At 42.3% G+C, this 72089-nt stretch overlaps 1 protein-coding gene across 2 annotated transcripts; it reads left to right on the top strand.

Moving 5' to 3' along the window:
- The first annotated feature begins 14854 nt into the window (after positions 1-14854).
- Positions 14855-50807, top strand: LOC146174175 (receptor-type tyrosine-protein phosphatase H-like). Of its 2 annotated transcripts, XM_084584281.1 has the most exons (9): positions 14855-15490; positions 18052-18073; positions 20874-21197; positions 22992-23303; positions 30590-30898; positions 35007-35318; positions 37161-37481; positions 40965-41270; positions 50258-50807. In XM_084584281.1, coding segments are annotated over exons 1-9 (2118 nt in total). In that variant the 5' UTR covers positions 14855-15280; the 3' UTR covers positions 50260-50807. The 2 variants fall into 2 exon arrangements, with proteins under 2 accessions (XP_084440407.1, XP_084440408.1); XM_084584282.1 differs by lacking the exon at positions 35007-35318.
- The last annotated feature ends 21282 nt before the right edge of the window (positions 50808-72089 follow it).

Here is a 72089-nt window from a genome sequence, read left to right as displayed (position 1 = left end):
TATTGCGCCAAAACACTGAACAGAAACAAAAAGAACAGATTCCATATCTCAACACACTGTACACCAATGCATGTGCTATTGTTTTCCTTAAGTAAATTGGGCATAGGCTATTTTGCGCAGCTTTTCACAAACGTTAGCCAAGTGAGTGTTCCAGGACATGTTAGAATCGAAATGAACACCGAGATAATTGATACTTGAGAGGTACGGAATACGAGAGCAAGAGCAATTGTTACACAGAGAAGAATGAAGAAACACTGGAGTGATGACAGGAATAATTTCAGCGGATCGTGAAAACATACTAATTTTGTTTTATTTTGGTTAATAGAAATTAGGTTATTATGGTACCTACTGATAGCATTTGTAGTATCAGTTTGTAATTCAGCCACGGCTTGATAGTAATGGGTATAACGAGATACTAAAAGCGTGTCATCTGCGTATTGAAACACCCGACAGTGAAAAATTGCTTGACTGAGATCATTAATGTACAAGTTGAATAAAAGGGGAGCTAAAATCGACCCCTAGGGAACTCCAGCGCTCAATTGTCTAGGTTTGCTTTTATTATTTCCGAGAACTACTACTTGGGTTAGACCGTGCAAATAATTATCAAGGAAATTAGGAAAGGCACTCGGAAGCCATAGCTATGAAGTTTACGAAGTAAAATTTTATGGTTTACGGAGTCAAAAGCTCTTGATACATCTAGAAATAATGCACAAGTGAATGCACTAATTTCAAGAGTACTATTAAGGTAATCGGTTAATTCATCTAATGCTAATCTAGTGCTACGCCCACAAGTAAATCCGTACTGATTAGGCTACAGTATGTTGTGCGCATCAATGAAGCTCTGCATTACGTGAAAATTATGCATTTCAAGTATAAGAGCAATGCACAAAAGTATCGAAATTGGCCTGTAGTTTGTGACAACATTGACCTGTCCGCTTTGGACGCGAGGGACTACAAGCGCTGCCTTGAGGCCAGGTGGAATTTCTTGCGTGGTTATAATGTTATTTATAATTGCTAAAAAAACATTTTTTATGGCGTCGAAATTTCTACGAAGGACGTCCACAGACACACCATCTAATCCAACCGACTTGTGCTGTTTTAAGTTAAATAAAATATAGCGAATATCATCCTCGGTACACTCAGGCAGGAAGGCAGACTCAACTACCGATTGTGGCATGCAATAACTAGCCGTATTACCAGACAAACTTGCTTCAGTAGACGAGAAAAAGGAATTAAATTAGTCTGCTAACTTTATAGATGGTGGACCGAAATTCTTGGTAATAGTTTGGTATGCGCCTTTCCGGGGACGACCCCTTAATTCGTTAACCACGGACCAAGCCTTGGACGGGTTATTTCTAAATTAAGAAAATTTACCTTGGAAGTGCTTTCGCTCGGCCCTCCTAAGCACAGCAGTGACTTTATTGCGAGCCATCTTATAAGCTTCACGGAGATACTGATTATTAGGTGAGCGACGACAACGCGCCCAGGCTAGTTCTTTTTCAGCTATCGCGGTTAGAGCATTTCCATTTATCCACGAGCATCCCGGCTTTCGTTGCTTTAAGACGACTACATTTTTGCAAGAGTGCACTGTCTGTGTATAAACGGTAATAGAAGATTTATGGAGGTGATTGGCAGGAATTTCTGCTAGGAAAGATTTCCAGTCGTAGCGTTGCAACAACGAGTCCAGCTTTCTTTTATCAACAACCTCTATCTGTGATACTGGGTTGTTAGCCGCAGCGTGCTGAGACGATAGAAAGCTACACCCAACATAGAAGTGATCGGATAGCTTTTGCTCAATAATAAACGGAAATACCTGGTCGTTCTCAGTGCGAACGTTGACGTGATCTATGCATGAAGACACAAGTGATGTATCCAAAGTTTCGACACGTGTGGGAAGGTTGATAATAGATTCTATTCGAACGTCAGCAAGCGTGTTCAAGTAATCAGCTACAATGTGTCGTTCTTTCTTCAGCACATCAACGTTAACATCACCTATCATGCACACGTGACCAGATGGAAAAGCAAGTAGACGCAATTCGTCCACAACATTCTGACATTTTGATTTGGCGGCCTATAAATAGCGAGTAATGTGATGGCAAAAGATTGTGTGTGAATTCGAAGGGCTAGGGATTCAGCACTTGTGAAAAGTATGTTCAGAGGACTTGAAATCTAACCGTTTTTAATGAAAATGGCAATTCCACCGCCACGGCCGTCCTTGCGCGTCAAAAAATGATTGTGATAACATTGGAGTTGAAAGAGACCAGTATGTTCCTGCCCAATATTAATTTCAGTTAAGACGAAACAGCTATATCACGTACTGCACCAGCGTGGACACAAAATTCATTCCAGTGCTAGCGATTACTACGCAGGTTTACATGAAAAACAGTGAATGTGCCTTCACCTGGTTATAAAAGAACAGAAAAAGAAGGAAAGTCTCGAAATTATTCGCGCGAAGCCATGAATCAAGGAAAAAGAATACAACAGAGAAAGCGGAGAATAGAATAGGTCAGACTAGCCGAGACAAGTCACAAGGGCTCATTATGCGCACAACTTGGTCACCCTCCTTCTTACGGGCATAAATTTTGCCATGTTTCACCCATACGAACTTGAATTCGGCCTCCTTGGCCTTATTCGTTGTCTCCCAGAACAGTTCTCTGTTGTATTTCGTCAAGTTTTCGACAAAGAAAACCGAGGGCTCATTTTCCTTCGCCAGAGATTCCAGTTCTTTCGCTTTGCCAGCCAGCTGTCACGTATGCCTGCCGAAAGGAAGTGCACTAAAACCTGGGCTGTTTTGCTCTTCCTGGGCAACCGGTGCACAGCTACTACATGACCTGGCAGGAATGAATCAATGCCCAGTTGAGCGGCCAGTTCAGCAACGGTAGTAGTCAAGTTTTCACTAAGAAGTTGGGGTAGGTTATGAATTTCGAGGTTTGAAGACCTACTTACTGTTCAGAGGCATTTATTTCGCCTCTAAGATCTTGAATGACAGCTGCCTGAGAAGCGACCTGATCCTAAAGTACCGTCATTCTAGAAGACAATTCAGTGACCTGTTTCTCTCGCGTTGCTGATTCTTTCAGCAAGGAATCATATTTATTTGAAAGAAAGTCAACCGAGTCGTGTATTTCGTGCATTTTTGTTTTCACTACTTCGATCTCGGACTTGAGGCACAACAGTTCGTCTATTTTCGACGTAACCAGGGAGATTCAACTCTCTCGCGAATAGAATCCAGCTACGATGGCTTTTCAGCAATAGCTGTTAACTGGCTAAAACTGCCTTGGGAAGAATCCGCTGATCTGCATGTTTTGCACCACCCCTTTTCTCTCTTTTTCGAGGCAATCGACGAGAATGTGCCTTCAGCCACGCCTGAGCACTTCTGACTGAGGTGATACAACGATGCACAGTTGGAGCATTCCATGGACCGGTCTTCGTCAGCCAAATCATCCCCACATTCAGCACAATTTTTTCCCTCCATTACACATGCGGTACAAGAGAACACACGCGGTAGATCAAGCAAATGGCACTGTTGCAGTTGGCAGCATGGAATGTACAGAAAAGTCGCTACATCGAAACCAGCTCACCTGCAGTAACAGAACAAATCGTTTAGGGCCTCCTCTGGACGTGCCCCCAATTGAGCTTGCTGCTTGCAAGCGATGCGCTGTTATGGGGAAGATGACGGCGCTTGTTGATCAGAGCACCATCTTGTGACGCGAACCGAATTCAAGAACTAGAAAAGTTCCTCGTATTTTCAGCAGAGCTGCCACACCAACGAAGCCATCCATGCAAAAGAGCATCCGAAGTCCGATGGATCACTTGAAACTGTTTTGACGTAATGGCGCACCTGCAGTAACAGAACAAATTGTTTAGGGCCGGCTCTGGACGTGCCGCCAACTGCCTTGGCCGACAATGTATCTTGGCCTACAATGGTCAATATCCTCTCGTCAGTCGTCTTGGCTTCCCAGCATTGTGTATCTGCAATTACAGTGGTCGATGTTGCCTTACAAAGGCTTGCTAAAATACCATACATCTTTACATAGGGTAATGAATATCCTCTTGTCATCACTGATGACCTGTCAACTCAAATTGTTGTATCCACCATGGGTTATAGTGGTCGATATTTTATGGGCAGCTGCAATGGCTCGCCAACATTGCACGCATCATTGTATGCATTTATTGACATGATCCTATAGTATAGCTGACTTATCTACATTGAATACATTTTGTCATACAGGGGTCGATGTGGCCCCACCAGTTTTGGGGTCTTTACAACAATGAATATGACTGTTATAGTGGTCGATATTGTCCACTGAGTTTTGACGGCTGGAAAAACATTGCACAATGCATGTGTTGGCCGGAATTGGCTTGCAGATATTAACTATGAAGTCTCAACCTATATATCCTGATACATTTTAACATCCCGAAGAATACTGTCGTGTCCTTCGTGATGGCTTTCAAGTACGTTTTATACATCATCAACGAATTAGTAACAGTGGTAGACAACATTTATTCAAGAAAAATGGTTTAAGCCATAAGGGTACAGTTGCTATAAGGTCCTCCCCCATTTCTCCGGTGGCTTAACCCCTACCAGCGTAAGACTTTATTTTCTTGACAAACCCATGCCATGAGATAGGGGCAGAGATTCTTTAGCCAATACATTTAGAGAGCCCCGCAATGAATGATTGGGTGGCACTACGCATGCAAGAGGGGCATGCTTGGTGCAATTCAATTCAATTCAAGTTTATTATATCCGGTCAGTACATTCCAGCTTATACATATAGAAGGAGGTCCCAGAGTCAGCGACCTGTTTTGGGGCCTCCTATGGATGACAGATTAATATTAATATATAAGACAGCAATAATTCACAGTTAGGTAAATTGAATGTTGACTAAGTTGATATTAAAATTAATATAATTTTGCAGCATAAAACGAACTGAGCAAGCAAGTTAAACACCAAATCAAACAGTAATCAAAGATATGCATAAAAAGGCATGGCAGTACAGATTTTTAACATTTTAAACCACATAAAAATATACACCACACAAAGCTGATAACAGAGTCAGTATTCAGGATCAGTTTTTTGTCATTAAAAAGAAACTTTTAACTTCGGATGCAAATCTGTTTTTGTAAAGGGATTTGATGATGGATGGTAAAGCGTTCGAGACCACGATAGCAGAAAAATGAAGTTTGATTCCCATTATTTGTTCGTACTCTAAGAAGTAAGAAATTTTTGTTTCTTGCGAATCGCGTTTTGGTATTATTTATTAGTGAAATTTGTATAATAATTGATACTGGAAGCTCGTCGTTTAGTAACTGGTAGAATATGCATAGGCTGTATTCAACGAGTTCAGAGACTGCCAGGATTCCGTGTTTACGAATACGTGGGCAATATGACGTGGGCAATATGCAGATGAAATTTTAGATGGGCAATATTGCCGTCGAGTCGGACGCGTGACTTATGCCGTCTACGAAGCGCTTAGAAATGCCCGACTGTGGCACTGTTCTCAACTGTGAAGAAGTTCAGTACAGACATGGAACGCGCAGTAGTTACAGGCCCTGCCATTCTTTCTATACGTCTTCAGCATGATGCGTGAGGCCGCTCATATGTCAAAAATATAAGAATACTTCGTCGCCCTTCTTGATAAAATCGCAACAAAACAGACGCATAATTTTTTAGGCTGACAAAGGTCGCTGCCTATGTATAGAATCACGATACGGCGTAGTATGCAAGCATATACACTTCTGCAATATGCAGCAGGCCAGTAAGACGTAGCACCTTCAAAACCATGTAGAGTATAGGATATCAGCGCGGCTTAATTTGTTATGATGAGTTTTTACATCCGCATCCTGAAAACGTTTGTCCATAACTTGAAACAGACACATAAAGGCTTTATTTATGCATTATTTCATTTTCGTGGTGAAAGAAAAGATCAAAAGATCAAGATCAAAAGATCAACCAGAGGTCGAAGAGATTGTGCTAGTGAAGGCAAATGCTGCACCGTTTCGTCGTGTCCGCTAGCGGACTCTTCAACGAGGCGCCAGCACCGACAATGAACCGCCGTAGCTGGTCTTGTAAGCACAGAAGACAGGCTAGCTGCAGCATATTTGCTGTTGTAATTTATATCAGCCATAAACTTGCACTTGATTTCTATATGCCAGCCTGATTTGCATTGAGTTCTTCAGCAAGAGACGAATGATGAACAAACCCTTTAGGCTATTGATGCTGCATAGCTCATAGTCAGAAGGTAGAACTCCCCACATAAAAAAAACTAACGCATTATTTTCTATACGTTCTCTACCTTCGCCTGGTAGAGAAAAAAATGTTGCTTGCTTGGATGTTCTTGAATGAAGTGTATTTAAATTCAATAGCATTGCACGCTGCCAACTTTTTACTACAAGTTTTGTACTTGCTGTGAAAGTTGTTAACTAGATGAGACTTAACATTTCATGGTAAAGACTTAAAGGAGAAAATATTGAAGAAGCTTGAAGCATAGAAACCCCACAATTGGAGACTGGAAATAAGTGTCAATGAATTTTTTGTTTTACAGATACAAAAAAAACATGAATGCGTGCTCACCACCGAAATATTTGTCATAAAATTATTGTTGCCTGGTCATGCTGCAATTCCAGAAAATTAGTTTTGTCCAAAATCTGTATTAGCGCGTGTATAACCCTCATGACCTGCCTTCGAATAGTTTTGCAAAGTCAGCTTAACGTCACACGTATAACTGCTTGTTCCTTTGTAGTATTTTTTTTATTTATTGGTACCTCATATGCCCACTTGGGGCGTTACATGAGGGGTGGGCAAACAAATCATATAAATAATTTGGTGATGAATGTCTTGAAACATTCGTGGTCAGGATGGGCAAACGCTTCAGCTGGAAGGTCGTTCCACTCACTTGCAGTCTGGAAAAAGAATAATTTGAGATGTGCCGATGTGGATGCTCGAGGTGTGTGGACGGCGTTCGGGCGACTGGTGCGAAGGGAAAAGCGGTGAGCAGGGGTGATAATGGAATGACTCAGGGGGGAATGATAAAACCTATGGAAAAATGAAAGTCTGGCTATTTTACGACAAGATTCAACGCTGGGAAGGCTAGCGTTTGCTTTCAATGGTGTAAAAGTATTCTGCGAAGATTCTCCGTGCTTTTTAGGAATATTTTCAAAACAGATTGCAACCAGATGTAGAGCATTTTTAGAAATTACGTTCGTTCGCTCGAACAGTTTAGAAAAACGTACCCTCACTGCCAAAAGTAACCTTGCTGCTGGGTATCTTTTTCAACCGTGTTTGGAGCCCTTTATCTGTTTCAAAAGGCAAAAAAATGGTATTTACAGGTAAGAGTGATGGGCGTTTTATCCGCACAGGTGAATAATATTTTGGCATGTTCTCTAAAACACATATCTACAGGGCTAAGGAGCAAATCGGGCAGCCTGGTTACTTTTGGCAAAGACGGTACGGTCTTTGTAGCAGTGTTAGACAGGCGGCTATTTGCGACGCAGCGGCGCCAGCCTTCGCGGTGGCAGCGTACGCATTCTTTGTTCCCATGCCTGACCAGCGTCCAGCCGCCCCCGGCGGAATTCCAACTTGCGTTGTCATATGAAACCATGCGGACAGCGCTGCCACGCTCACACGACTGGAGCCGGCTCGCTCTTTCTCTTCGATCTTTCTTCTGTCTAGCAGCGCAGGTGCGCGCCTCGCGGGTTGCCTGCTGCAGCTCCGCTCGAACTCGGAAAATAAACAGTAGAACCACGGCATGCCTTGTCCTGTCTCGCGGAACAGTCTGCAGCGCTATGTGAGTACAGCTGACCCTTTATTTTAAGATATATGTTCGTAACGGAGTAAGTTTTGGGAGAAATTGTTGCTTTATTTGCCTTCCATGTTGTTGCACTTCCTTGCAGGAGTGAAGAATCGGGATCACTAAGACAGACCTTTGCGTACCAATTTCCCCTTGAGCTGCTTTGTTTGACGCTGCATACAAGGCTGTGCTGAACGACTAGTAAGATATCCATTTTTATACAGTGCGGAGTATTAACTGGAAATTAATCATTTTGGCAGTCATTAGCACCTGATAATTAAGGTTAACAAAATGAACTTGTCTGCAGTTTATGTACGCCGAGAGTAAGAAAAGCTTTTGCTTCAACTCTGTTGCACGAAACAGAAATATGCATTATTCATGAATTCTAATTTCAGCACACTGACTTGGAAAAACTAATTTTGTAGCAGTGGCAAATTTTACTGCTCATGAACAGTTTGCCCAAGCTGTACTAAAAAAACAATTCTGCATAATATTGTCTTCTATTTTTGTTTTCGTTTGCAGATGTTTCTAGGAAAGGAAGATGGTGAGATGCAAGCTGCTCCAGCCTACATCGCCAAGGGCTGCTGAAAGCAGCTGTCCTTATAAGCGTGAGCAAAAGGCGCATGCTAGAGATACTGGCTTGGCAGACACCTGAAGCTGCCTTTAATGCGGCGTCTTCCTACAACCTGGGATCTGCCGACACCTTGTCAATGGACCTAACCAGAGGTGAACTCCTGGAAGTCTGAAAGAATTCTATTGGTTTTTCTTTCCTATGTACCACATGCGCATCTAATAAATATCCGTAAAACTAACAATTCTGGCTTTGTGTGAATCCACGCATACTTTCAGGATGCTGTATATATATTATGAGCTGCATGTAAAATACCTGCGCAAAAGCAAACTCAATCCCTTGTTTGGCGTATGATGGCCTTACTGCCTCTGCGCTGTAACACCCGTCAAATAAAAAAATTGTCACAAAAAACAACATTAAACAATAATGAGATTGCCTGGAGGCGAATGATGCAAAGCCAGTGGACAAGCTTGGATGGACGATGCTGGGCAGCCGATCACCCTAGCTGGATAGCAGTTATTAAAATCCAGCGAACAAGCTTGTTGTAAGTATTGGATAGCCAGTGAGAGTGGCTCGATGTACGGTATATAGGGGCAAGTGGGTATGCTTGGAGGGAAGATATTGGGAAGCAATTGAATGAGGCTGCATGCCAATAAATAACCTAGTCTGCCATGGGTGGCCTTGGTAGGAAAGCCAGTCTAGTAGGTTGGATTAAATCTGGGCATGGGTAGCACCTCAATGAAATACCATTATTGGCCTCAATATTGGGGCAGGTGTCCCCCATTATTGGGCTGATGGTGGTCCATTGACGCTGTTCTGCTTGGAATATATATATATATATATATATATATATATATATATATATAGCATAAGTCGCTAGAGGTTACATATCAGTGAAAAATTGCTTCATACTGTTTCTAAGTTTATTTGGAGTCGACGTTTCGGCAGGAGTCCTGCCTTTCTTGAGAACGGCAGGGCTCCTGCCGAAACGTCAACTCCGAATAAACTTGGAAACAGTATGAAGCAATTTTTCACTTTATATATATATATATATATATATATATATATATATATATATATATATATATATATATATATATATATATATATATATATATATATATATATATATATAGTTAGGTTTCTTAAATTTCTTAGTTAATATAGGTATATATACACGTGTGTGTGTGCGTGTGTTTGTGTGTGTCTGTGTGTGATACACTGCCATAGTCATTTACGAAACCTAATTTTATAATATTTACAGCGGATTTACCAATTCTATTTAAACTACATTGCGGCTCGGATAAACATATTGAAGTTTGTTTTTATTAACTAACTTTGTTACCATCAAATGGCAATAATGCCTCGTACTAGGACGGCCAAACATGCGTAAAGGCTATGATGTGCTAGGCCCAAGGTACATTTCGCGTTCGTTTGAAAACGAACAATGCGTTTCTCATACCTTTACTTCATACTGCATAGATCCAACACTATAATGTAATCCCATGAAATAATATACGCACACTGGTGACTTTGCTAAGCGTTGATGTATATTTTGAAACAAAGGTTTGCTTCGACTTGCCAAGTTTTGCTTCGATTAGCTTATGTTTCTTGCTTCATACCTTTTGAAGCTAAGTTTTTGCTTCCCTTAACTATTCTCACTTCTCTAGTCATAGCGTTGTAATCGGAGTCACCAGGGTCACCAGGAGATATAGCAGCACGATGACAAGGGATTGAATGGTTGTTGAATCACAGTGCGCCCTAAAAAAATTGCTTAATTACTTAAGGTCTTGAAGATTTTAGCCATGTATTTAGGCTCTAAATTAGAGTCGTTCCAAATAAAAAAGAGGAATAATAATCTTCAGTGTGGCATTGTCAGAGAAGACAAAAATGATGCAGACAATGGCACACAAAGCGCAGCGTAAGAAACTGGAAGCTTAAAATAATCGGCTGCTTTGATGGCTCAGATCCAAATTTGGAAGACGGCTGAAGGCTCGCCCTAAAATCTATATTTATTTGTTAATTCGCTTCCAACAAGGAAAAAAAACCTAAATGCAAAATCGGCCGCCAGATGGACGCCTTCGTCTAAGCCTTGGGTGGATACCTAAAAGGGCCGACTCCTTTAGTTTTAGCTACGAATGTTTCCGCACCCTTTAAAACAAAACCGAAACTATGAAGATACACCAGTCAGGAAATGGAAGACGGAAGAATATTTTATATCTTGTTCGGAGTATGTCACATGTTTTCTTGAAGCTTTGCATCCTGCATTCCCGCCAAGCTGTAACAGCTCCTCGGCGATATGGGCAGGGTTGAGAAATGATATCAAGGAAAAGGGAAGCAGGAACGGCATAATAAATCCGGAACGCTATGCGGAACTGAGATACAGAAGCAACGGGAAGCGTTAACAAGCCTTATACGATATCCTGGCATTGGTTATTTGTGAGAATATGGCAGACATTTCTTTATCTGGCAAAAAGGTTGTTTCCTGAGAGACACTTCCTCAATTATGCCCATAACTGGTCTGTTTTAAACTCTATTTCATTTAACCATTTGGCTGTTCGACAAGTATACCGAACGTTATTAATGAGAATCCAGTGTAGATGACGACAACGAAGCTGGACGCACTGTATGAATAAGGCACTGAACTAAGGTTCAGGGGTAGACACAGTTCGCAAGCCGAACCAATGTTTCGACAAGGGAATTTGTCCTCGTCCAGACGAAGACACATCCGCTGTCGAAACGTTGGCTCGGCTTCAGCATTTAGTCTCTCCCTACAACCGTGTTCGATGCTCTTTCATAAGGTCATTCATGACACATCTTATTCATTAGCACTGTTGCATGATACACGAATTAATTTTTCGATGCGGTGCAGGTAGATTTTTCAAATTGTTTATTTATTTTTCAAGTGCTGTAATAAATCCGCGACATAAATTACGATAGGGCGCCTAATTAAACATATAGATATACGACCTCATGGGCCCTATTACTCCGTACGGATAATGCACAACAACCAGCGCCTAGCGTTTCTGTGCCATCGTAGTGTAGATGAGATGATAGCCTTGGTCCGATGGCGTAGTTCTTAAAAGCATCACAATCGCTTAGACACGCAAAACAGCCAAAAGGGCCGACAGAGCATTGTCTTCCGGCCAAAATCTCAGCCTGGTGGCAAAGCCTGTAGGACACTCAGCAGCTATTCCCAAGTTTATGGGCTTGCCCGTGGTCGTAGCGGGAGCGTTTAGATTTTGGCGAATGTAAAGGTAAGCGGTTAGATCATAGATATCAGTGCAGAATAAACAGAAACAGGAGGAGTCATCTCTAAGCGATAGTCTTCAGCACTCCGTTAACTCCCTCCTTAATTCCTATCTTGTTGAGAATGTTAAAGATTGTACCATGAGTCATAACTGAGATATAACTGCTACATTACAGCTAACCTAACCTAAGCTAACCTAACCTGCTTTTCTATGGCACTTGCACCTGGAAAATATAACAAAGGGGTCTTCTTTCCTGCACATGCGGTAGCTGTTTCATTAAATACGTAATTCGGCAAGTGTAGACAAGGTGCAGGGTAAGGCGAGAATGATACTAAAAAGTCTGCTGTTTCTCGGCTTCTACAGGATTTGCAGACAAATGAAGCATTTATCTTTATTAGTCGTAAAGTACCTTCTGAGAATCATGTGATGAAAATGAAGTCCCATTTCCGAGCTTAATTCAGCTCACGCGACACCTACAGCGACCATGAAAACATCGCCCCTAAACAAGCAACTGTCTTTTAAGACCATATTTTCTACCACGCCAATGTGAGTGTCAAAATAGTTGCTATACACTTGGAAGTACAAGAAAAAAAATATAACGCCTTACTCAGCCGGATATAAAAGTTACTGTCGATGCATATTTGCGACGATAGAAAAATGACAGTTCATAAAATGCACAATGCCAACATTGCAGTTACACCACTGGTCTATTGCATATCAAAATTCGTGCGATTTGTGCATGTGGTCAAAATGTGACAAAAATTGGTCACAAGCAAATGTGGGCTTTTGTTAATGACTTTATTCGATGCTATGAAAAGTTTTAACGTCTCCTATGTTCGAACAAGCGGAAATACCACTGCTCACCGTACAAGGAAGTAACGCTGGGTAAAAGTGTAGTTTTATAAACATCAGCAAATGGAAGCACTTTACCTACTTTTGCGCATATATCTAGTCTCAGTTGGGAAAATAAAGGCAGCAAGTCTTTTCTGAATGATTGCATCGTAGTCTAGAGACTGTTCGTGAGCGTACATTAAAGCGACCTGCCAGCCATATCCTTTGCGTGGATCGTAAATTATTAGTGAACACATCGAATGTTTGAGGATTTCAACGCACTTCATAATGTTATAACAGGACAGTTGAAGAGGTCAAGCCTCCGGCAGTAAAGAATCGCCAAGCTATACACGATGCCACCGGCACGCCGCAATAACAACGAGAACAAAGCTGACACAGCATTTGAAATCAATAAGGAGAGCCGCTGGTGCGTAACGCATCAAGTGTGAGTTTGGCATCTAAAAAGCAATTTTAATTGTACAGACTTTACCTAAGATATCCATTTTATCTTTTCAATTTAGATGGCTGGGTATGAATTTTCAACGGTTTCTTAGGTGCTCACAGGAGCAGACGACATGTCTAGTGCCTATAGAAGCCTTTACCCATCACTTATTATTAATATTTCATGCGGTATCATGCAGAAAATAGAAAAAAAAAGACAAAGACATTAAAGCGAGAGATAATTAAATAGTTTGCAGTTTTAATACCATATTGTCTCATCCACAGGAGCCTTATAAAAAACAGAAATGTCTATTTTTTTTACAACATATGCATAACCATACTACCGCATATTCATTACGTCGGGAGCCGAACTTCGCGATAGTAGTATGTACAGTCGTGAGCAAAAGTAGAGAGACCACGCTAACTGCTACGATTGCTTTTTTGATATATAAAAATATGTGCTAGAGAAAATTGCTTGGGCTAGAAGGCAAGTATACTATGCATGGTACCTAATGCATTTCTCAGAAATAACTGTTTCACTGTCAGAAAAAGCTGGCGGGTAGTTTTCTCAAAGCGCATGGTCTCTCCACTTTTGCTCACCACTGTACGTGGGACGTACATTGAGGGCTGCCATAAAAGTATCTTATTATTCCGCTCCTGTACGTACTCGGTCTGCAGCATAACATCTTTTCAGGTGCATGAAAAAATGCATACTTATTATACTAGAGGCCTGCATTGGTGCAGCAGAGATGACCTGGCAGGCCGACAATCGAGGCTGTTGAGGAGAAGACGTGTAGCGCCACAAGGCATGAGTGCATCTAACTCAATTTCATCTTAGTTGAAAACTTTATAATTTTTGAACGTACACTCCTCACATCGTCCCTTGTTTGTTTGCCATGGGATACATAATCTCTCTAATATAAGCAGCTCCGTTTTGCGTTAAGTTCGTCGGGATCATATGTTACTGCTGGGGATTGTCCTTAGAGGGAGCTAGTACTCTTTCATTATTGTTTGTTTTTATTGACATGATCAAGCCTTTATCTTAATGTATAGCAATCAGGTATCTGTCGCAGTATGAGAATACTTGTCGTATTTTCATACATATGACAAGTATTCGTCTCCATCGAGTTGCTTAGTTTGTTGTGGGCGCAAGTCTGCCCTGTGAAGAGATCCTTCCATTGAAATTCAAGTGTTCTCTATTGTGGGAAAGCCTTGTCACTAATACGTCACAACATAAATAAAAGCAGAAAGCAGGCATCGGGTGGCTTTTAAAAACACTACGCCAGGAGAGCTGAGCCAATCATGCTGAATGTACACCAAGAGACACTTGTTTGACGGGATAGCAGCTTAAATATTTGCATTTAAAAAGAGTGCGCTTAGGAAGAATTATACTGGGCATAAAAGGATCTCTTATTTAAAATTTACGTTTTAGAGCAACAGTTTATTGAACTTGTTAGGGTTTATTTTTAGGACACATAAAGAAAATTATTACTCTATAGCCGTTATATTTTCTTCGCAAATAAGCAAGCGTCCACCGAGTTTGAGTGCTATACTATTTTTAAATGAGAAGAAAAAAAACCATAAATGCTTTTAGTGCCAGAATCATGCTCTTATTTTTTTATTTTTATGTAACAAGGTTGTTTACAACTTCCAAATAAGCAACATCATTTATTGTGTTGCTGCGTATTCAGTTCAAAACCGGAATCAATTACTAGGCCATACATAAGCCACTCGGCCCATTCACGCCTGTACATTATCATGGCGCGCGTTTCGTAAGATTTTGTGCGATATTTTCTTTTCACACTTTACTTCCTTCATGTGAGGTGGCGAAATCGCGCAAATGTTGCAACAAGAGCGCGTATTTCCTTCCTTACTTATCTCCGCAATACACTCCATTTCACTTTGCCTTATTATAGCTGCATACGCAAGCTTCCTGCACACTCACTATTTAAAACGCGAGAAAGTGGAACGGAACAGTTCCTCGACAAACAACAGCCAACCAAGCAAGCAAGCTCTTTTAGCGTCTGAAATCCAGATTGTGCTTAACCGTTGATCAGTCACAGAAGGAATCTCATACTTTCTAGTTCAGGGTTAAATAATATAGGGCTCTCCTATCATAGAAGAAATTGTGACAGTATATAATTTATTTATCCTGTCCGTTCCGTACAAAAGCAAGACAGTAAGCATTAGGATTTAACTATTGCTATCGCCTGCTTCGTATCCTGATTACGCATAAACCATTCAATGCGGTTTTCAAGGGCCTAATATGAAGCTACCCAATCCTTGCCGAAAGTAAACAAAGCCGCAGCTAAAGCAATAAGAGCGTCGATATCAAGTAGTAGGCATTTCATGTTAACAAAAGAGACAGCAAGATATATTTGAGCAGTCTATATCACGGAATGGCAAACGCCGAATATCTCTCTTCTGAAGACTCAGTGCGGTTTGTTGGAGAAGGTCATGCAACATCACTCAATACCCAGCAGTGGATGTCCCAGGAAAGACGGGGCAGGTGCTGCAAGCAAAGACTGGTGTTCACTCTACTGTTTTCACTACTTCTAATCCTATTATTACCTACCGTGGTGTTCATCTTTCTACGTAACAATGAAGAGGTAAGCTTACATTTTTTTTTCCATTTTGCTTTGAGGGATTGCTTTCAGATATTTTAAATTGCGTGTTTGTGCAGTGAATGAATAAGGAAATGAAAAGAAATTCTATTCAAGCGCTTAACGTGAATGACGAAATATGTTTTTGTTGCTTTTGACAAAATCTGGTCAGCAACGAAGGCAAGACGAAACACGTTAAGTTATTCTTATTATATTTGGCTGGCAAATCAGGTAATGTATTATGTGTAGATGACAAGTGTACTAATGCGAGTCATAGTCTGTTATTCGTGGAAATAATCATAATCTAGGAATGGCATAGGAGACAGCTAGGGCACAAAGCCCAACTCATATTCTTCAGGTAACTATCCCTATTTATTTCACACAACCTAAATATGAAGTTCCTCGACGAGCACTGGAGAGAGCTATTCTAGCTCACCACTTAGGCTATTATCGCTCTTTCTGAAGGTCCATTAAATTAATAACTTTGCTATGAAAGATGGTGTCGTTCGTTTTTGAACATATGATCTGGAAAATACAAATAAGTATGAAAAGGAAAATTATGTATAACGTTCCCATTACATTCTGGTTACTATTGCTAAATATTAGAGTTTACATTAGTTTTTGTTGTTTTTCAGCCGCTAATATTACTAAGAACGCTTTTTGCCCTATGCATTTTGAAATATTTATAGACAGGTGGCATTACGTCACTACAAAAGCTGCGTAAGGTGGGTGGGTACTAAACATGACAGGTGCTCTTGGCAGGTGGCATAGCATGGCACGGTCTGATGGGTGGCTTCTGCAACATCACAAACTATATGTAAAATGTGATTTGTGTGCCACTGCCAAGTCTAGGCTCTCCAGTGAGATATGAGGGTGAGATCAAAATACAGCCATCAAAACCTTTGGACTCAGATTTGGGCTTCTGCCCCCAGGCCACGGAGGCACGTTTGTGTGCCGTTTGTTTGACGGTAGACCTAATATCAGTGTCACTAATTACAATCTGAGCAGAACATATCACGGTCCTCTTTACGAGCGTCTCTCTCGCAGGTTTTAGTTAGCAACTCACATAGTGAGTCACTGATTACAATTTCGCAAACATCTTCAATGGCCATATTTTACACTGTTTTAAAATTAAAAGTAGTATTCTTCCGTGACAAAGTGAATACGCGCTCGATTGCGAAATATTTGGCTATGGGTTCATTGCTGACACTGCAAAGGTTCATGGGTTACCGTCAGGTGCATGCGTACTGCGCTACCACTAGAGGACTGAACGCTGCAGGGGTAGCAGCACAGGAAACAAGCTTTGAATAGCGTACAGTATATACAGACAAACAGACATGCATGCTGTATTTTTTCATTCAAACTTCTCTGCATCGGCACCTCGAACCACTTTTTCCAGATAACAGTATTGCGGACTAAGAAGACAACCAGATTCAATTCTCAATAACGACTAGCTGGTCAACTTTTAGCGTTGGACTAGATTGGAATATCTGATTTGTATATAGTTGAATACAGATCTGCACGTTTCGAGTAAATAACATATCTGATTTTCCCATTTGGACTTCTGAAACGGACGAGATCTACGTGGTTTTATACCCCTACTTAACCAGTCCGTTTAAATTTAGTTCATAATTTGAAATAATGTCTGCCTTGAGGTCCCATCCGCATATGATCTGTCCGGTTTGACAATTTGACGCGGCGGTGGAGCTTGTTTGGTATTCGAGATATATGTCAACCTCTAGATGAAATTGATACTAAATCGAATGCTCTCAGTAAAAATCCGTTAGTTGCACGGGCAGAGGCTCTTTATTTTTCTTTACTTTTTCATGTCTCAGTATAGAATATATGTCTTAATTAGAACGAGAACTGGCGTATTCAGCATGGTATGGCTGGTGACGATACATTAGTGGTGCGGGCGGAGCCTGACGTTGGTCTCCATCTTACGTACTGCCTTAATTAGGAACCAGCGATGCATAGTGGTGCGGGCGGAGTCTATCTTTGGACTCCATCTTATATTCTGTAAAAATTAGTAGTCGGCCCTCGGACGCCATCCTAATTCATGTCTTAACGACTTTTCGACAGTGTTTGTCTTGATCGGAAACACCATTTGCGTTGGTCAGTAATATCTTTTAAATAGCAGTCTGCTCCTACGAGCTATTTTTATATTTCCATGTTGGGTACATACTTACAGAGAACATGTTACACAAGGAATGGATGTCGTTCGACGAATGGTTCGCTTCATATGATTGATCTTTAGGAAGTCGGGAGCATAACCTTAATGTGTAGGCAAATGTTTGATTAGAGTTGTCAGAAAATACTCCACACTTGATATCACCTGGCACTACTCTTTGAAACTAAATTGAGTCAGTTTTCTGTTAGGCTATTCTTGAACGGACTGGTAAATTTTTGCATAGAAGCATGCGCAACACCATTCATTCAATGATCGGCGCTAGGCTGCGATATGTATTTTGTTCAACATAATTAAATGTGCTGTTCTCAAACATCTTCGCAGTTTAGAAAAATATATGCCTTTGTTATCATTTATCAGTCTTTTTTTTCTTTTTTAGGGATATGCTACTTCAAGTGATGGTAAGTTCTCGCAATATATTTACTTCGCAAGCTCTTTTACTGCCTACCATGCCTTCAGTCCCAGAAGAATCCACTGTTGGCCTAGTTGGTACATGATAAAAGTAGATACATGCGCAAAATAAACAGGACTAAGCAAAGAAATTAACGGAATATACGCGCCTTGTCCTTGTTTAGTTCTTTCATCATGTTCATATTGCGCCCTGTATCTAAACCCTAAATCAAATTTGGGAAACAGCGTTAGTAAATAGGCCAAAGTAACGAGAACAGGCATCTGCTATTTAGCATAGATGGGCTGTTGCCCGACGTCCACTTCAGTTCAGTGTAGTCTCGACACGGTCTTTGTTATGAATGTAGTACAATCAAAGGCATCAGTAATACTTTGTTCGTGCATAGACCTTAAAGAAGCAGAAGAGCGGGAATTACTTGTACAAGTGCAGTAGAAATAGGTGTCGGTTTGTATTAATAGCCGCAATAGTGCTACATGGAATCAGCATTATCATAGAGATCGATGACCTCACAGGTCAGTAGGGGAATCTCACGCGACGCTCAATTTGCACTAGTAATCGTCTTCCGCGATGTCACTCAGATGAGGTTTGAGTAACTTAGACAGTGAAGTAGTCATGAAATATCTAGGAGCCAATAGCCACAGTTCAATTGCCTTTTAGATATATCGTAATGCGTCTTCTTGTCCGGCCATCAGATGCGAATAATTCTTTCTTTTGTTTCCTTCATGATATACAGTTTGCGAGACATAGTTGGCTCTATTTCACAAATTAAGCTAGGTTTGTAGAAAAAGGTATCTCTGAAACAAAGGCATATCAGATATTGATCAATCAGAGGACTACACGATTGTTTTTTTTAACGTTGTAAATTTTTATACGTGGCTACATATATCATGCGGTAAAGTGTGAACAAAATGTTCTCCCGCAACTTGCTTGCCTCTATATTCTCGTTAGCAAAACCCTGGCTTCTCGCAAAAAATTGAGGCTTAACCCGTTGCCGTATCATGTAAAAACCTGGTGCTTACTTTTGCAACTTAAACGCGTTTTTGCTATTATGTAGCTATAAAAGAAAGACGAAGGCTGATATCTTTCACGTTTTCGCTAAAATAATATTTAGCATGTATTGATCTTGAAATATTTTAGCTGAAACAATTCCTAAACAAGATAGTCTGAATAAGAAGAGTGAATGTCTCCTGCCAATCAATTCATGTTTGTAGGTATGGCACAGAAAAGGAAAATATGCTCATGTCCCTTAATGTAACTTTCAACAGTAATGAAAAAAAAAGAAAGCTATACGTACTGCACCTCTTTTCTCATGCATTGCTCTTTTATTTATGTATAAATAACCAAGGGGCACACAAAAGCTGTTGAGAACGTTTTTAGATGCTAATATTTGTAACGATGGAGATGCAAAGAGTTCATTGCCCTTTACTTTTCTACTATTGCTAGCAGGTTTTGAATAATATGCTGAAGAGGCGAGTATCTGAAACTGCCGCAATGAAATATATCTAGAAAATTTTCTCTGGAAAGAAACCTAATTCACTTATTTCCAAGGCTGGTATTTTTGCAGCCCACCTCACAGCAACTCGCGAATTTTTATACAGGTAATTGCAACGAGCAGCAGCAACTCATCTTCTACATATCATCGCGATAAATCATAGACATCTGGACCTTTTTTTAAATACTCCTGCTAAAATGACTGACCGTAAAAAATTCAATTCGCCTGATTTGCTCGCTGGATACCTTATATAGCAGCAGAAAGAACTCAATGACTATATCACACACCTTACACTGATTAAGGTGCCATCTAGACTCGGCAAAATATGCTGCTTCTGACTCCTAAAGAAAATTTAACTGTGTCTCAAAGCTAAAAGAGAGCCAAGAAAGGATTAACGTTATGCGAAGCAGGAAAATGCCGGTCATATTGTGATAAGAAGCGAAGAAACCTTTCTGGGCGCCTTGATATTGCTTATGCCCTTCAAATGAAATATTAGACAAAAAAGAATCATTTTTTTTTTCCGAAATTAAGAATTTTTACTGAGTAGAATACTAGTTGCGTCCCATAGATATCTCGCATTATTAGAGTTTGCTGCTGCTCTTTTAAAGCTTGAAAGGTGGACATTCAGGACATAAAATTTTGGATAAAAAGCATTGTTGGGCGCTTAAGGTTGCAAGTTACGGCCTTAATCCACATAATGTGGGTGGTTAGATGAGCGGAATAAATTACAGATGCTCCTTTCTCTTTTGCTTGACGTTGTCGTGCCTCACACGAACAAAGAATCATTGCGTAGAATTTCATGTGTTTGCCTTTCACTATAGTTTCAGTTCGGTTTTGCAACCATTGCGATAAGATTATGTAGCAGATGAACGTAAGCGAGCATCAAACTAAGTTTGAAATAATGTTCCTGTAAGCTTGAGAGGTCTTGCTTAAACCTGTATGCTCTAATAAAAAAACAAACAAACATTACAGCATATTATTGTTTTATATGGGCTCTTAGGCTGTTCGGAGAAAACTTTATCTTGATGCAGTCTTCTCCGTGCTCGGCAATGCTTCCTGAACGTAGAGTAATTTGAATTTAAATTAATGATACTAGAAATTTGCATACAAATTCGTGGCATAGCACTTCCTCAAAATTAAACATCATAAATTCATTTTACCTGTTTTAGGTTGTAGATTTTGAAAATGCTATAAATTTTCGCAGTTTTGAAAGACTGAAATGAATACATTTCATCTCTTAAGTCTCTTCCTTCTACAAAGTGATAATTATTCTTTAAGATATAATAAACTTTTAATGCAGCCCTACCCGATGTGACCAATGTCAAGGTTGCTGACGTCGGTGTAGGTTTCTTCACTGCTACCTGGGACCGACCTGACGGCACATTCGACTACTACTGGTTAAATATCACCGGTGGCAGTGATGGAGAAAATATATTAGCTCAATCTCAAGCCAAAGGCTCCTGCTCCAGTGGAAAAATCCTTCATTCAAGCCAAACTCGAGTCACTTGCGACCACCTCCAGCCGTGCACCAAGGTCAGCTTCATGTTGAGAACTCACCGCAATGGTCCAGTTGAGCGCACTTCTGACGGTGCCATGCTTCAGGACATCTTCATCCCAGGGAACGGTAAATATGTAACTAGAAGCTGGCGAGTGTATTTTTCTGCATAGTATAGGATTTTCAATAAGGAAGGTAAAAATATGCGCGAATAAATGCATACGAATACATAGGCAAATATGTTTTTATAGATTTGATGATTTTGTTGAGCTATAATTTTACAATTTTCATAGTGTAGCAGAGAAATATTGATGCCTTAGCAAGTGCAGCAAGGCCATAATTGGATGAAATCTCTGGTGTCTGATCGCGGCGAGAAAACAGCATTTGCCTTTGTATTGTAACTGTTTCGACTTGCAATTTAGTTAGGACATATTTTCCAGCTACAATTATTGACTGCTCTTGCAGGTACTTCAGATATTTTCAACTATTACGTTTATTCCGACCCAAAGATTTGTCAGGGCTCTGCTTATCCTTTAAACTAAGATACAAACACGCCATGCATAAAGCTCCATATCCAATCATTTCTAAAACACTGGATCAAAGCACGTATACGCTTTTGGCAAAGCTACAAAATGATTACATGACTGCGTATAAAGCTTTAATATTCAATTTCTCTACAATGCTAGAATAAATCGCGCGCCGTGTCTTGAGGCTTGTATTGCAGTGCTTTTACATACGCCAAATTGTTCATGATCATATACTGACCCCCCCCCCCCCCCTTCTTGTTTTTCCTGCATTGAAACAAACTTAGTTCTCAAAATGGTATTACTGAATTTCGATTTGGCAGGATAAAGAAATAAAAATAAACTGCAGATCTTTGCTGCTCTACAGCAGCTGCGATAGTATACATACAAATATGTCATGCATATATGTACGCAAATTATGTTCATAAATGCGCCAGACTCTAAAAGCTGGTTTAGTGTTCTCTGCTTATCTACTAGGTTAATCGCCAGGTAACGGCTATTTTTTTCGCTAACTGCAGTATGAGCGCTAGGGTAGTGTGTTGCAGGCCAGACTGGCAGCAGTTGTCATTTTTAATAATGTAAGTTATTTTCGTGCCCAAATTTGAGTCGCTTGCTCGTGACTCATTGTTTTAAGTACACTCTCTTGACAGACATTTGCCATATACCAGACCAATCGTTTATATTGCCTCGGTTTTGAAGATAATAAAAAATATTATAAATTGGTTTGCAAATATATAGCACTAAATTTTTAACTGTTTATTACGGTCGTTTGTATTTACGCGGCTAAATTATGGGCACATTACCGCACATGTAATGCATGGATGCGCGAAACAAACCCAAGAGGGGCACTCTCAAACTGTAGCAGAATTCACGTACAGCAACAGAAATTTTATTGCAAGTGTTATTCCTGATGCATTTATCCTGAAATATATTTTTAAAATTTTCTTTGAATTAGAAATGCAAATGCGAAGTAGACTTTTAGGTAAACTAATCAGCTTTTTTGTACCATGCAGTACCAAGCAGTGAAATTCACAGTCCAAGAGGAAATTGTATGTTGGATATATTAGAAGAGAAATATGAGAGCCCCCGCAGAATTGATACCTTTGCAGAAAGTCCGTGGGCAAGCTGGAGCATTGCTCTGCAGATGTTCAACCCGCAGCTACCCTGCCTATTTGCTGGAAATTGAGATACAAATGTCAATTATGCCTTGCATTTATTCTAAACACAACGGTATGCGTAATCGCTTCAGATGTCGTCTCCACATCTTACATTATCGCAGCTCATTTACAGAGGCATACTTTTTTTGTTCGGGCTTCCAAGGAGAATGAGGAGTTACTGGAGTATCAGGTGCGCACAAGCATCCAGATTTCTAATGATATTCCTCGTGTTTGCCATTTAGGATTGGATTCACCTTACAACATATCGCTAGTCGGAGAGTCCCCTCTGCTCAGCCGACTACTCTGGAGTGGACCACGAAAATGGTCTGGTATTCTTGGCACTTATGAGGTGAGGGTCTGCGACACCTTCGACAAGTGCAACGGAGCAGCAGAAGACATCACGTGTACTGACTATACAACCCCGGAAACATGGCTCAAGTTCGACAGCACTATCGACACGGTCTACTGTGTGCTGATAACGGCGACATCCGTGTGCGGAAATTTTGTCGTGAAAAGCCCATCAGCGGCCGCAGAAGTTCGAACGCCTGCATTCCGTGAGTTTTCGTCAATTCCGTTCAAAATATGTTAGACATTTGACAACCTGACACTGTTGAGGAGCGGTAAATCAACATTGTTTTACTATCCCACCTAGGTGAATGTTGTCTTTCGTAAATGAAAATTTACCAAACAACATCCTACATTTTCAAGGTTAAAATATTTTTCCCCATGAGACAAATATTTACTTCTATTGCACGTTGGTTTGAAGTGAGCAGAAAATAGCAGGTGGGGTGGAGCATATTATCATCACCATCGGCCGCACTCTACCCTCTGTGTGTAGGAGGCCACTCCCATATTCTTTAATATTAAAGCGGCCATGTGTAAGCTGCATCTACTAAACGCTGCAGTTTTCTTAACCTCATCCACTCGCATAACATTCTGCCGCCACCTGCCATGCTTTTGTATTCTTTGAATCAACTTTGTCTCCATTAACGGCAATTGGTTGCCCTCTCGTCGCTTTGCACTACTTTCCCGCGCCTAGTCCATCTTCTCGATTTCCACGCAGATATATTTTTCAATCATTAACTTGCGTTAACTGCCTGTCCCGCTCTCCAGACTCACTAGGTTTGAAAGTTAGACCAAACATTTTCTGTTTGGTAGCATTACGTTCCTGCTTAATTTAATTCGAACCCTTCTGTTTGGCCTCCACATTTAGGCCCCATAGGTGAGTATAGGTAACAAACTCTTACACACACTTCCTCTTGGGCGGTGCCGGTAACCTGTCGTGATCAGCAACTACGTGCCAAATGAACTTCATTGGAATTATATTCACCTAGCCATTTCCCTTTCGTGGCCAGGATTTACAGTCACTCACTACATAGTCTAAATAACTATGTTTTCCTACCACTTCCATGGCTTCGCTACTTATTATAAACTCCGTATTCTTTCCGAGGCTGTGGAAAAATATTTTAGGGTTCTGCATATTAATCTTAGGTCTACATTTTTGCTTCCTCTGTCTAGGTGATCAATTCTACTTCGATTGTCGTCCTCTGAGTTATCGACAAACTCACTGTCATCACCGAGCAGCAGCTACTGAGGCATTCTGTAGCAGCTTTATCCCTAGCTGCTTCCATTACAAGTCTGAATCCTTCTTCTATGCAAGCTGACAATAGCACAGGGCAGATGGTGTCTCACAGCCTAAGACTAGTCTTTATGGAAAATTTATTACTTACTTTATTGAGAACTGCAGCTGCTGTACAGGCACCGTAAATATATTTTGGCACTTTCAAAAACGGCTTACTTACACCCCACTTTCCCAATGCGTACCAAACTGCGGAGATTTTGTCTGAACATTGAATGAATTACTGGATGACATCTATAGTAGCTAGCACTCTTAGAATTTATTTACCTCCTGGTTGATAGGGCTGATACGACAGATGGCACAGTGCCCTTTATGAAATCTTGCTTGTCCCTTAATTGACTGGAGTCTCAAGTTGTTTGGAATCTATTACCGATTATAACGTGTACCAAAAGATTGTTAGCAGAATATTAGTTGAATGTTTGAACATCCCATGTTAATCATTTCATATAATCTTTGAGTTCTTTAAGGGTTCGGGTATCGTCAAAGTCAACAGGCATTGCGTACAATGGCTGGTCAGGTTTTCTTGTATAATATACCCACCATCTTTGAACACGTCGTTAGTAACCGGATCCTCAGAGTTTGCTTTCCGCCTTTTTCATGGCTGCTAAAGTTTTATTTTTCTCCTCATTCGCCACTGGCGGAACGTCTGTTTGCTGTTTACTACTGTCAATCTCAATATCTTCCTGATAACTTTGTCTACTGCATAGTTCAGTATAAAACACCTCAGCCACGTTGAATATTATGTCCATATCAATAACAATCTAGCCCGCTTGGTCCCTTAGCGCATAAATCACAATTTCGTTTGTGCCTAAATTCCTCTTTACCGCTATCTGACTCCCACCGTTTTTCTGCCTATTAAACTTTCTGATGTCAGAAATTTTGGCTCTATTGATACGTTTTGTAGTTCTGCCAATTGAGACTGGTCTTTTGGGCTGGATGCTTTCATATTTCAATGCTTCTTAATGAAACCTTTCGTCGGTTTAGAGAATTTAACTGCATACGTTCTAACAACCCGGCCTCCGGCTTCTACCACGTACGAAATAATGATATATCTGATGCTACCGTTAACACCGTCAACATTAAGGCCCTCTTCCTTGCTTAAAGGTGCGCATCTATTCTGTAGCCACATCTCCAATTCGAACTTCCCTCTTCTCCAGAATTAAGTGATGGATTTATTCCTTAATGTATTTTCGCTCCCTCTTCACATCTAGACAACTCCAACACCTTACCAAACTGTATTCTCTATTTCGCACCTTGCCGGTCACCTCTACATCCTGCACAATGAAGTTAATTTCATTTTTATTTTCCCCGTTAGGGCTTTTCCATGTCTAGTTCTGGCTTTTCTGTTTCCTAAAAAATGTATTCAATATTATTAAGTTATTTTATTTTTGGAACTAAACTTATAACTTCCCCTCCTGTCTCTAAAGCCAGCGTCACATTTACCCACTGGCTGCTATCTAGTTTGCTTTTTCCTAACTTAATTCTTCATTTCAATTTCACATCTTCATAGAAGCTATCGACGGAGTGTTCATTATCACTCAATGTCGGACGTAGCCCTGTACAACCTTCAGTGTAGACCGCTTATTAAGTTAAATGCATTGTGTGCACCTTCTCAATATTGCTATGCAATTCGTCCACGTTACCAGCAATATTCTTATTTTTAACAAAGACTACTCCTACTTCTCGTCTGTCCTGCAAACCACGACACACTGCATATCCGCCTTTAAGTGCAATATGTGCTTTGTTTCGCTTCGTAACGCCATGATATAGGCCACATGATATCCCGTTTCATGCACGATAAATCCTCGACAAGCACTGATAACTAGGCTCACTAGCCAGGATTCTTCAGTGAAATGTTGCCAGACTCAGCTTGCAATGGCGACTTGGCAGGAGGCAGTGACCCAGCACATTGGCTTTGTCACGATGGGGACTGACAGCAGGGTATTTATTGGAGTATTCATGTGAGGTTGACGGCATGCACTACACCAAGATGGTCATCCTGAGCTGTTCACCCACATCTGGTCCCAACCCAAACGTTTTGTTGTTGCGAAAGCAACACTCCGGCATCCAAAGCAAGACCGATGGTGGCAGCAGCTACAGCGTGAGAGGCGTACCTATGGTCTTCTCATAAAATATCAGCCTGCTATGACATTTCAATTCACGTTACCCCTATGCCACGGGCAGGAGCTGCCACCTTGTGTCGCTCCTTTCATATGGGAGGGTGATATCAGAGTCGGCCTGCAGAACCACTTGAAGTATTGTTACCTGCACAAATCACAAGCTCGTCCATACAGCTTGGTACAAGCCCAACATTAAATGTGGGCTGGTAGCTTACGCTCTCGCGTCATAACCTTAAACCCCAACAATGTAGTACCTTACATTTATAGGGCGTGATAGGGAAATAATATAGCGGGAAAAAGAAGCTTCCGCCGTTGCTTTCACAATTCAACTAGGGTTAACCAGAGCTAAACCAAGACTAATATTTTAGGCCATTTTATCGCCACGCGAATCGTTAGAATCCGGCGGAGAATTGTGCTGCACCGGCATTCGAACCATGGTCCTCTTCCACGCAAGGCGGAAGTTCCATCTTCTATTTCTCTGTGATGATGGTATGCCATCACGATGAGCGACGCGGCAATGAGATTAACAAGGTCGTTAACAGAAGGCAGCACATAAAGAAATGGTTTTCAAAATGAAATATAAAACTGTAGGCACGCTGCAGAAAAACGGCAGGTCAATGATTGCTCTAGCAACAAAAAACAGACTTGCCCACAAAATACCGAAATTCGTCCACTGCGACAAATGCGAAAAGAAAGGAACGTCCTCAAATCTGCAAAAATGAGAGTTTCATGTGATGTTTATGCCTTACAACATCAACACTGACACCGGCATTTTGCGACCCGGGCCATTACTTCATTGTATTAAAAGATTAGTTCCCGAGCATAGGCAAGACCATTACCATCAAGGCGAAACAGGGTAAAGCTTCAAACAGTAGGGATTGTGCACGAGTCATGATTTGCCTTTATGTTTTTCACTTGTGCAACCGATACCGCCTACTGTCGTCCAAGGACTCGCCCCGTGAAAAAAAAATTGAGAGACACTTCAACTTGGCCTTAAAGGACCGGAGAAGTCGGTATGGCTCCCGTTTGTTTTCTCTTGCCGATCCGCATTGTTCGCGTAAATATGACTTTGCATCTGATTTAATAAGTAATCCTTAAATCTTCCTCTGTTATCGCACAAATGCTCTTTAGCATGAAGTCGTAACCGATAACATATTTGTGCAACGCGATCCGCTATATATATAAAGAATTCCTTTAAAGAAGCATGGATGGATGGATGGAATACAGGAGCATCCCCTTTGAAACGGGGCGGTAGCAATTGCTATCAGGATTATTTTTCTCCCTATATCTTGTATATTGTTTCAGATTGGTTAAATATACCATCGTTCTATTCATTGAATTCTTGTTTCTACATTACTAACATTATGTCACTTTTCTGCTTTTAAGCCACCAACCTTCCAATCGTTTTCTGCTAGCTTTCAGCGCAGGTTCATTCAGTTGGCCACAACTATCTCTAAACCCCAGAGCTTCAAGAAGAGTGACTGCGCCTGCATCGACTTCCGGATGGATACCATTACGTTCAGTATAATATGGTCAATTGTTTCTATGGAGTTATCACAGACAGCACATGCGTCATCTTCATTGTTAAATTTCTTTTTGTAGCTGCGTGTTCTAAGGCACCCTGATCTAGCTTCAAAAAGTAGGGCATTGCCTCTTAAGCTATCAAAGAAAGCTTCCTTCCTTATCTGCCTTTTCAACGTTTGGTATAGTTCCACACTCTGTTTCTTTTCTATTTTTTATTTTTACCTTGTGTGTTTTCCACACGTTGCATAACGTTCTTTATTTCTTCGTTATTTTAGATGTGAATGCGCCACCTAGGGTTCAACTGATTTAACAAATGTTACATTCGATTCAAGTGCGACTGCTTAGTCGAAGCTCCGCCTTGTTCATTTGCTTTGTACGGTTACTGAAGGAATTGTCAAAGCGTTCACGATGTGCGCCCGACCGTGGTGTGAATTTATTTGCAGTTGATATGCAATTGTTCACCTGGTAATAGAATTTCAATATCCATACCACTTCTTAACTATGCTCCTGCGCAGCCAGATGACAGCGCTGCGATAAATGCTCTCTTTCGTCAAGAAAGGATATTTCCATTTAGCCTTCATGCTTGAATAAACACTCCTATGCAAATGCCGCAATTAATTCAAGGCTCGCGATCCCCAACGTCTTCTGTGCAACTGAACGAACCTTGGTTGTGTTTGTGGTGCCGCCGTGCACTATTTATGTATTGAGTCATGCTGCCCGCTTGTTGAATTGAACTTGGCAACGTTTAACGATTGAAATTACATATTGAGGCAAGTTTTATTTGTTATTTTCACCATAACAATGTTTAAATTAATAAATTTTGTAGAGTTTAGTAAGGTTTTGATAGACGCTAATTATATACAATGCTAAAAAGCAATGATATACTATCTCTCACTGCTTTACTGAAGTGACAACAGCTGGGTGAAGGATTTCATATCAATAGGCAAAAGCAAAAGGACTAGGAATTTTTCGTATTTGTAGTCAACCATACATCAATAATTTGATCGTTTCTATCGTTGTTCTTACATTCTATTTAAACATTTAAAACAAACAGTGGGCATGGCTAGAAACAGCGTTATAACTGAGGCATGAGCGCAAAGCTTTGGAATATACATGATGGTGTAAAAATCGGGAATCCGCGCTCACAGTCAGCAACATTGCAAAAGGTAGCATAACCTATTGAATCGCGGTAACCCCATAGACTAACACGGACAGGTTAGTCTTGCTGAAATTCATGATTGAATATCCGTAGCTGTTGTTTCCAATAAGTGAAGTGGTAGACACTGCGCTGCGGTCGCGAAATCGAGTTTTCTATAAGACTCCCATTTGACAAATCATCCCTGAGGTCATATTTGTGCAATTATCACTGAGAATAAAAGGACGCACCTTACACTTTCTCTCCATGTTGAATTTTATTCACAGTTGTATGGTGCTTCTTTATCGGATAATTTTACCTAAATAGTCTGTTGGCATTCATAAACTACTATTCCAAAAGTATGACAGCCATTCCATAAGTAATGGCGCTTGTGCGCCGGCTCGCCTAACCAGGCGGAGAAAACTGTCGTTTATTCGCCGTTTGCTTTTGACCTCAGGCACTGCTTGCGGAAGTAATTTCTCATTTGCATTATCACATTATCAGGTCTCCGATCCAAAGGAATTCTGCGAGGTATCTCGTAGAATGCTGAAATGCATCGACACAGACAAACATCAGTTATCCTCAGTGTCGCTTTATTTTCACGTCCTCGTGTGTTATATAGTATTGATATGTCGCTCTCAATCTCGTGAAGGTGCGGATTAACGATTATAGCATCTATTAAGATCATAACTCGTGCTATGGTCTTTCCAGTTGTGATGTATGGATGCGAGAGTTGGACTGTGAAGAAGGCTGACCGCCGAAGAAATGACGCGTTTGAATTGTGGTGCTGGCGGAGACTATTGAGAGTTCCTTGGACTGCAAGAAGATCAAATCAGTCGATATTGTCGACCATAAACCCTGACTGCTCATTGGAGGGTCAAATTCTAAAGTTAAAGCTCAGCTCCTTTGGTCATCTGATGAGGAGAGAGGAGTCGCTGGAGAAAGATTTGATGTTTGGAAAGGTTGACGGTCACCGGATAAGAGGTAGGCAGCGAACGCGATGGTTAGATGGCATCCTCTAGGCGCTGCAGATGAAGTTATGGGATGTTAGGAAGATAGTGAGAGACCGGAAAGCGTGGCGTGATATGGTCCATAGGATCATGAAGAGTCGGACATGACTGAACGACTGATCTGAACTGAAGATCATTAGCGTATCTCTGCTGGAGAATTGGGCCCCGTAGATCTAAACTTGGGCTTGAAATCTTTCTCCATTCTCGTGAACAGCGGTCGCGTTGGAGAGTGTCCTTAAATATTATTACCAAGCACAATATACTCCTTAATATCCGTGATTCTGGCTGAACAGCAAACGTTCAACAAATGTAAATAATATGTCTAGGTAATCCTGTACCTTCTATGCTTTATACCTACTTTCCACGATCTCCCATTTACTGCCGCAATCTATCATACGCAATATCCTTCCAGGTCCACCTGATGTTAACAACGCTAGAGTGACAGCTGTGTGGAGTGACTCCTTCACTCTGACATGGGAACGACCTATAGGCAGTTTTGATTACTACTGGATTCATGCCACGGAAGTCGACGGCTCTCCACTCGGCCGCATCAGTTCTTGCTCCAGCCGCACATTCCTTCCTCCACAGAGTACTCATCTAAGCTGCGACAATATGAAGGGCTGCCACTACTATAATGTGACAATTTACACTATTGACAACGGCCCACCTGAACGCATTTCTCCTGGAGTGACCATGTGGGGGATACTTATTCCAGGAAAAGGTAAGAGACATAGCTATGCCAAATATTTTGTTTCCAGTAGATGGGTAGATTTTTATCCTATACTTAAACAATAGGATCGCAAGATCTGTATTCGTGCGTGTGCCAGCCACGGGGTATTATCAAGGTTCGCGATCACTGAAAAATATCCCAGTGCTAACTTTGATACAATTAAGATAGGTTTCCATTTATGTCGAGACAAAAGCCATATTCATATTCATAGTTTAAGTAGTTTTAAAAACAAATTATAAAATTTATTTTGTACGGAACTAGGTATGACGAAAATGTTATTGCCTAGAGACCGCAGTAGGAACATTTCAGTTACCTGCATTGTCTACATGCAATAACCGCTGACCATTCAGCAGTCACTTGTTCAACTCAAATTGTCCACTGTTTCCCGTGGAGCAAGCATATTTCCATTGCTGCTGTGATTCAAAAATGCATGGAATCGTACATACACTACCTGATTTTCTGGACCTCAGCATATACTGATGTGTCACCTTCTCGCATCAAATAAAACGTAAACAACAAGAACTTATTTTCTTTTAATTTAAATCAACCTTCAGAATGCGTGGAAGTGCGGTCCAAAAACATTGATACTGATGGCCTTCACAAGCCTAAGGAATCCAGAATGCTATTCATAAAATTTGAAATCGTTTATGCAGTGCTCCGGCCAGCTGAATGAAAGCAATGAACAGAACAAGATTGTTCATTTTCAGCGATAATGTTTGGTTTAAGCGCCATGCAATAAATTTTGATGACTGGGCAAGCAAGAGGCACTTGCCCAGATCTTCAATGACTAGAACTTCCTGCCCATGGAAATAAAAAAGGCACTGATCTTCTATAATAACCGGGAATTTAGGCGTTCGTTTTACCCAGAGATGGAAAGAAAGAAAGATAAGTGTAGAAACCGTTTTTGAGTGGCCATGTATTAAACGTCAAAACAAAAGATACGTTAGAATACAGAACTGAATGTAATAAGGGAGTAATTACTCATGGTCATCCATCCAAGCGCAGCCATACGGCTACAAAAGAATCCTATACAGCTTTCTCAGAAAATTCGTAGTTAAAGAAAAGCTCGACCTGATCCGGGGGTCGAACCCGGCACTACCGCCTTTCAGGTGCAGTTGCTCTAACGACTCAGCTATCCAGGACGGCTAGCAGATGAGATGGTAGGGCGAGAGCGAATTGATCTGTAACTCGAAGTGGAAACGGTGCAGGTCAAATATTTAGAAGAATGCTTCAAGGTGGAGCAGATTTATAATAAGGAAGTCCCTTATGAGAAATCTACTCCATCTTTGTAGATTTCCCTAAATACTTGACCAGTATTGAATATAAAAAGAAAGATCTAGAGATCCAAGTGGTGGAGAATTATTCTGTACGTTCTGTAAATATTATCTGGTCCGGCGATTTTACATAACGCGACGTTACTGCCCGCTAGTGGTTTTAAGTAGACGGAGATATCCCGTTCAGCTTACAGAATATTGATTGACGTATCACAACAATGCACAAGACACTAGGCTAATTGGACTTATTGTTCGAGTTGTTGCAGTTTTCGTTCTCAACCGTCAGTGTTAATTATGTAACAAGCTGAAGAAATGCTCCAGCCCCTATTTGTTACGGCGCGGATTCAGGTAGCCCTCGGCTCGGAACCAATCATGTTTCTTCATGCGAAGCGCAAATTCACATACCATAGAAGTAAAAAAAATTGTAATTTAGCATGCTAATTATGTTTTCATCGCCCGAAACTTGACAATGGGCTGCATGTAAAAACAGTGACAAAGATTTAAACTATAGCAAATAAAACTGCACAATATTGAGCTACAGTTTGTGTGCGACAAAATGATTTATGAGTACTATTTTATTTAGGTGAAGGTATCTGCGATATATTATTATTTTTCGTGTCTAGGTGAGGATGCGACTCCAAAAATAACTTTCACAGTAAAATACTGTCATCATAGCCTGACGCTCAAATCACTTCTTTCGATGAGCGCCTACCATAGCCGCCAAGGCATATTGAATCCAAAACGTGTCAGAAGACGTCTACTCTATTTTCTAACTCTCGAAAATAATGATCGAAAGTCTCTACATAAATTCTAGATTTTGAGTTTGAGGCGAAACATCCAGCCGGTGGGCAAATATTTGTATCCGAATACTCGGGAGAACTGGTCTGGCTCCTCTTTTTTCTCTGCAAGCGTTTCGTAAGCGCAGAGGATTGATTCGGTTCCTCGTTCTGTTTATACCCGTACGGAAACCCTAGGCTCTGGCCTGCCTTGAGAACGATATTTTATCCAACAATTAACTAACAATCTTCGTCCATATCGCCCTAAATTTTATGATAGACGTCAGCTCACCAGAAGGCGAATTAGATACTTGCCGCTTGCATAGTTTAATGCGGAAACTAGATAGACAGATTCATACAAAATTCCTTTCGAGATCAATACACAGCCAGTCCTATTATTTTCACTTCTCAAGAGCTTCAAGTTATTTAACAAGAAAACCCTTTATCATACATGCCCTAAGAACAACAGCTGTTTATGTGCCAGTAACATCCTGGATGGTGATTTTTTTTTGCAGCAGCAGTTCAGAGTATTTTTATGCTTAGTTGTTTAGCTCAACAGAAAGCACCTGACGTTTCAAAGAACAAACGGCTATTACCAGCCATTCTACCAGGACACAATTTCGTAAACATCGGCAAAATAGAGACGAGAAAGTTTAGGGATTTATTGTTTCCTAATCATGGTCTCAAAACTAACCTTTATTCGAATCTATCTGTGTAAAGTAGTGCAGAACAAATGTCGTACATTCATTATCTCTGAAAGCTGAAGGTGCTCCGTTCTAGGGTTCTTGACTGTTGATAGCTTGCATGTTTGCAAAGTGTTTGCTGCACGTCCTGCTTATTGCTCAAACAGTACGCACCAATACATGTGCAACGTAATATCTCACTAAAATGACAGCAAGTGAGTAGTAGTATAGGACAGCAGTAAAATGAAAACATTGAAAAGTAACCAGAAATAACATCGATAAACGAGTACCAAACGAAGCTGCCCCTCGTAAGCAAATTTTGGCGAATGAAAAATTATAATCGCAATGAACTTTATACTCAAATAGGAATTGATTATTTGTTTTCAGTATATATTGAATTTATAAAAAAAAAAAACAATTTAAATGCCATACTTTTATCACTACTGTAGACTTGTAGTAGGAAGTAATACTGCTAACTTTGGTCGCCAAGCACTTGGTTGAACACAGACTGTCAAAGTTTTTAAAGGCTAATGTCGTGTGTAGAACTAGAACTTTAAGGAATGCTTCTCGTGCACTTACTATCTTATGGAGTGGTGGTAGCTAGATGTCATTACGTGCATGTTTTGTGCATTAGGAGAGAAAGAAGCATCTTTACATAAATACGCGAGGTGAAATGTTCAGTTCCTAAGAAATCTCCTCTTTCTATTAAAATAAAAAAAAAAATAAATTGCGTCATCTGGTCTCTGTTCCCGTTGCGCAGAATGTACAGTTATTTGTTATTATGGCATTTCTCATAGACTGAGCAGCTTTTTGACGTTAAATCTCATGAAGCAAACTTGTCATTTTTTATTTTGCAGCACCTAGGCAGTCGACCTCCTTCTTTACTATTACAACACAAGTTTCAGTGTTAGCTCTATAAACGTTAGTGTGGGATGCGTGCCTCGCCGCTGCCTCAGACTGGAGACGGTTTATTCGAATAATGCACGCTATAAATCATAACGACGAGTGATTCACGTCAGTATTTTCCCATTTCACATTTATACAAAGTACCCAGGAAATTGAATTGGTGGCCTAAATATTCTGGCACACTATGGAATATTCTGTTGTAACAGAAGTCTCATCTTCAACCGATACTGCCAGGGTTACTGCCAGAGTTTGGGAAATTAAAGTGCTGGTTTGCAACACTATTTTTTGGGTAATCAATGCTCTAATTGCCAGAGTTTAGCAAATTGAAGTGCTGGTTTGGAACTATATTTTTGGGTAATCAATGCTCTAATTTTAAACCTGAGTTATCAGATGTGGAACAACAGAGAAATACCACTTTGGAAGAAGTTTATTGTTTGTTTAAGCTTTCTTTCTATTCCAGAGCCGAGTTCACCAAATGACCTCACTGTAACGTGGAAATCATCATATGTGACACGTGTCCAATGGGAACCGCCCACCGTTGTGTCCGGAACTCTTGGCGTCTACACTGTGAACGTCTGCCACACTCTAGATATTTACAATTCAACCGAGGACGACACAGGCTGTACCGATTATGAGACGCTGAACCCGTGGCTGGAATTCGAGAGCACCACGGACAGCGAGTACCGTGTTCTTGTCGAATCCAGTGCACAGTGCGGTACCAACGTCCTCAAAAGCACTCCAGCGGCTATTAAGTTCAGGACGCCCACGTTCGGTAATAATCTGCATTCTGTTCTGCATATCGATAAAATTAACTGAACTACTTAAATGAAAGCCCAATTCTCAGCCATGGAAACTATAATTTCTTTACGTGATCTCGTCAATTCTCCCCAAAGTGACAGCGCAACATATCGATGACAAACATCTAAACCAGGAATAACGCATTTATGTGGCAGTCAACTACCTTTTCTGCCTGCTTTTTGATGGCGGCCCATTGCCACATCTCGGTTTGAAGTGAAATGTATAGCCATTATCCTATCGGAGATAGTCTTTAATAATGCAAATATCGTATATTATCGCTATGGTGGTCCAGTCTGTAGGAAGGAATAAAGGAAGCTGCGCCTTACACGGATTTCCTTCGGATCATCTCCAGAAGAGCACGTTTACCACTTTGCAGCCATAGGATATGTTTACCACAAACTACGGATGTGAACGTAAATGGCGCTTAGTAGTGTTTTCAGAAACCTTTATATTCCCGTTCTTAAAACTCCAATCTAGTCGAACATAGTAACAATAAAAATACTAGCCTCCATCACGGTACCACTTTTATCCGCGGCCTTCATTCAATACAGCGACAAGGAAATGCTTCTTGAAAGTGTCAAGGCCGTATATTAAAAGACAGTCAACTATTTGCAGTATTTCATATGTTAGCTAGGCTCTATGGCTGAAACGTCTACAGAGAAGTAGGCGGCTGTAAAAGGTTATTTTGACGATCACCTTTTTTTTTACTGTAAGGTCCTTTTATCTCGCTTATTGCGTCGCGGTGCTGAACACAAAGAGTACATAGTTCTGAACTCAGCCTGCCATCACACGGCTGCGCATCTAGGGAAAGATGGGGGCGCCTGCATCACATTGCGTTATGGCAATGACGGTGAACCTTTCAAGGTAGTACTTCTTGAAGGTCCCAGATCAAGGAAAAGATTTGTCAAATATTTTTTATGATGCTGAACAGCAGGTTTTGCGCCATGCTTTGTTTTTGCTGTACCTTTTTTAAATGCCGAGAAACTCAGGTAGTTACCTACATCGTTGGAAACACCATGTAACCTGCGTTTTATTATATCTGAGGATTTAAAAATCCTGTACAGCATTGAAGCATCTAATACGCCACAGTAAGCAAGCTTCGGTTAAACGTTCCTAATCAAAGCATAGGCTCCTAGAAATGACACAGTGCATGGCTACGGAATTAAAAGATTTGGCCTTGGAAAGATGAGCTGACATCTCCGACCACAAGGCCATGTTTCATTTACGGCTCCATATTTCTTACGCAGCACCCTCGTAGAACCGGTGACTATGTGTTAGCACATAAAGGCATAAATCAGGGATCCACAATCTGGATGAAAAAAAATGGCACAATGTGGTTCCCATCACCACTAAAAATATACTGGATGGAGTTGGAAGGTAGGAGTACAGCAAAAGTTCGTGACTACATCGTACCACCGCTAACTGCCAATGTTTAAGAAGCGACTGTCCTAAAGTTATACACAGGGTGTCCAAACCAAACGTCACGTAACTTTGATTACACATATTTTTTAATTATTCACTATGGATATCAAACTCACGCGCGTCGTGTAAACCATGCGTAAGGGTATCAGATTAGTTGAACTTCATTTGCATGCAACCTTTGTCATTTTTCGCGCATTCATTTAGCGTGAAGGAAGAGCTAAGCTGTTGACGACTCCCCCTTTCGACATAGCCAAAGTCGATGTATAAATTTGTTGCGAGCAGTGCAGGCAAAATATTTAAATTATTGACACGGTATCAAAATTGGAAATGAACAGCGAAGCACGTTTTTCTCTCCAGTGTACAAAAGTCATTGCGACACTTCATTTTCCCGCAGTTCCACCTGGCCTAACAAACATCACACTAGAAGATATTGGAGTCGACTCTTTCACGGTTCATTGGGAGCGGCCGGAAGGCCACTTCGACTACTACTGGGTGGAGGTCACGGACGATGTTGGTGGTAACGGCGCAATCCATCGCTACCGCGTCGACTCATGCCGCAACGGCACAATTCTTCACCCGGACCAGACACGACTAACCTGTGGTAACCTAGAAGCATGTTCGACAGCAAGCATCACTATGCGCACGCACAGCATCGGGTCGCCCGCACGCACTTCGTCAGCCGTCACTCTGGGAGACATATTTATACCCGGAAAAAGTATTGTCCTTCAAATCAAATATCTCACTTCATGATATGATTGGCTTGACATGGTGCTGCAATTTATCTTCAATGTGCTTTCGTTTTTGAACAGACCAGTGAACAGACCAATTTTGAACAGACCAATGTGTGAACCAAGGTTTTAATGTTTTAGTAACAGCGATTTCCGAGAAAGCAGAGTAGATTTGTAGCGTGGAAGCATGGAACTGGTGAGCTATTAAGGCAAGCTGATCATGATTGCTGATGGATAATCTAGGAATGATCATTCTGCAGGAAAAAGTAATACTGCGCAAGAACATCTCATTTTTACTGAGGAATGTTTATAACACGAAGATCCAACCAAAACGGGAAAATAAATTGGTGCACCAAAGAGACAGGTATTAGTAAGCTAATTTAAAAAAAAGACAAGCAAGGCGAAGTTTTCCTAAGTTAAATTTTCCCAACATTTCGCATTCGTATTTCATTTGCCCAATGAAGCAACGCGACGAGACTAGTCGAAACAGCCTACATGAGCACGTCATTATAACGTCTTGATTTCCTGTTCGCTGTAACCCGTTTTTTCCCTCAAGTTGATGACATCTCCTATATTGCTAAGACCGCGTCGGTGCCTTGCAGAACTATACTGAGGAACAGAAACCAAGAGACAGAACAGGAAGGAGGTACTCTTTTGTCACTAGTCACCCCCAATTATTGTGGTTTTCTCGTGAGCCTGCTATTTGACCGCCCCTTTGTATCCACCATCAGGCATCCTATAACGGCGGGGAGCGACTGGCGAGCTCGTTGCATTCTCTGCTGAATGCCACTTTTTTTGTGGCTAGAGGTAGCATTATACAAGTATAGTTCGTGGAAGCCTGTCTTCTAAAGAATTGTCCAATGCCTTTGTTAATGTTTTTTGTGTCGCTTCCTTTGCAGTGCTTTATCTAAAGCAAACATGTTTTAAATATTAAGGTAATATAAAATACAATAATGTGATATTAAATATTGTTCACAGTGGACACAATTCGCAATACCTCTGCTACTTACCCAATCGTCAACATCTCCAGTTAAAGTCATATTCATTATAAAGAGCAGCCACTGTGTGCCGCTCCATCAGTACCATGAATTTGGTTCTAGAGCAAATTAAAATATTAGATACAAAATGTATGTGTTAAGGCCGGTTAATAGACACGCCATAACTCAACAATTGCAAAAAATAAGCAACACAATGCACTCAAATTATGTTGCAACACCTCGTTGTGTTTTGGTTTTGGTTTTTGGTTTATAACATCCATATTTAGGAAGGTTAAAGAAATGAATTTTAGCAAAACCAGGCAGGTCAATTTCTCTCTTTATTGGTCATATTTGTTATTGAACAGAACTGTAAAAATATAAAAACTCACACACCGACCTAGAATAAATAGCTTGAAAGAAGCTTCAGATAGCCTTTTACGCAAAACCAGAGGCAGCTGGCTAATCATGGAAACCTAATATGAAAGCAGCATTGTAGCGTTTTTTTTTTCAATACCTGTTTCTAAATTAAGAAAGTGTAGAAAGGCAGAATAAAGCTGCAGTTGAAGACAACGCATTTTCGCTAAAATCTCCAGAAATGCTCCCTCATGAAAGGCTAAGAAGCTGCAGTCAATAGCATCATAGAAACTGTGGCATTGAGGCTGTGCGGGAGGGTACGTTCGCAGAATTTATAAACATCGCGATTTTTAAAGAGCTTTTTCTTAACCATAACACAACCTTTTTGCGTTTATGTTTATAAACAGCAAGCATATAGCAAAAGCATAACAAATTTGAACGGTAATCCGCGCCACACCTATAGTATTTCACCACAGGAATGCATGCGTAGTGGCCCATGTAAAGGTTGTGAGGAAAGGTAGTTTTAATCACGTCTTTGCGTGCTGTTGCACACGGCCCGTGTAACGGCATGTGGAATATGAAGACATATAGAATATCTTGAATACACCCACGTGTCTTGCAAAAATGTAAATACTAAATGCAGTTCTGGTAGTGCATTTAAATGGGTCGGTAAACACTTACTCGTAATAGTTTGCGCTTGAACGCTAACTACTATTAAAATCGGAAATCATTCTTTGAAAAGAAATTGTCTCGGCCCGTTTAAACGCTCCCACACGCATGGCTACGAATCCTGTCCGCGCATCCTCGCATTGAGGTGCGAATAAATGACAAATGAAGAGGTCCTTTTAGATCGCTTTTTTATTGTTTTGAAGACCCTTTTTAAATTTCGAAGGAGCGGGCGAGTCAAATGCAGCAACCTTTAATTGTATAGTGCTATTCATGAGCCGGCACCTCGCCTTTCCATCGGAACAATACTCGAAATTGAGGTACAAGTATCTTGATCCAAACCTGTCAATCGCGAAGAAAGTGCCGAGTCTGCACCGCAACACCGCTTTCACGCAACTCTGCAATTTCTGTTTTCGCCCCGACAAGGCAGATGTTGATGAATTATACACAATCAGAAAAGGTCATATAAAGTGAAAGTGTAAAACGGCGCGAAAGACGGGACTGAAGGACAACAGAGGCACAAACGAGGCACAGCATGCCTGTGTGTTCCTTCAGTCTCCTCTTTCGCGCTGTTTTAGTCATGCGCTTCAACAGAACAAAACAGCCGATCAGAGCGTCTTAGTTCAGGTCCTAGTGTGTCCAACAGAGAATGCAATCTGTGTTACAGTACTTGTATAAATCAGCTTGCCTCGTTTAGTCACATTTCAGTGAAAAACGTAGCAACTGTTAACATAAGATCGCCGGCACTTAAGCTGCCTTCTAACCCGACAATTTTAAAACAGTTTATCTCCATTGGTTAAACAACTGCGCCAGTTTTACCAGTTTTGCTGGTGCAACTAGCTTTGAAGGCTTTACTTCTCCTCACCATGTTAAAATGCAGCATGACTCGCAGATTATGTGTACCATAGTTTGCTTGCATCAAATATTGGGTAGTTGACAGTAGAATTTAGAAGAGCTACCATTCATAAGGAGTACATTCAAAACAACGCGGTTCTTTAAAACGCACAATCTTTCGTTGGTGCAGCGAATACGTGCTAGATATTTTTGTGATAGGCGCATTTTACTCCTTACCCTCGGAATTTTCTCATAATATTTTAGGTCACACACACACACACACACACACACACACACACACACACACACACACACACACACACACACACACACACACACACACACACACACACACACACACACACACACACACGCACACGCACACGCACACGCACACGCACACGCGCACACACACACACACACACACACACACACACACAGTTTTAGATATTCCATGCCATTAAGTCGCCTTGATATCTACTCTCCTACAAGTGTAAATACGCATGCGAAAATTCGTGTTCTCAAACAAGAAATATTGAAAATTCTATACTTTGAAACAATTTACGCCCATTGCAACCCGTGTGATTAAAGAAAGTGCTATTAGTAACACATATTTTTCTTTGTTTCCTTTACGTGAAGAACCAAGTGATTTCAAGGTGCACGTACAAGCAACAAGCAATACTTCAGCTGAAATCGTGGTGCATGTGCCTCCGACCAAGACCTGTCTCGTGGACAAGTGCGATGGGGACTGCCGAGGTAACACGGGAGAGGCTGATGAAAAGATGTATTGGTTCACTTGCACCAATAACGGCACAGAAAAATGGACTGCGCTGCTCACTGACATCGAACCAAGCTCAGGATACAGCTGCTTTGTGTGGCTATACAACATCCACAAAGGAGAGACCATGTCAAGTCTTCAAATTATACATTTCAATACGCCACAGTGTGAGTAAAAATTCAATTGACTGCCCCATAGAAATATGCAATTAGCGTCAACTATTCGGTCCGCAACTATCCTCATCACGTTCCTTTTTCAGTAAAATGGTCAAGTTGGTATGCACCGATATGGTGCATGAATTTGTTGCGCAAAGCCTTTATGCGGGTTTACGATATAATTAACAATGAGACCATGCCGCACTTTTCTTTGGATATTTAAGCAAAGCCGAAGGGAAAGAGTTCTGAGCCACTGTTACAAAACCGCTCCCTATGTATTATGCTAAATATGAAAAGCGAGTGGGGTGCGCTCTTGTTACACATGGCATGCTGAGATTTTGACTGATATCTCCTCCAAGGGAATAGCCTAGAATTCTTTACGTGTTAATTATTTCGAAACAAATTTCTAAATACTTCAATGCCATTGAAATAAAAAACACGATTATTATAAAGCGACAAAAGCCCACTTCAGGACCTTCACTGAATGAATGGTAGATCGATCGTTAGTGTTGTTTCCGCGGTAGATGCGACAATAGATGCGCATCATTTATAAGTTCATTTTTATTTTTACTGGTTTATTTCTCCAAACACCCTGCACCGTCCTTACACTAGAGTAAGGAGAATTATGGGAGTGCTTCAGGAAGCGGCGTAGAGAAGGTGTTAGCGCACTAGGCCTGGATACCGAAGGATAATGGTTCCATACCTGGCGTGAACAAGATATTTTTTTAAGTGCCAGTTCATGAAGACTCGCTTTCATGGCACGAACTAAAATGGTACTCAGGAGGCAAGAAATGTTTAGCATTAAATTATGCATGGCTTCACGTTGCTGATACAGAAGCAGGGTTTCAGCGATGCGGAAAAACGTCCTGTAAAGTGGCACATACAACACTAACTTCAAAGTATGGTTCGTTATAATAGGCGAGTTCAACACTTCAGCATGGACGGTGGTGGTGGAAGGAATGGGGTGAAAACTTCCGCGCTACTAAGTAAACCATGGCAGACTAACTGAAAGGCTTCAAGTATAACGGATTAAGGGGAACCGATTTTCATTGTGGAGAACCTAGGACACAATTATTAAGATGGAAGTGAGAAATGCGATAAAGGAAAAAAAACACTGCAGGCGCAAGTATAGCAAACAGAAGTTAATGACACAAGCATCTGCCTTGAACCACTTACGTTGAATTACAAAAACAGATTTATCTTTCAGTGCTTTTAGAAGTAAACTAGCCCTGACGAAATCAAAGTTTTGAAGTTGTAGCAGGCGAATCTGAAGCCTAAACTTTATTTTTAAAACGATGAGAGCATCCGAGCTAATGTCATCAAAATCGCCTTAATAGTAGAATCTAGCCTCGAGTGGAGAGATGTATTTTTTACATATTGGGGGGGCCATCTGCGGTGTTTACAATGTCGCTACTAATGTTGCTGACGATAACGAAGGCTTGAAGAAGAAATAGAAGAAAAAAAAAACACAACTTGCACGCTGCTTTTGTCTATGACGCCTAGGATGCTGTAACAGCTTCATTTTGGACGCAGCGTTTTGGATTTAATTGCCGCGGCCTCAGTTGAACTAACCATATGGTTATTTTACTAGCAGACTTTGGCCTCAGAAAGACCAAATATCTCTTACGTCTTACAAGATTCGCTTCTGTGAAGTTATTCGAACGAGCAAACGTGTCTTCCTGCTCCCACAGCAGTCAAGACGTTGAAGGTGATGGACGCATTTCAGATAAACCTTTGGGATTGGAGCCAAATTCATTGGAATGTTCATAGTATGACATGGCTGGGGTAAAAAACAGTATATATTAGAAATTCTACTCCTTCAGTTTGATTTGAAGCGAATAAAGGGTAATGTGGTAATAACCAAAGTTTACATTTGTCTCATCACCAGAGAAAGAAAGAAAGTTCAAAACTTTTTTTCGAAAACAAATTATTGCTCTTTCAGGCCAAAACATATCACTGGTTGAGTAGGAAAGCAGTCCTTAATTTGCACAAACAGAATCTGGAGTTTCCTATCACAATTTCATGGCTAACTCAACGTTGCTATATATTTAAATTAAAGTCAAAAGCATGTCACCTATATGGAAACGTTTTGCGCCAGGAGTCAGGTAAATTAAGCAAATATTTTTTGCATCAAGAACTCTTTTGTAGAAAAATAATATACTTGTGTGTCAAGTACTGATGGATAACATTACACACTTATTCCAACTGCACGTCTCTGGAAAATATTGTAGGAAACCTGACTGAAACTAGATGCATCATAGACATCCTTTGCACTAAAAAATACGTTTATAAAGATTAGCAAGCAAATGCATATTAGTTATATCTTGGCTTGAAAATGTACTGAAGAAATGATGTCATTAGGGACGCAAACCGCGCACTATAGGTATGAAATCTGGGAAACGATTCCAGTCGCCTATATTGAAGGAAAAACTAAAATTTTAGAACTTTTCTCTCCAGCGTTTCTACCTTATTTCCATATATTTGTTACAAATGGGAGGGCTCATAAGCCAAATACGGAAATACTTTTTGTTGTATTTTAATGCGTTTTTTAATCCAAATGCTGGTCATAACTACTTATGCATATTGGAGGGCAAGAGCAGATTTTAAAGTTATGTTTTGAGATATCCTTGAATCCGGGCGTAAATCTAAGTGTAAGGTTGTGTAGAGCTCGATTGTTGAAATGTGTTAGTTTTTAATAGCAAGACATTTTGCAGGATGAAACTCTTAGGCGGAGGGCACATATTTTGCAACAAAATGCTTCTAATTGTAATAAGTGAAAAGAGAACGTAATGAGTTGGTCTGACGGCTAACACTGCCGATACTTCGGATACAACAGGGTAGAAATACTGGCCGCGGGGCACAGCTTCAGCGCGAGAGATGGACTCCAGAGACCAGCAAATGTGATAGCGTTGCCGCGATGCTGTCTCTTTTTAGTCTTCCTTACAATGCCCCCGCTTGAAGAAGTCGCGGCACGAAGGATGCGGTACGAAGCGACAGTTCCGTGAGAGGCGTAGTCACCTTTCGGTGGATGCGGCAGAGTTTTGAACTGATGATAGATACAGCGGCACCGGTGTCGACGAGCGCAAGAGCTGCAATAGCATTGGCGTAAGGAAGAAGAGGACTTTGAAGTTCTGTCGAATATGCAGTTCGCGCCTCGCGAAAGGCGGCGGGTATTTTTCCGGCTCCGTAGCAGATCGTCGGCGCATTAGCGAAATAGAGCGGCGAAGTGGTGAAGGCGAACTGCTAGGGAGGAAGTCTGTATGATCAGAGGGTCCTGTTGGCGTACCATGTGGCCCTGGGAACTGGGAGGCCAAAATAAGGTTGCGCAGGGTGGGCAGCAAAGGCCATAGATAGGCGGCGCCGGCAGTAGCGTGTAGTGAGCCCAGTGATGCGACAGTGATAACAAATAGGCACGTTGTCTGAAGTGCGCCATGCAAACGAGGTCTGAGGCAAAGGAGAAGCAAAAACTGATGGTGCTGAGCTCACAGGGGGTGAAGCACAGGCATATGACGGCGTAGAAAGTTGTCTTGAATCAACTTCTGCTTATGTGCGACCTAGTACCTAAATAGCAGGCGGCACGAATGCTGGAGCATAACTCAGCGGCGTAACGCCACAGGATGGAATTGTAGGTGCCGTGAGCGGGCAGCGAGGGTGCGACCAGACCTGTTTGAAGGCAGAAATTATGAACGGCTAGTGAGCATTGTCCGCGCATTGCACGGCGAAGTTGCGGAGCAAGGCTAGTTGTTGACTCCGTCCCCAACTTACACGCATGGCTGACAGACACGCATGACACGAAGAGACACATGAAGAGACACGCATGACTGAACAACGTTAATTCAGTTGTTTGTAAACATTTATCAAAGATGCACCTAGTGTTTGGCGTTATTCTTAAGCGAGAAGTAAAATATGTTGACTACATTTACACCTGAACAACTTCAATGATATGTTTTAGAGGAACTGCGATCGTGTTGAGTTCTCGCAAGGTTATGAATTTTGTTGCCATATATGGGCTCTAAGCAGTCAGCTTGCTTTTGGAGTGCTTCTAACAAATACTAACTGCCTGTAACAGAAAATATGTGCAAGCCTTGTTTGCGCGATCGTAGTGAAATGCTATGAGTCGCCTTTTCTAGAGCTTTATCAATGTTCCAGCTTCAGCGATTTGCGGAATTTGCTTTCCGCACTCAAGCAGCGTTCGGTGTACGACCGTGTGCTTCCGCAATATCTACACCACACTAACTGAGTATTAGTAACAACAACTACTGCGGCTGCACCTCGAGAGTGAAGTATTCTCAGTCATTTCATGATGTCACAAGGAATGGTAGACGCGCCGTCGGCCAGTTCATGTGACTGGGGTTACGTGTGTGCAGGCAGTGTGTTGTGACCATATAAACACTATTGTTCACTTCCACACTGATTGTGGTTGCATCATTAAAGCAGTACTTACCCACAAGGTTTTAATCGCAGCAGAGTGCGGAGCGTCAGAGTGGCGCTCAAAAGTTACCTGACATGCTGCAATAATACTTACGAGGGTGCTCGCGTAACTCGCTAATGTAAATCAATGTGTTTTCCGGAAAGAGTTTTAAATACCGGCGATACGCTTCGCACCTTCTACTTTATCCTGAACCAGCAACAAGTTTCTAATGCAAATAACACGCCGTAAATTTTGCAGGTAGTGACCATCTTTTCAGGAACGTTTTTGTATATTAACCATTTTTACAATCACTATCGTCTAATTGAAGATAAAAATGCTCGTAGAAGAATCGAAGTTTTATGCAGTGCTTTCATTCCAGCCGCTGTGCGTGTCCTACTATAGAGAACGGAGTATTTACGAGAAATAGGGCACGCTATTCATTCTAGACGTGTACGCGCAACACATAACAAAGCGGTGCTTTTACATTTTTTCCGGATTTGGTTATATCTCCCACATGGCAGTCACTCAAGCGGCCTCTTGCGCTCCATAAGAGCATCATGACAGCTCGTCTTCCGCATGACACAGGCATCGAAAACCGGTCTGAAAATTCAAACTGAAGCCCTGAGAAACGAACGCCGCTCAAACACCTTGTATCTCTCTTTTCTTTTTGTCCACTGTGCAGCGCAAGGAAGCAAAAAATAGCGTGCAGAATATGCAAGAAAAAAAAAAGAAAATAACGTCCTACGCCACTACAATTAATTCAGCACGTGGGACTGAAGTAAAACTACATAGCTAGGTGCTGATGGTGAGGATAATGAAACCCAAACAAGGAGGGGGTTTGTCCTCGATAATGCGAGATTTTCCCTTTCACCGACAAAGAAGTAACTGAGGGGGCTGCTCACGAAACGAGAAGCATAACCTGGATTTAAAATAGTTTCAGATAAACAAAGCGATATAACAGCATTTTTTGACGCCTATAGATATAACAGGCAGACTAATGGGATGTCAAAACTAAGGCCGCCTATCAATAAGGTAGTATTTGAATTCTCATATTTCTACTACTGCTCATAAAACAGTTCTTGCTTCACAAAGGGGCACTGAACAGAAAATAAAGAAGTTTTGCATCGATAGAACAGCAGTTCCTGGTTACAAAAACACCACTCCTACTCAAAATAAAGTTCTAGTAAGGTAGAAAAGGGCAAGAATAGAGATAAAGGTATCGCCGCCACAACTGAAACGACCGAAGCTCGCAACTGCGAGTCACGTGCCGCGCAATAGATCTTGGAGGCTGACAAATTTTAATTACGCTGCATGTTTGAATCGAGTAGCAGGTTTATGCTTTTATACGCTTTTATGACGCGGAGAGGACAGCAAAAAGGCAACCTGTATGGGACAAGGCAATGAGAAACATAATTGCTGCTTCAACAGGTGGCCTTGTTTTTAGTTTCGGTGATGTTCCGGCGCAGGCGTGCTCGCCTAGGTTTTGTTTTCATCGTGCAGCTGAAAGGACTAAGTGCTCTTCGAAAAAAAAAAAAAAAAAACAAGTTTCTCCGCGCACCTGCTACGTATTTTCGTTGACATTACCGTAGTTTACCGTACGAAAGACCACTACGCGCTGCTTTGTGCCTCCGTGCGCGCCGCTCACGGCGTTGACGACGGCATGACGCAAAGGCCGGCGGTAGCTTTCATACTTTCATTTCGGCTACTGCTAGACTGCACTGCTCGCCGCAGGCCAGCATTCGCGGAGTCTGTATTATGTCTTGGACGCCGTCATTTTGTCTATGTAGTTGTTATGAAATGTTTAAATTCAACCGGCGGAAGAAAAAAAAAACCGCTCAACTTTATATCGCAATATCTCATCAATAAATGCACGTTTTGCTGCCGGAAAAGTGCAGATGTCACGAAATATCGCAATATCGGGTTCTGCTAGCATAACAATTGTCGTCAGTGTCCCTACATTGTACCTAAGTCCTTATGATGTAAACACTTCGTTTCTGGAAATAGTTTTAGGATTATTAGAAATATTGAAGCCAATAATTAAGTGCAGTTAACCGATCCCTGTTGGAAATGTCAAATAATGTTAATGAAAGGATTAAAGGAGAGCCTATGCTACCATTAGAAAATTATTTCACTTGGTAAACAGAAAGATCCTTCGGTAGTCCAAGAAGCTGCTTAAAAAGGCTTAGCATAAATGATATACGAACTATCTGTATACACTGCTTCAGTCAGTCAATACTCTTCCCGGGTCAAATATTTAGTATTGACAACATTTTATAACATAACATGAAATACAAACATTAATCATCGTTGCACACAGCTAGCAAAGTAAGTGCCTCTTAAAGGAAAAATGAAAATTCATCAAAATATGATAAACTATAAGCTTGGGTAAACATCGGAGAGACGTAAGCGAATGCTATTGTCTTTTGGGACGCCTTCAAAAATGAAGCATCGCAGAGTTGAGCTAGTGCTGCACCTCATGCACTTGGTTGTATGCTAAAATATAGACAGTTAGCGATTTTAATACATTGCCTAAAGAAATGCATGCCTAAATGTATGTCATCATTCAGGTATTTCCCGTGTAATAGCACAACAGAGCTCTGAGCGTTTCGTTTTAGGCATCAAAATATTGACGCACTATTGCTTTAAAATACTCATTTTCTCCTAGTACTGGGGTACCATGGAAAGCTCTACGATCTGCTGATTCCGGGTCAGACACGTTATTTTTAAAAATATATAATCGAGATCGTCACACATGCAATTTATAACCATTTTAACTTTGGGCTTAAAATAGTAGCGCAGATTTTATGTCATGCGCAGTGTGTTCATCATTGACCTCCTCTTGATGTATTAAGGAGTTCTGGAATGCTCTTTGCTCTCCACCCTATAATGATATTAACCGGTGGAGAGTATTGGAACTGTTACTAACATTACTCTGCAACTTCATGATTATATATATTTGGGATAGGTTCCAAGGTTCGAGCATATATGCTCCAAAATATTTATTGTTTTCTTGTACTTCATTGCGGAGCAATGTTAACGCTAGGCGCTAATGGGTATTCTGAGAGATTTATATGTGGTTGAATAAATATAAAAGAATCATCGTAGTCATATTCGTTACTGTAATCATGGAGCAGCATATAAGCATTATATATTGGTTTGAAACTCAAGCTTCTAATGAATCCATTCCAAAATACCAACAACAGCAGTCGAGAGAAGCGCCGCGATTTAGGCTCAAACACAAGTATAGCTAATCTAAGGTTAAGATTAAGAAGAAGGTGAAATTAAGAAGAAGAAATGAACATGGGCAGGACATGTAGTGCGAAGAGAGGATAACCGATGGTCGCTTAGGGTAACAAACTGCATTCCAAGGGAAGGAAAACGTAGCAGGGGGCGGCAGAAAGTTAGGTGGGCGGATGAGGTTAAGAAGTTCGCAGGAGTAAAGTGGATGCAGCTAGCACAGAACCGGGTTAAGTGGAGAAATATTGGAGAGGCTTTCGCCCTGCAGGGGGTATAATCAGGCTGATGATGATGATGATGAAGGTTAAGAAACTTCAGAGGTTCAAAATGGCTTAACCTGGTCTAAAGAGTGGAAGTTCGATTAAGCATTGTGAGACTCAGTTTACATGGGTTTAACTACTCAATGGCTACCTACGGACGTCAAGTGCACCATACCTCGGTTTAGGCGACAATAATGTTTCGAAAGCATTTTAAAAGGGGAACTCACGGTAGGAGGGCCTGTTTGGCAACGGTGCCAATGGAGGAAAACAGTAGGCAGGGCAGTAGAATTTCTCTGTGGCAATCTGTCAGGCAATTCAATATATTTGGGGAGATACGTGCCAGTGCGAATATATTTTGGGAAGGTAAGCGAATAAGAAGTAGCAGAAATGCTGAGAATTAAATTACGCGAGTGCCCTGGCTCTTTGCATACCACGCGCAAAGAAGCGACTGGCATTAACTTCCCGTGCTGTACCTGAAGTGAAATCCCAGCTCTATATGAGATTCATAAGAAGAAGCAACGGATTTTACGGTCTAAAAAAGGAGCAATCCTCTCCGTGATCTGAGCTTGGCTCTAAAAAAGGTGGCAGCAATGATTCAAAATAAAATTATTTTTTACCGAAGGTTCGGGGTAGATAGAGGACAAAATTAGCTATTGCGTTTCATAGTGTGTTGTCATTCTCAAGATTGGACATAGCGTGACTCCTGGTAGTGATTTATTTCAAAGGTCTCATATTGTCGAAATATACTTTTGATCAAATTAGCCGTCTATTATCAGTCTGATGGTCCAAAAAGCATGCTGTAAAAAGCCAGAAGACTAACGATGAGCACATTGTGGTATGTGCTTAGTCCTAACATTCTATCTTGCCCTTTGTTTTTGTATAACGTTATAAATGTTTTGAGAACTGATGTTCCTCATTATTACCTAGCGTGTTGTCAGCTACTATTTTTGAATGGTTTAAATGTTAATGTGCGAATTTTATTTATTAGCACGTGACCGTAAACAATACACCATTTCACTGGGAGCATCACATCGCAGTGTGTTTTTGTTTAATGTAGAGTTCTCACGCATGAATTTTTTCTACATTTGCAGAGCCTCTTGAACAAGTGCAAAACCTTGACTCTGACAGGCACGTGGATACCTGCAAAGCACAAGAACTAAATATATTTCAAGGGCATCGGCCATTTTGTCAAAATATGAATTCTTTGAAGAAAATGGATTCTTGTATTCTTCCAGGGTTGCTTGAAATAAAATGCACCTAATATTTCTTGAAATAATTTTTAAGAAAAGAGGTTAAATGCTTTTCAAAACTACAATAAAAACTAAGAACAGGGGATTGAATTGCACCCGAGAATAGATAAATAAACATGTCGATATCAGTCTAGGCTCAAGCCGGGGGAATTAACAGATATCACTGTGATTAGTACATCTATGCGGAAGAAAGAGAAAATAAATCACACGCAACGCCAATGAGCTTAATTTTCAGACTAAGGAGGAATATTACATCTCTCAGGTGCCGCTTCTTACGAACTGTATTCATCCGTTTATCATAGCGCGTTACGATATATATCTTAGCAGGATTTCCTGTAAAGAAGTTTGGACGTCATGGCATGGCAGAATAAACATGTTGATAATTTATAAAGTTGATGAAGTTTCGATGCTTTCGGAGCAAATCTAGTAAATAAATACGACTAAATAAATTAACTGATAGAAGAAAAACGATGCCGCCTATTTGTGTGAACGAATGTCTTTTCTTTCCCCAGATTGCAATTTTCGCCTAAAACAATTACCTAAAACTTGCACTGCACATTTTTTGCTCGCCCACAACATAATATTCTCATGTCTGCAAACCGCTTTTACCATAGTTCGTATTTGTTAATTAAAAACGAAAATCAAGCAAGAATCGCTCTATATTCAACCCTTAAAACAAATTCCATAGGTCACATGGGCATATTTAGAATAAAACGCGCTTTCTTATGATCATTTTTTATTCCTTTAACACTGCTTTTATTTGCAGCTGTGTGGAATTTGGCAGTTTTATGACGAAACTTTAGAGCAATCTGTGCCGCATATTGTAAGAACATATGAGAGCAAATAATGCTTTTGGGATACAGGTGCATCGACATTTGCCTAACTTCAAGTCAGAGCGTTATCAATCCTACATTCTGTATACTGAGTATAAGGAAGATAAAACCTCCAATATTTATCAGTAGAAAAAAACTGTACAAACATTAGGCGCGAGAGAATAAAGTAAGCTTTTAAAACTAATGCCATTCCTAGATAACATCTCCGCGTTATCTTCTAATAAAATGTAAATGGAAGTGTTTTATTTACTCCGCCTTTCCTTGGGTAATATTAAAAAATCCAAGATATTTTTGATTTCAAATTGCACAGATATAAGTATTAGTGTTCATTCCAGCAAAAACACTTTTCACGGGATAGTACCTTAAATTTGTTCTTAAGTATATTACACTTTAAATATATTATAATCCTATTCATAGTAATTACAAATCGCCTACTAAACGTATAAATAAAATTGTTTGAAAAACAGGCAAAATATTTGCTAGGTCATGATAGTATGTTAGAAGAATGAATAACAAAAACAGAACAATATGATCCACGACCACATTGGTAGGTTTTAGAAAATGCCATTCTGACGGGCGCTGACTGTGTGAATAAGGCTTAATAACCATACGCAGGCAAAATCATAGGCGATTGGTCTGGTTAGGAAGCGTCTCACGTTACTGCCCTCATAGGCACACATAAAAGCTTTCTTTACATTTACATACGCATTATCGGGATTATACTGAAAGTACCGCAGCAAATCTCCCTGTCCTGTTTCATATTTCAAACAAACAAATGGAGAACGTTCAAGCTTCGCCTTTAAGTGTTCAACGTGATAGCAACTAAACTCCAATACTTTCATAATGATGGCTGGATATATTAGGATTTGAATCGGTCGGTGGTTCGCGCCATCTGTTGCGGCAGCATCGTACGACCGAATGAATTTTTCAGTGAGAGGTGCATTGCAAGTAAGCAAGGCGGGAATGTTCTTTGCTACTATTTTAGCGGTTACTTCCTTAATTAGTTTCTCTCCAATGAGGCACCTAAGCAATACATACATTACGTCCGTCTTTATTCGGAGAGCAGCAATGCAGTACTGTGGCGGAGTGGTAGCGTGCTCACCTCGCACTGCGAATGAACCTCGAGTCCGCTGGTTTTCGCAAAACAGTTATTGTTTATTTACATTCCTCTTGTTTTTCCTTTACAAACTTAGCGCCGAGACTGGCTTTTCAGGGACACGGGGCCCTTAATGCTGCAGAGCTCACTAGTTAGAATTCGGCTGTGCTTGTGGTTACCATTTTAGCACTCACAGCTGGTGTTCTCAGTCCCACCTCATCATATTCTTTGTTTAAGTACGTTTCTCCTCGTCAGGTGACGATTGACTAATCTTTCCGCCAATTGTTGGTTGGCAATAAAAGAACTGGAAGGAAGAGTTTGTTTCTAGCAGTAGGCAGAGATTATAAACCTTTAAACGCAATTTAGCAGTTAAGCGACAGCCAACAAAACGTACTACATTAAAGTTCGCGGTGACTGTGATAGACACATGTGTTCTTGGGAGCCAAATATAGAGTCGACTTGCCTTTTGTTGCCCTATTGCCGTACCAATCTTCATCTGCTGTAAGCGATCTTCGACTTTCCATTTCTGCGGGAAACTTATGTGCTCCAGAGTAACAGGGTGGAATCCCACCGGCATGAAGACACAGCTTTCAAGGGGAAGAAGGCTGTAGAAATGAAACACAATCAAAGCGCTGCAACTGTCCTAGTCTCAATGCGGATGCGTGCATAGCTGAAAACACAAGGTTGTGCTCGATTCTGATGCTCTCACATAGCGTTCAAATTCATGATAACTTAGCGTGCTAGCTCTACTGAGTTCGTTTGCGAGTTTCGAGTTTTCCAGCGCCGAGCACTTTAAAGTTCTACGTATGGCACCACGTACTTGGGCGCCGCATGTTCTGTTATCTCGAGCTATGAATTAAACATCGCGTCTCCATAGTCGTGCCCATACTCGAGAGTTCAATGCTGTCGCCGCAGGCTGTCACGCCTCTTATAAAAATGGAATACACTATAGAACTCTGCAGGAAATATGATAGCCTCTATCAAGATCAAATTATAAAACAGTCTCACGCAGAGCGTTGGTGATCGCCGTCTTATTAAGTTCTATTTTGCGTAATTTCCTGTCTTCTTAAAGGGGCCCACGACACCTCCCGAGCACTGCTCGCAAACTATCTCAGTCGCTAGGTTATGCTGCGATACACATCTGAACGTAATAAAACACGTCTACGCGCAGCACAGGTCCCGCAATCCTATTCGAAAATGGGCGCTCTCTTTCCTTCCACTTCTGCGGTCCCCCTTCTCATCTGTGCAACGCGCCTACGTAAATGCGTTTTCGAATGACTATTGGTCTGCTTCTTTGCGACGTCACGCAACCATAAAACTACCACTTATGCCAAAATAATTGTAATACGCTTAACTTTTAGTTATCAGGAAAGAAAATTAGAATGTTTTGTAGACAGAAACATTTTTTGAAAGATTTTTTCCTTGCACTTCCTGTGTAACGCGGGCACCGCGGTCCCCACGGTAACCACGGCGCGGTGGCGCGCGGCGACCTAGTTTCAGTTCCCTGCGGGGCGCTTTCCACTTGTGTATGTTCTCGTTTCTTGTGTCTCCCATGCGAAATGGACTTCGAAATTGGCTTAACGGTCTCCAGCATTAGGTCGGTGCCTTAAATGCCGTGTCCCAGTGCACCGGGCCGTACGTAGTGCAGCAAAATTTCGGAGGCAACCGCTCCGTTCCCGTGTCCACCAAACCAAAATACGCACCTCGGATCGAGTCAAGGCGAAAACATACGCTGGTAAGTAATGTGTTTACTAGCCTGAATATAGAGCACAGATGCACGATGGTTTCACAGGTGCAATGAGTTAGTCATTGTTGTGATGTATCAATACTATGGCGACGTTTAAAATCCTACTGTTGACTTGATTGCATCAAACTCGTTTTGTCACATAGCACGTTTGTAGCGTATGAACTTTTGTCTTATAGTAAATTAGCTAAGACAACTGTACCTACCTGGCTCGGCCGTGCGCGATGCACGAACCCGTGGTATCACCTGCCGGCATTGGCAGCTTTCGGCCCCTGATTCTGGCGCAGATTGCGGGTGCGTACTGTACGCAGCAGCAAAGAATTAAGCACCCTTACCTAAATTACTACGAGCAAATAAAAGTTACCGCAATATCAAAGCTCCGTGTGAAGTTTCACCACAAACTATTGAGCGGTTAGGCCGGATAGATACAAGACGCCGCGGTAAACACGTATTAAGATTCGTATGCTGTATCTGCCTCTTGCAAGGTTTGACATGGCGTGCAGTGATGAGGAGCAATCGAAGAAACAAAGAAAACAACTTTCTTTGGAGAGAAGGCTTACAGCATTTCTCTAGATAAGTATTCGATTATGTACTGAGGCAGTAAACAATTGACGTTATTAAAACAAAAATTCTCTCCGCGGAGAAGCGCTGTGCTTTTTTAGTCGCTCAGCAATATAAATTACCGCTATGGACACAGTATTATATCGCGCACATAATATTAACCAGCGCAATTACACTGTTGTCTTGTAAACTGTGTACCTTAACGGATGGGAAACAGCGAGCCCGTGAAAAGAGAGATCTGACATGTTCACTTGTGAAGTCACCTCACTTTAATTACTTCCATTTACTTCCAGCTTGACCTCAAGAAGCTGAACGACTCTGATTGGCATAATTATTCGCAATCTATCTTTACACACATCCTGAACCCACAGTTGCTCTGTCTTTCCTACTTTTCTGTTTCAAGCGGCAGCTTTGATGCAATACTTGAAGGGCCTGCGAGCGGTCGCACAGCATGTGGAGTTGCCGCGATAAGCAAACAGCAACATGTTTTGTGTGCACGTTTGCCTGGCCGCAGCCAGACGCGAAACACAGAGACATGAGTCCAAGACTACACTCACCACGACAAAAAAAGTCATATGAAACTGCGCTGTAGCTATTGTTAGTCGAAGCAAACATATTGAAACAATTGTTTTGGCTCCAGCGGCCAATGCTTTTCCTCGCTGATGCCAGTCTGTTGAGCATTTGGGTTACGTATACTGACAGTTGTACTGTGCCGTTGAATAGTCATGATGAAGCACAAATCTGTTGCCTGTGTGCAGCAATTAGTAGTTATTTTGACTGTCTTTCTTAGGCATCAGTCATAAGGTGGCACTCTGAAGCTATGCTTGCAGCTGTGTTTCTGTGTGAAGAGCCCTGAGACCGTTTCTCCGCATCCTGGAGGAGCCTCTCGACGTACGCTGCGGGAAATAGTCATCGTGATTACAACAGTTCACTTAGTTTTTTGTGTAATATTATAAGCAGAACAAAGTTTTAGCTTACAAAAAGTATGCTCTATTTTCACTGGATTGGCACTGAAGTTGTCTTTTCTTGACTTTACCATTTTCACTTTCCAGCCGTCCTCTCTTTTTTCTTCGCCTGGAGCTTAGAAGAATTTTCATTGAAGTGAATAACAGCCAGATGTTGCTTAAAAGGAAGGTAAATATGAATGAATATCTCATACTTTGGAAAAAAATGTGTTTCTTGTTGCCTACTAGCAAAATTATGCCAAGTAGAGGCTACTATAAGGAACCATTATGCATTATATTCACATCAATGCAGATTGCTTCTGTTTTAGCTTCTATATTCAGTGCCTTTATATCAATTAAGAATGTGATGCAATGATCTTCAAGCAGCAAAATGAATTTATGACATGGGCTATACAACTTCATATCGTGGATCACCCCTGTTCTCCCTGCTGTCGTATTCTAGCGATCATCATTAGTCCAAGTGATCAAGTGAACCTTGAGCATTCTTTCAGTTTCAATACAATAGCTTCAGCACTTTCGAGACGGTTCTAGAGGTGTCGGAAACTTGCGCTGATAACTTCCAGTTCGTTAAAAACTACCTTTGTCTTGGGACAGCACTAAGATGAGGAGCGCAAAAGAGAGACGAGGTGTTTTTCCAGCCAGCCCTTCATGCATGCCCTCAACTTTGTGTCATTGCAGTGTCTCAGCTCATGTCATTTCTGTCTGTATGTATTCCTGGTGCACTGTTTCTTTATCTCATCCCATCTAATATAACAGCAATGACTTTCAATGAGGACCCTTGGTGGCCTATGCAGTACGTCTATAGCCTCCTGTCTCACTTTTCTCATGGAAGGGGATTACAGAATGGCAAGTGCTACAATTCTACCAAATATGCTTTTACCATATTATATGAAGCCTCCCTGAATATCAGAAGTGTGCACTGTAGTCTCCTCCAAATGTATGATAACTACCTTTGACATGGCAGGGTTCCAAGTTTCGAAAAGAAAGACACAAGATAAGTTCAGCTAATTTTACAGCAGTGTATTTACTATCAGGACGGAAGAATTGTGGCAGCTGGCTCATAAGGTGCATTGAGTGCCTACTTTATGCAGAAGTTGAGATTGAGTTACGTGGTGGGCACTTTTTTTGGCAGATGTCAGGGTCGACTCATGTACGTGAATCGCAATTGTAGGGTCTCTTTTCACCTGGCCTAATAACACGAGAGCTCCAGATCAAGCCCTGCACTAAGGAGACTGAAGTCAAGCCCAACTTCCATAAAAAAAAGGCGCCAAATGCGTCCAGTAACACATTAACTTCCCCCTCCTCACATTAAAAAGCAAAAAACACCTTTGAACTCTTTTTCTTAAAACCTCAGCACTAGACCATGAGAAAGACTGTTTTGAGGTGCTTGAAATTGGCCACAAAGCAATTTTTCAGCCCTCCAGTGCTATTCCATAGCAAGAACCTAAAGCGATCTGCTTAGTTGCAAGTTCCAATGGGCTGCTTAGCAAGTTGAAGAATCAAAAGGAGCAAAAGGAAATGGAGCAAATGATATGAACTTCTGTTTTTCTTTTTCGCACTGTGTTCTATTTCCTTTGGTCTCTGTTTCTTTTATAATGACAATATTATGTACATACATTAAAAGCTTCATGCAAGGATTTATTGTTTGCCCATGCCATGCAGAAAAGTTGGACTGCATAGTCACACTGGAGTGAAAAAAATAATGCCTTAGTCTTCTCTTTCATTCAACTTACCTTACTTGCATCTCACCATCCGAGTATGCAATTGATTTGGGAGCGAACCTGATGACAAAGTTATGAAAAGATTCAAGGAAAGATGTTTGGGCTCTGGGAGACAGTTTTTGAGGGTCAATCAAAAACTGCGAATTCTTCAGAATGGAGTTTAGCTTCTTGAAAGCACATGAATATGTTAAATATATATACATAAAAATATATATAAATATTTGGCTGATGAGTTGCAGTGCTGTTGTGTGTTCTAGTCAATCGCAGATGCTGATCCTGCTTACAGCTGCTGCACTGCAGCTGAAAACTGTTTTAGCATCGTTTTCATAAAAAGACCCCAGGTCTAAGTACCACTATATTACTGTGAGAAGAAATCTAAGAGATGTCGAGCAAACATGCTGCACTTTGTCTTTAAAATTGTCAGTATAGGAAACTATGGAAAATCCCATTGTATTTGTGTTCCATACTGGCATGTATAACCAAGCTGCCTCAGTATTAAAATATCTTGCAGTCTCAGCTCTCAAATATATATTTTATTTCTTCACTTCATTATGGGTTTCTTTCTTGGCTATGTCATATGTGAACTTGCTGTTATGTGCGAATCTGTAGAAAGCTTTTTCCGGGTAGTTCTATTTGCATTACCTCTCTCTTGAATTTTTCATTGGTTGACCAATGCCACACATTTGAGCCGTGCACCTTCCAAACGACATCAAAAAGAAAAGTTTACAAAAAAACCTATACAAAACAGATTACCTCTGCTCATCCATTGCCTGTTTGCAAGAAGCTCATACAGGCATTTCCTGTATGATCTATCATGGTCATTATCCTTATTGCATATGTGGTCCAACAGGTTGCACCACATGCTGATGATCAGGTCACCATAACCCTGGCCCAGGGCAGCAACATCCCATACAGCACAATCATGGACCAATATTGGTACTATGTTGGGAGCTCATTGGCCCTATGTTGGGCCAACATTCGCCAATACACTACTAATGTCGGACCATTGGTTTGTGCTGCCTGGGATATAGTAAACATGACTTGTGATTGTCTGATTCATGGTTTTATTGATTCACAGCCCTTCGACCTGCTCACAGCTTTCAACTTCTTAAACGCAGCATAGAATAATGTTATTATCATGTGTTTGCCCTGATTATTAAAGCAAACAACTGCACGCATCTTTAGTAATGTGCCAGGCATCAAAATAGTGCTGTATAGGCGATTTGCTGCTCTTGCAATATGTCCGGATAGCTGGCTGGCCGTCTGTAGATAGATGAAATTAAAAACTCATTACATAATAATATATTTCAGCAAATGTACCTCTTTCCCAATAGTTTGCACCAATGAAACATTTTGTAATTGAATTGTTTGTATTATATAATGATTAATTTGATTCTTTTTATTCATAGACATGCAAGCAGCACTTGCCAAGGGCACTCTTGATGAGGTTGAAAATAATTTCTCGTAATAATATGCAGAAATTGTTGCCTTTTGTTAAAGACTGCTGTTGTGACCGTGCATGGCCCGCTTGCGCGCACTATTGTGCGTCTGTGGGCATGGTATGGATATGTGCTCTTTGTGTAGGGGCTCTAAGTGAGCGTGTTCACACGAATCTTTTTGTGTGAGCATGCTTTGCTTGGTCGTGACCCTACAACTGCCAAGTTGACCCTGTCAAGGGAACGTCAAGAAAAATAAAAAGAAACGTCGCCCTGTGAGAAATAGCCGGAAGTGCTTTTGTTCAACTGTTCACCCTTCCCGTCGAGAGGCGCTATTGTCAAGTGAGGAAGGCCTATTGTCCAAAGGAGACGATCGGAGTGACACGTCCGCTGACGTACAGGAGAAGAAAGGAGCCTGAGGATTACGGCCATTAGAGGATTTCCCGTGAATGCAGGAAATAGTTGCAATTGCCAGAAAGGGACAATGCTGGGAGCAGTATTCGTGGCGCGCACGCACACTTGGGTTTCTGAGAAGGAAATCCACTTGCCGGAACCAACATAGCGCATCTTTGCGGAAGAATCGAAATGTACCTCCTCGCCGTTCCCAAGCTCTACCTGCTCGTGCTATTGGGCACTGCAGGTGACTTCACATAGTCAATATGAATTGCAGCTTGCCAATTTTCGTAGCGCAGCATTGCCTTACCTCTCCTATTTTTACCTGTTCGCATTGTAGAATATGGCCAGTCTGAATGACAACAACGTTGTCTGTGCAGTGCTTGGCGCTGTAGCCTTGGGAGTCGCAATACCCATCTCCTGCGAGGTCCAATGATCTGCACCCGCTGTTCCTGGAAAAGCTGAGACAAAAAACAATGTGCATTCGTGAGCCACTTGTAACACTACGCCGAACTGTGTCCCTCGATCGTCGCACCACTGCATACGCGTGCTGGTTTTGTTTTTTATTATTATTACGCAAGCTTGCCATAAGGCACATTATAAGAACCCGTGCAAATTATGTTCCGTTAGGAATCGGAGAAGGCTCATCCTCTTATTGTTGTCGGTGAGCCATTTGGAGAAGTCCTCTTCACTTGTTGCGGTTTATCTCCCCCCCCCCCCCTTTACACAGGAAAAATCTTGTTGTGTATAATTCCGTCTATGCTCCTTTCAAAACCGACACTTACACTTTACACTTCCGATTCAGCTGATCGCTTAGGGATAAAGAGGCACAACTTTGAGTGACTAAGCCAGTTCACGCGAACGATAACGTTTCATTCGCGACCCTCCCCCCCCCCCCCCCCCCCCTCTTCCTGCTGAAGGGTAAAGCCTCTTGGCACTTTTTTTTTCTGTTTCCATCTCTTCATTCTTGACAGTGTCCCTCCTTTTTTCTCTTTCTTCGTTCTTTTATCAACCGCCCACCTCGGTTTTCATGTGTTTTTTTCCTGGCCGCCTCCGTTAGTGAACATGGACGCGGCTCTATCCGCGCGACATTTCAGGGTGCGTTCTGTACAAAGACCACACGGCGTAAAGAGAAAACAAGGCTACAGGACGGGAGTCATGCTGCGATAATAATCTGGCACCGAACAGTTTACTTCCTGTCGACGCGCGCGTTGGCCGTTTTCCCGCAATCAGCTGGCGCCGAACCGCGGATGACAAACTACACCACAGCACACAACTACGCAGTCCCCCTCTCCTCATCCCCTTCCGTTTTTTTTTTCTTTATAATCGATCGTTATCTTTTACGAAGGGGCATCGTATAGTCAAACGCAAGAGGAGCCTAAACACGAAGGTTTCAAGGTTCGAGCAAGGTGCACGAGATAGTTTCCCTCCGCAACGCCCGGAAGACCACTCTCCGCGATCTCAATTCTGAATTTCTAGTCTTTCGCTAACACCTCATACCCTTGCTGCGGTACGGATATTATGGACCCCGAGCTCGAAAAGCGACTTCGGCGAATGAGTGCCGAGATGGGACTCGACCCCCATAAGTACACGTCGTTGAAGAATCCGCTGCGGAACCCCGACGGCGATAGTATACGGCTTATATGGGCGCATTGTTTCGTGGAGTCGACTAGCGTAACAGTAAAAAATATCGAAATCCCATCTTAAGCTCGCCACTGTTTTATTTCGAGCAGTGTAATTCACAGTGATCATGACAAATCTTGCTTATGCATGCCACTACGCCGAGCAAGATCGCCTGAGTTTAAAAAAAACAATCTACACTGTACTGTGGACACTTACCGGCGGTGTTGAGAAACAGCGTTGGTACCGCTCCTTCACGCAGACGCAGTCTTGTTGGGATCCCAAAAATCGCGAACCACATCCGGGTAAAGCAAACATCGATAAACGCTTTCTTCACCGATGCTGGCTATCCGATGAGCTGTAGCCACTGTTTCCGGAGGTTGGCTTTTTTTGAGGCACTTTATGCAGAATGTTTTTCCTGCCGTCACTAGCAATACCTTCGTAGTCAGGGACTGTACAGTGTAACGACCTCCCGCTCATATCCCGTGAAAACAACAATTCAGAGCTTCGATAACTGCCTTCACGAACTCAAGAGAGTGGCCAGTCTAGCCCAGAACTGTCCTGTACCCGTCGCGCACACGACGTAACACAAAATCGAAGGTGAGGTCAACGCCAGGGATGTATAGCGTGGCAATATAACTTCCGAGTTGTTCCGAAGGGCGATGACGATGAAGCAGACGACGAGAGGCCCCCGGCGGCGCGTCGGCAAGCAAGCGCGCCAAAACGGAAGTTGCGGCGTGCTGCGCTAAGCAAAAAAAAATTAAAAGCGCAAATGCGTCAGTTGTGGCGTGTCAGTGGGTGAGGCCGTGGAAGAGGGCCAGCCTTCGCGCGCGCTAAAAAGTTGAAAGGACGAGGAAAGCCGCGAAGGCGCAGATATTCAAGCCCCGCCGGGGTGGTGCAGTGGTAAAACGCCCGACTACTGTGCCGGAGTTCCCGGGTTCGAACCCGACCGCGGCGGCTGCGTTTCAATGGAGCCGAAACGAAGAGGCGTCGTGTGCTGTGCGATGTCAGCGCACGTTAAAGATCCCCAGGTGGTCGAAATTACTCCGTAGCCCTCCACTACGGCCCCTCTTTCTCTTTCCACTTTCATTCCCACCCTCCTCCCTTCCCTTACGGCGCGGTTCGGGTGTCCACAGAGCAAGTGTGACAGTTACTGCGCCTTTCCCTTCCTGTGAACCAATTTAACTTAACTTAGATATTCAAAATTTGATTGCAAATAACTTTGCTTCCGAATGTCGCATTAAAAAAATTCCTGCGAGACGGTTATCTTATATCGACATTCTTTCACATACTAGGCATAGGGAAACTCTATCGCTATAGCTGTTTTGAGCCCCTTTAAGGAAGAATGAAATACCAAGAGGTAACTCCGTGGCGATAGAAAGTTGCTATACAAATCAAGTCAGGGGAAATTTTAACACACAAAACAGAAGTGAAAAGCAGATGTGACAGTAAAATACCAAGTAAGGTCCTAAGTCTGACGTCCTCTTTGACCTAAGGGTTTAATCCGAAGTGTTTAGTGCCACACGTTGCTTTGATAGCGCTGCACACAAGGCCGGGAAATCCACACTTAATCATGGATACACGTCGAAAAAACGAAAAGCGAGCGGACATCAAGATTCAACCACCAGTGGACAACGATGAATTTCGGGGGACAGGTTTTCAACAGCAGCATCGCGTGGAGGCTCCAAACATAGTTCAAGATGACCACTTACGGTGCAAACGTATAGAAGGAAGTTGAGAAATCTGAGGTCCGGCATTCTCGGGGGCAGAAATGAAGCAATGTGCAGACTGGTAGCATATCTTCTTCTTCAGTTCGAAGGCGAGTCATTCTTCGTTCTTCGTCTGTGGTCGCGCTCGCGGGGCTGCGAAGCTGAAAACACTGGTGCCGAGACATTGTGTTCATTGCCAGCATGCCTAGAGCCCAAACAAAAATAAAAATGACAAGAAGTATGAGGCGCAGATTTGCTTATTTTGAACAAATAATACCGTAATGCGGTTGTTTATAGTGGAAGATAAAAGATAACTTGGCACGCTAAGCCGTCGATAAGGTCTGCACGCCGCATCGGGCGCGAGAAAGCAAAGCCACCTCAAGTAAGCGTATACAATTGTACCGGAAGTCAGCCTTTGCCACTGCACGAAAAGGGCCATCAGCACGATGCTTCGATTCCAGATACCACCTTCCGTTTCGCAGTTTGCCCATTCGCTCATTTCGCCTTTTTCCACCAGAGGGCCTACACGTTATGCCGCCAGATGTATGAGAATACCAGTAAAGTCTTCGGAAAAGAAGTTTCTGAAAAGCGGGACCTATGCCTTAAAATGGAACGACAAAAGCACACGACAAGACACCACTACAGGCGACACGCACAGGGCCTCCTCGTCTGCTCTGCTGTGCGCCGTCATGATGTGCTAGCGTCGTCAATGCTTATACTCCGTTTCATACATATCTGTCAACGCAGACAAATGTACGGAAGTAGTCCGTTAAAAGAAAAAAAAAATGTGACTCCGCCTCGTAACAAGTTTCCACGTTCTCAACATCAATGGGCAGGCTGAAACCTTCTACAGGCAGCCGACTGCTGGACCGAGTCGTCTTTCGATTCAGCCGAAGTGAGGACGCAGATATTCTTGATGGTTGTGCCAACTGTCGTGTTGGCCGGCGCACGACCGCGGGAATAGATCACTCAACTCATGCCACACGAGACTGTCTTTATTCAAGTGTGCAGCAGTTTATATATGAAGTCTTAGCGCCATCTGTTGATGGGTATTGACAACACTTAACTATGGGCACCTAGTGTTGCCCATGAACACTGCATCTATTCCTCCCTAAAAAGAAACAGATATATATATATATATATACAAGTATTAAAGGAGGTGCCAAGCATATACAGATATATACAAGCAGTAAATGTCTCTGCACATAGTCTTGAAATCTTGCGGGTGGCCTTCGATTTTTTGAAGACCGACGGAGTGTTGGTAGCTCGGCATCAGGTTCATTACAAGCACTGTCACTACCAGCACTATCGCTACTCTCACCATCAGCACCAGCACTATCACCATCAGCACCATCACTTGAAGCATGTCGCGTGTGTTGCGAACTCTGTTGTAGTTGACCTGGTGATGTTGACTGATATGGCTCAAACGGCAGTGATGTTTCGACAGATGTCTGTGCAGTTCGGTCACTGTGGGCCTCGTCTAGCACCGCATGCTGTGGCGATGCCTCCATTTGTACTGCGGTCAACTGCGAGGCATTCCAGGTGTGCCCATCCTCCAGGACGAAGGACCAACGTCCTATTCGCTTGAGGATTTTCAGCGGTGGTCGAAAACTTTGAGATCCTTTCGGGCCGGGGACCGGTTTCTTCACTCTTACATACTTTCCGACTTGGAACTTTGGTACTCGGGCCCCTCTTCGTCGGTCAGCATACACCTTATTTTTGCGCTGGTACTCCTTTACCCTCTTCCGAAGCGAGCACATTGCCTGAGCGGGGTCTGCGAAGAAAGTCGGAGTGGGATGTCCAATCACGTCCAAGGATATCCTCATGTGCCGGCCATGCAGGAGCACAGCAGGAGAAACTCGAGTGGCACTATGAGGGGTGGCGCTATAGATGCCCAAGTACTGTGTGACAGTTGTTTTTACTGGTTGCGGTTCCAATATGGTAACCTGGACATATGATTTGAGCACACGGTTAAACCTTTCCACCTGGCCATTTGCTTGCGGGTGATATACAGCAGAAAATATGTGCTTGATTCCTCTGTCTTGAAGAAATAACTCAAATTCTCGGGATGTAAACTGTGGTCCATGATCTGAGACCAACTCATCAGGGTATCTTTGCCGGGCGAATATCGATAGGAGAAAATCCATTACTGTACGGGAGGTCACATCCCTGCCGAAAGCAACTTCTGGCCATTTAGAAAAGTAATCAACTAAAGATATTACAAATCGACAGTCTGCTGATGCACGCTCAAATGAGCCAACAATGTCAATTGCTATCTTGCTCCATGGTCTGTCTGGAAGGGGCACTGGTTGCAGTGGAGCAGAATACGTTTTGACACTTTTGTCTGCGGCTTGGCAGATCATGCAGCTGCGGATAGCAGTCTCAACCTGTTTGTCTTGGCCTGGCCACCAGTACTTCTCCCGAAGACGTTGTTTTGTCTTCACTATTCCCGGGTGCGATTTATGGGCCAGCTGAACAAGCGTAGCTCTGAGCTTCGCTGGAACTACAATGCGTTCCGAGCGCATGAGAAGGCCGTCAGCGATGGAGAGTTCCTTACGAACCTCATAATACGGGGACAACTCTGTTGTCAATCTTTTCTTGGGTGGCCATGATGTCTGGACAAAATGAGCAACTTCTTATAGCTCGCAATCCTCGGTTGTAGCAAGTTGAAGGTCATTTTTGCTAATCAAGGATGTTACGAGGGACACGATTTCATCTTCAATTTGAACGCCATTTTCTGTGTCTGGAACAGGTAACCGGGACAAGGCATCCGCTATCGTGTTGTGTTGCCCACGTCTGTACTGAACAGTGAAGTTGTAACGTAGCAAACGAGCGGTCCACCTTGTGATGCGAAGGGGTCGCTGTCCTGTGCGTTGTGTCGAAAGCAAAGACACTAGTGCTTGATGATCCGTTACTAAAGTGAATGGTCGTCCCCATAGATAAATATGCCATTTCTCACACGCCCACAGACAGGCCAAGGCCTCCCGCTCTCCTGCTGAGTACTTTCGCTCTGTCTCTGTGAGCATTCGGGATGCGAAAGCAACAGTCCGAACATGTGGGCCGTCAGCTGGCTGTAGTACTGCCCCCAAGCCATACGCAGACGCATCTGTAGCCACAATAACTGGGAGCGTCGGGTCGAACATTCGCAGAACTTTGTGTGAAGCAAGAAGCTTCTTTATTTTCTTAAAACTCTTTTCGGCAGCGTCATCCCATTCAAAACGAATGTTCTTGCGAAGTAGCCTACGCATAGGTTCTACCTCTTCAGCCAGGTGAGGGATAAACTTGGCATAGTGCTCTATCAGACCTAAGAACGAACGCAGTGGGCCTGCATCTGTGGGGGTGGCAGCGTGGACGATTGTGTCTACTTTATCTTGTAGGGGTGTTATTCCCTCCGCACTGATTCGATGCCCAAGGAACGGTAGCTCAGATGCATTAAAGATGCACTTTTCATTAGGTTCATTCCAGCTTCGGATATACGCTGGAGAACTTGCTCCAGGTTCCTCAAGTGTTCTGCCTCCGTTCTGCCAAAAACGATGATATCGTCTAGATAGCAGAGGACACCTTTGCATCTTTGCAGGACCGTCGTCATGAGTTTCTGAAACGCAGCTGGAGCCGATGCTAGTCCGAAGCACACCCTTTTATAACGAAAAAGGCCATCGTGCGTTATAAAGGCAGTGAGGTCTCTGCAGTTGGGGTGAAGTAAGACTTGATGATAGGCAGAGGCCAAATCGAGCTTCGAGAAGTAGCGTGCTCCTTTCAGCTAGTGTAATAGCTCTTCCATATGAGGCAGCGGAAAGCTGTCGACAACAATAGCTTTGTTTGCCTCCCTCAAGTCAACGCAAAGGCGGATGCTGCCGTCTTTCGTGTGGACTACAACGATTGGAGAGATCCACTCAGAGGCATTAACCCTTTCGATGACATCGTCAGAAAGAAGGCGCTCACGCTTGTCGCTAACAGGTTTGCGCAGAGAAATTGGCAAACGTCTGAGCTTGTGCACAACTGGAGGGACAGAAGACCATTTTGACGCCACCAATTCCGCGAACGCTGTCAGTTACACGGTGAGTCCATATCCGACTTTGTACTCGCACTTCGAGAACTGGCAGAGTCTTGCAATTTCGGAAATCAAGCCAACGAAAACAGGTGCGAGCAGTCCATTACTGGAGTCGCATCTCCACAGTTGAGAGAACGCCTGCTCTTAGAAGGCGACGCGCTCGCGTTCGACCGTGCTGTTGAAATTGCGCTACTTCGTGAGCGAGCTCAACTCGAGTCTGAAGCTTTCGCTAACCCCGTTCAACGCATCGTACAGAAGCAGCCACGCCGGCATAACGCAGTCGGATTGAACGCGCAAGATAGCCGGCGTTTCAGCAATAACGACGGACGCTCCGGTAACCAGAACAGGCCCAGTTTATCACGCGTTCGTTCTTCGGACCAGCATACTTCAGACATGGACGCCGCCTTTGTTACGTTCAGCGGTTATTGCGGTACTACTGGTTGCGATCTGTCAGTTTGTCCCGCTCGCGGTAAAACCTGCTTCGCATGCGGCCGCCGTGGCCACTTCATGCAAGTCTGCCGTAATCCCCGCAGCGCACAAGGACGACGCCCAGCTCAGGTCCGCAAAGTGGTACGTGAACAAGATGCACCAGGACTCGTAAGCATTCTCACTGTTCACGGAAACAAGAGCATTGGTGTTTACATTGACGTGACTGTCGCGCCAATCACTTCCAGTTCGCAACCGCGCGCTGTGAATTTTTTAGTCGACACTGGATCAGCTGTGTCAATTATGGGAGAGGAAGAATTTCAAAGCATGTTCGAAGACAAAATACCCTTGACTAGCTCAAAACTTACGTTGCTGGACTTCCAACGCAGGATGATTCTTGTACTGGCCCAGTTTAGGGCTAGCGTGTCTTTCAAGAAAAAAACAGCTGTGATAACAATTCATGTCACACCCGGGCGGACTTTCCTTCTTTGTCTGGACGCTGTGGATCTCGGCGAAATGTCGTGCCAAAGTGTCGCGGGCCACGTCGTAGTCGTCCGGGAGACGCGTCGCTACGGCGTCTTCGGCGGTTGCAGTTGTTCCGGAGGTCACTTGCTTGGACGGCGGCAACTGGGGCGTCACTGGCGGTGGAAGCGCATCGAAAATGCGTTGTCCTTCTGGTCCCTAGGAGTGCAGCAACAGGGCTCGACGGCGGGTTGCAGGCAGCTCGGCAGCTTCGGACGCGAGAAGAAAATTTTCGAATAGGCCTATCCAGCGGTGCCATGGTATGGCAGGAGTGCCCGGGGTGGCGAGAAAAGGCGGCGGCGGCGAAAGCGCGGCTGAAGCCATCCTTATGTGGTATCCCATCCTCGTCGCCTGGTTGTCGTGTTGGCCGGCGCACGACCGCGGGAATAGATCACTCAGCTCATGCCACACGAGACTGTCGTTATTCAAGTGTGCAGCAGTTTATATATAAAGTCTTAGCGCCATCTGTTGATGGGTATTGACAACACCTAACTAAGGGCACCTAGTGCTGCCCATGAACACTACATCAACGGCGTTGGTTCATATGATCTGTCCAACGGAAGCTATCAAGTATTGTTTCGTATAGTACCAAAGTACCATTTCTGAATGGGCTTTCTATTAGTTATGCGTGGTGCAGTAGTCTAAGAACAACGCTTAGCCTTCTTGAGTATTGCTGTGTGCTCCTGAATATCAGGTAGGAGATTTTGAGTGCTTCTGCAGGCGCAGCTGTACAAACGTGACTGGGAAAGTAAAGTTAGAATAAAAGCAACAAGCATCCTCAACAACGTTTGATGCGACAAGGCGTATATCGGCTGCTTGCAATTCGCACCACTCGGTAATTCGAGAGACGGGTGTCGGGATTTCTGTCACCGCTCGGGGTTTTTTTGTTACATGAAAATTCGGTTTTAAAATGAATTTGCCCTCATCGCCACTTCGTTACTGCCCTTTTGGTCATAGTACCGGGAAGAAAATTTACATTTGCAATTCTATAAGCAGACAAGAGCGTATACTGTAATGTGTTAGGCAACCAAGTACCCGTCGCTGGGTAAAAACTTCTACGTTAATTTTCGAGATGACGCTCACATTTCACGCGTTCAGCTTACTTATTGATTTTGTATAAGAGCTGATATTCCACGAGGGCAATGTCCAGCACTGCGAACGGAAGCCCAAAAAAACGCAACTTTTTGCACTTAAATGAATGGCAAACACCCTACTACTGGGACGATTGGTCCATATTTTCGGTGCCTTCACTCGTACTCGCCTCAGAAAACGGCAAGCTTAGCGCGGCTGCTGATAAGTGGCTGCCGCAATTACAATAAAGCCTCGCCGTGGTGGTTCAGTGGATAGGGCGCTCCACTAATGTGCCCAAGGATGAGGGATCGAATTCCAGCCGCGGTGGTCGCTTTCCAATGGAAGCAAAAAGCAAGGCGTCTGTAAGCTGTGCGATGTTAGAACCCCAGGTGGTGGAAATTTTTGGAGCCCTTCACTACGGCGCCTCTCATAGCCTAAATCGCTTTCCGACGTTATAACCCCATAAAAATGAAATCAAACTTACAATAAAGCCGTCATCGATGGCACGGCTGATCAGTCGCGTTGGGGAGAAGCCGCTTGCCCACAACGGTACATCCAGTGACCAGTACTAACCGGGTATAGAAGGTGGTAAAAATAATGCCGCTGCCACGCATAAGTGTATGGCGAGCCATTGTCTACCATGTTTTGGTATGGTCATGGTATAATTGGCGGTGTGAAGATTGCTTGGCCACGGATTAGAGCCTTCTTAATTATAACAGCCTCAGGTGTTCAGCATCGATGTTGTCGACATAAATCCGACTGCCAGATCTCTTCGCTAGCTTGACCTGCTGCTTGTAAAGTTGCAGTGAATGACTCTCCCAAAGATTCCCCCCTAACAACGTCCTCTCCCTGAGTAAAGCAACGTTCCGGAAGGAAGTCATTTCCATTCGGTTTTGTGGCGTTGCCAAAATTATCGCCTCTAGAAGTCCAAAAAAAAAACGAATTGATGCATTGAATAAAACGGCGGAATTATTTTGTTTGTATTCGTGTTTTCTGTGCTTGCCAGATAGCTTTTGCTCCCTTCTTTCTGTAATAGTCCGAGTCGATTTACAACGTTAAACAATAATGAGCCAAACCAAACCAACATTATATTAAAAAAAACGTTTTTATTGAAGTAGATCATTTCCGGCACAGGATGTACGATGCTCTGTAGGCTACTCTAAGTTCCGGATCACTTTCACCAGGCTTGCCAAGTCCCGATCGGATTCTGAAAAGACAAGTACATAAACGCGCAACACATCTATGAATCACACGTAGCCCATCAAGCGCGTGAATTCACATAGCTCATTCACACACTATCATGACCTGAATGCTCACACGCTTAATAGACATCGGCCCATTGTCTTTAGTCGTTTCAGTTTCCTTTGAAGCCGCAAGGCTTCACGAGAAATGCAAGCGTTATTAAAACGTTTCTTTTTATTTATCAAGATGGTCAATGCACTCTTCAACTAATTTTTTAAACCTGCACTAAAGCGAGTCTCCATCTTTCGTGCAACTTGCGAAGTCATCAAAGTTTAGCGAAACAGTGCCAATAATGGATACATCATCGACTCGAGAAAAATTTCGGTAAGATAAATTTTTAGTTGTATTATATAAGACGGTGTGTGTAGTACAGCCTCGTGGTCCGATATCCCAGGTACTATTTCGCAATTTGTTTTGTCGGTAATAGAACCGCTGGCAAAAAAGGGCAAGTACTGATTGAGAATTTTCCTTGAATTCGCGTGTTTTGTTCCACAATTTGAAACAAGTGAAAGGAAAAGGCGATGCCAAACTTCAGTTCTCCAAAAGGGTCATATGTTTCCTAAGCGAGAACATTGCCCATTCTTTAATAGGCAAATTAAAATATCCTGATAATATAATTTGTTCACCAGGTTTTACATTCCTATACAAATAGTGCTTCAGATTCTATATTACGCCAATGGTAGAGCCAGGAGGCCTGTATATTGCTGCAATAACATATCTAACATTTGCATGGTACATTGTAATAAATACACTCTACATAAGGTACATCAGGCATTGAAAATATTCACTAAGGTGATATAAATAGAGTGCAAAAACCTCCTCCTCTACCATCACGGTCTTTTCTGTACGCACTGTAGCCAACCGTAGCACACTCAGTGTCATGCACTGTGTCGTTAAACCAAGTCTCGGTCAAGACCGCTATATATGTGTCGTGCAAAAGCAGCAGAGCCTCCAACTCAGCAGTCCTGTTGAGAACACTCATACAATCTATATTTAATATTTTCGGGGCCCGAAGTCTGTTCATCCGACGTCAGTTTGTATTTGTTCGCTCCCTAAATCTTAAAACGCGACCCTCTCGTTTCATCCCAACCAAATAGGACGCTGTCAACGCTTAGTTTATTGAAGATTAGCTTTGGCTTGTCACCGTTCGCTCTTTCTTATTCACATCTTTTCCACACTCGCTTACGTATTTCCCGAAGCCGCTTTGAATAGTCCTCAGCTATTGGCATTCCGGAGTCTGGGTTTATGGCAAGATTGCAATATTAACCTTTTTTCATGGAAGTCAAGCAGTTTCAAAATGACAGGGTGCATCCTATTTCTTTGCTTTTTACCTAATCTATGGTATCTTTTGACGCCCTTTTCCTGGGTCACGGCTGTGTTACTTATCCATTTCAAGTTCATAGACCGTCAGTTATTGAAGGCGTGTTGTACCGCCAGGACCACTGGCACTTTCAACAACGAGTACTACCGCAAGGGCTTGTACGTCGGCAAAGTGTGCCCGTCACCTCCACCTAAAAAATGTGCTGTCGCAACCTTATTTAGATTAATGATATATCGAAGTGCATTGCACCCAAAATTAGGCTACGGGAAACGTATGCACACCTTTAGTACTGCCTAAAAGAGCTGACCTGAGCAAGTGGCACTTAAGCTGGCGTGATAAGCAGCCCTGTGACACCCGACAGATATCGATAATCAGAAGCTCTCGATTAGGTGTATCGTGATAGCAGGTTTCAAATATCCGACAACTCTCTTCAATAACCTGTCTTTCGTGACCAGGGCGGCTCCCACATAGTTTATAATAATTTGTTACGACGAAAGGAATGGCGCAGTAACTGTCTCACTTTCGGTAGACATCTCAACAAGAACCAATGACAGTCACCATTTGGATCCGTGGATAGAAATGACCATAGTATGTGCCTGTAGGCTAGAGACGTCAATTAATGTGTGCTTTAACAACACATTGCCTCCAGACCACGGACCGGCCGCTCCCTACAATGATGCACTACGATAACAACAAAAAAAAAACATTGCTGAAGTCCTAGCTCTTCTAAACCTAGTTATACAAAGCAAGATATTTAGTTACGTTTGCCTTCGCTTGATTTATTTTCACCTTCCGCTTAAAATACTATGGTAATCGCTGCAAACGTTGCCTTGCGGTCGCTGTAGTATGACGCAATGCATTCAATCTCGACCCGTCATAGGATTCAATTCAAACGCTCCTCTGCGTAAAGTTCCAAGATGGCCCAACTTCGCTCGCATCCATGGCGAAGCGCGCATAACCAA

The sequence above is a fragment of the Amblyomma maculatum genome, chromosome 11, assembly GCF_055883805.1.
Source record: "Amblyomma maculatum isolate TAMU_Amacu chromosome 11, ASM5588380v1, whole genome shotgun sequence".
NCBI classification, from domain to species: Eukaryota; Metazoa; Arthropoda; class Arachnida; order Ixodida; family Ixodidae; genus Amblyomma; species Amblyomma maculatum.
Note: the sequence above shows the minus strand (reverse complement) of the source record. Positions and strands in the feature narration are given on the sequence as shown.

Excerpts from the sequence above, each read along its gene's own strand:
- LOC146174175 (XM_084584281.1), top strand. The coding sequence starts at position 15,281 with ATGGCAAACGCCGAATATCTCTCTTCTGAAGACTCAGTGCGGTTTGTT. Across the intron at positions 23,304-30,589 it reads AGTTCGAACGCCTGCATTCC|GTCCACCTGATGTTAACAAC; the intron begins GTGAGTTTTCGT and ends ATATCCTTCCAG. Across the intron at positions 37,482-40,964 it reads CATATTTATACCCGGAAAAA|AACCAAGTGATTTCAAGGTG; the intron begins GTATTGTCCTTC and ends CTTTACGTGAAG.